Genomic DNA, 72,089 nt, shown 5'->3' on the forward strand with positions numbered 1-72,089 from the left:
GGAGAAATGGGGGATTGCTGCTGCAGGCCTTGGTAACCTGGAAGAGTATAGTTTAGCCGATGTCCTCTGAGGTAGGGGGTGGGGGGGAAGCCAAAACTTTTTTTTAAATTTCAAACAAAGGCGTATAATCAATTTCCTTGCAATAAATTATACTCTTGTGGAGTCTTTAAAATTAAATCCCTCTTCCCATGTCATAGCAACGCTGTATGCTAGGAATGCAAGGCATCCCTTGAGTTCAGCATTGCTATGGTATACATGATGGAAAGTAAGTCATACAACATCCCAACATTTGTACCCGATTATAATACATCTGCCCATATTTGAGCGAATGCCTTGGATGCCTGTTGTCACTTCTGGAAGAAATCCCAGAAGTGGCAGCAAGTAGCTGAGAGGAAAATCTGCTTGAATGTTTTCATTGCTTTTCATGCTACAAACTAAATCCCTGACCTAGGATTGCCAGCAGGATGTTAGAGCCATTCCACACGGTGACTGAATGAGCAGCTACTGATGATGGCGTGGAGGTAGTGAGGAAAGAGAGCAGGGTAGACCAGAATCAGTGCAGTAAAGGTGTAGGCAAAAGGAGGAAACTGCTCTAACGTGGAAGGGCAAGACAATTAAGAGATTTAAAATAGAAATGACTTTGAAGTTGATGCAATGGGGGCATGGAAGCAGTGGCAAGGGCAGGGCTCAGGCCACAGATTTCTGGGTTAATCAGAGAATGTGAAGGCTAATCCTGTGATTGCAGATGATGTCATAAAGGGATAGCATGCAGATGATAAATAAGAGGGGACCAAGGATGGAGCTCTGGCATACACCACATATAACCATGCTGGGATAGGAGGTGAAAACATTAGAGGAGGTTAGATGAGTATATTTAGACAGTGAAGAATGGGACCAGAATAGAGCATTGCTAATAGGGATAGACCATGGAGAGAGAAAAGTGAGAAGGTGATAAAGCTGGTGAGAAGGGACAGCAAGCCACAGGAAGTCATTGGTGACTTTGATCATGGCAGTCTTGCTGGTGTGTGTGAGAGTTAAATGAAAAAGAGATTGGCTCCATGATGGCCCCTAGCAATGGTGTACCCAGTTCTCAGCAATGAAATATAAATAAATCTGGAGCATATAATCCACCATGCAATTATACAAATAATTTGACAAGGGAATCCTTTCCCAGTAACAATCGGATTTCAATTGTTGCTAATCAGAATGGTAAACCTTTAATGCAAATAACAAAATGAAACAGCTGATGAACTCTTGTCATGGAATTCGACTACCAATACTTTTTATTCTTGTAAAGAATATTCAAACAAAAGAGTTTCCATTACATTTTGTGCATATAAGCTACATAACAATACCTCTTGTAACAAAAGTTAAATTATTTTAAAGTATCACAGCCACAAACTATTATACACTTTTTTTTTAAAACATGCCACTTTTTTTAAATAGTGTTCAGTATAAAAATTATTGTGCAGGTTATAATTTAGAACAAAGCTGCTTGGCCATTCAGGTCAGATGTATAGTCCCGATTTAATTATTTGCACTTGGCCATCTGTGATACGATACCCGTGAAATAAAATTGATCTCACTTTTGTTTTGGTTATATGATTAATAATGGTTTATATTATTGTAAGTAATCACTGACTGCATTGAAGATAAGTGATACAGCAGCTACTGGACAACAGCAGGGGATATGAGATGTTCATAACTACATTGACAAAGACACCTATATAATAAATAGGACCCCTCACCATTGTGGCACTTTCCAGTCATTTTTTGAATCGTGAAATACTAACATAGCTCATGTGCACCTGTGTTCGTTGTGAACTGTGGGCTTTTCCATGCTTATAAAACTAATCTCTGCAATACACTATTTATACACTAATTGGGAGTGATTCTGACTTTGGGCAATAGTATAAAACAGGCGATATCAGATCAGCTGCCTCTTATACATCTCTCCCGTTTTAGTAGAGATATATAATGGGCGGCTGATCCAATAGCACCCGCTTTACACTGTCGCCCAAAGTCAAACTTACTTCCATTATGCGGGTATGTGACATTTTCACTGTTAGGTTAATTGGTAACTGTATTGAAAGTGACAATCGTTTACTGCAGTTAGCATTTGTTGGCCTATGTCAAGGGACAAATTTCCATGTTGCATTGGAAACAGATATCTATATAATAAATAGAACAGCACATAATTTATGACGCATTGCAGAGGGTGGTTCACTTGAGTCACTTTTGCCTGAGGTACTTGTGATTGACTGGTCATTAATACTAATATAAGAACTCTTGAACTAACACTTTCCCAATGTCCTAATGATTGCAAGTAGAGTGAAACTTGGACACTCATAGTTAATTAACTCCAGGATCTCATGCTGATGATGATATGTTCTGATAACTTTGGGAGCTTGTGTATGATAATCAAAAATCCTAGCTCATGGTGCTGCAGGTTTTACTGTAATGCTTTATCTGTGTGGGGTAGAGTCCCCAACGCACACCACCTCTAGTGAGATATTTAGTTTATTTCAATGATTGACTGTAAAATTGGTCAAATTTACCCAGAGATACTGTTAAACCTTACACTCCCAGTCCCAGATAATTTATTTAGAGAAAATGTATTAATGTCCTTTGTTGCTGTCATGCATTGGTTAGAACAAATCGGAACTGTATTTGGTATCCTGAATTGGACTGTGTAGAAACCTTCATCCCAACACAAGTTTGTCCTGTGCAATGAAGATCTCACACCTATGAGGACTGGTGGGAGAACATATGTGCAGAATATTGTAAGTGAATCACTGGCTACTTTAACAAATTATTTGTACTCATTATCAAATTTTGCACCAAACTAGATTTGATCTCTGATTCAAACTCAATTGGAGCAATTTGGATCTATTTCCTTTTGTTTTGGCTAAGTTCAAATAATTAACTTTTGGATGCACAGTCCTCAAAGAAAAACTGTCTCTCCTTTGCCATGGGGCATATTGTTTGTTTGATCATTCTACTGGATTGGTAGTAATGCATCACTTCTTGTTCACATCTGTGCTTCAGCTGCAAAAGAATACATCACAGGCAGCTATTTTTTTACATGTAAAAAAATGTGTTGTATGTGTCTGATCTGTCCAACCTCTGATAACTTAGTGGTTCAATTTCCCAGGTTTTATCTATTGTTTGAGGGAGTCCTCATCAGCCTAGGTCAGTTTTTAGTTAGCCTTTACCACAACACAAACATTAGTGATGGGGGGAGGGAGGTGGAGGAGGAGTTAAAAATCTCAATCCCAGTACAATATCAGACCACTCATTCCTAAGGGATGAAACTCTCCTTATTCTGGTGGTTGCAAGGATATGAAGTGATATGGGTTTGAACATTCTCAACCCAATTCTTAGTCAACCACAGAAAAATTGTCTATAGTTGAGAATAAAACAGTTGGTTCATTGAGGGATCAGTAAAGATGGAACTATCACTAAGGGTGTTCTAGTGAGGTGGTGGTAAGGCACATATGTGGCACAGGGTAGAAAGAGCTTTACTCCACACTTATGGTGGGAGGAGGTTCGTGTGGAGCATAAACACTAGCATAGACCTGTTGGACCGAATGGCCTGTTTCTGTGCTGTAAAATTCTATGTAATCCATGGTAACCCCCGGAGTGTTTTATGCTGATATTAGAAATGTATTCCAGGGCCCAGCACTGACATACCTCATCTTAATGACTGGAATTCACTGAAAATTTAAAAGGAGGGAAAAAGAAATTAGTTAACAGAAAAAGCCATTAAAGTTGAATAAGTTTGCCTGTAGGGACTATAGGCTATTGCATCTGTCATGATACATGCACCATGCAAATGTTTCCTCTATGTCCCCTGATAAAGAACAGTTAAGGCTCATCTGAAAAGTCAAGGTAGACAGTTTACTTGAGATTTTATTGCAGTAACAATAGCCTAGAAGGACTGTCGGTGATATTAGTAGACAAGCACTTAATGTGTTTGCCTGACATCCTTTTGACTGCTATTTTAGTGGGCACATTTACCCATTTAAAATAGGTTTAGCATCTACATTAAAGTCGTGAATAACGGAAGGTCATAAAGATGTATTAACCTGACCTGCATTAACCCACTCATCATTGATGTTATCTGGTTAACCTTCTTTGTGAAGGTATATCATTACCATTGCCCTTTTGCCTCTCTTTTTAAAAAAAAGTTTATTAGTGAGTAAAAAGCTGTGATTTAATCTTAAGCTTCATGTGATGTCCATAAAACACTTACTTTGTTCACATGGTCTGAAGCACTTTATCAAATTATAGTCTTATATCTCGCAACCATCCATAATTGTGCATAATGTCAAATTGTATTAGGATAATTAGTAATAATAAGACATACTGTATTATTTTTACATTATTCTATTGTACCAGAAATCAGATTCCATAATTATTTCTTTCTGCAATATTCTAACAGCAGTCTTACAGAAATAATGCTAATGGGTGAATTTCTAGTCTCAATGCTTAAGAAAAATACACGGAGATAAAATGGCAAGATCGGATAAGGAATGTTAAAGTGCAATTCTGGGCAAAAACTAAGTCAGTCACCAATAACGGAGAAAGACGGCTTAGATAGTTGGCCATGAGAAAGTTGCTCACAAGAGTTCTAAGGAAGGTACTCAACTAGAAGCCAGAGGGCTACAGATGGAGAGGAAGAAGGTGCCTAAGTTGGAAAAGGATGGTCGAGAAAGATACAGAACAGATGAACAAGCTTACAGGCTTGGTAGGGAACAGAGCATCAGGCACGAGTGGAGTGCCTCGTGGCAGAAGATCTCAGTCTAAGTAAGTAAGAATTTATATTGCATTTCTATTACATTTATAATTGGCTCAGTGCTTGCACTCTCTCCTCTGAGTCAGAAGGTCGTGTGTTCAAGTCCCACTCTAGGGCCTTGAACACATAATCTAGGCTGGCACTTCAGAGCAGTGCTAAGGGAATGCTGCACCGTCCGAGGTGGCGTCTTTCGGCTGAGACGTTAAACCGAGGCCCCAAGATCCCATGGCACAATTCGAAGAAGAGCAGGGGAATTCTCCTGGTATCCTGACCAACATTTATCCCTCAACCAACACCTAAAACAGATTATCTGGTCATCTCTTTGCTGTTTGTTGGACTTTGCTATGTGCAAATTGGCTGCCGCATTCCTACATTACAATAGTGACTACACTTCAAAAAGTAATTGTAAGGCGCTTTGGGATGTCCTGAGGTTGTGAAAGGCGCTATATTAATGCAAGTCTTTCTTTCTTAAAATGCTTACATTTAGAAAATTTCCAGAAACTGCATTTTAAATATTAGCATTTTCCACTGTACACAAGGAGGAATATTCTGATACCTTGAGTGAGGAAGATCCCATAGTCTAAACACTGAGTTATTGTGAGTCTTTCTCATGTGTTGAAATTACCACAGCAAATATCAATGAATCTCTTTTCAATTCATTTCAAAGTTGGTTAAATATTAAACAATGAAGGCTTTATGATACCACAAAAACATCTGACCATTTGTTGTGACATCACAGAGAATGTGTTTTTAATCTAACGTGTAAACAACACTAGTTTATATATTCTTAGACCTGTGGGATGAATTCCGGTTTGAAGCAGTTTATAATGGGAGCCAACTCAAACAATTTTGGCTGTTCCAGTGTGGCCAGAGATACAAAATTCACCATAAATGATACTGATTCTTAACATTTTTTCAAAAGAATAGATACCACAAATATTTATTTTGTGTTAAACTTTTAGGTTAAAGAAAAATGTGAATCATCAGCCATAACCTTCATTCATGCATTTGCTACCACCGGACTCTGCTAGTCTAATGCTCCACCCTCTGTAAACTTCAACTCACCCAAAACTCTGTTGCCCCTATCTTATCCCACACCAAATCCTGTTCATCTATCACTTGTCCTCTACATTGGCTCCTGGACACCAAAGCTTCAGATTTAAAATTCACACCCTCATGTTATGTCTCTTCATGGTCTCACCCCTCCTTATCTCTGTAACCAGCCCCAGCCCTATGACCCTCCTCCCCCCCTCCTCGAACTCTCCATTCTACTGATTTTAGCTTCCCTCCCCTTGTCCCACCATTGGTGGCCATGCCTTCAGCTGTCTCGCCTATGCTCTGGAATTACCTCCATAAACCCTATCCACCTCCCTCTCCTTATTTAAGACCCTCGTCAAAATCCACCTCTTTGACCAAGCTTTTAAGCACCTCTCCTAATATCTCCTTCTTTGGTTCAATGTCTACTTTTTTGATTATGCCTCTGAAAAGCGCCTTGGGATGTTTTCTAGTTTAGAGGCATATATAAATGCAAGTTGTTGTTAGGGGCAAGGCTGAGAGCTCAATCTGCAATATATCATGATATAAAAGAAAGACAGACAGCAATAGAAAATAAATGATGATGCTCCCATTTTCACATTCATCATGTGCCAAAAGCACTGACAAATTAGTCATGTTTGCCTAAGTAAGTGACACCTTTATAATTTCATGAGATCAGCATGGCTGAAACATGGCAACAGGAAATTAAAACTGTGTTAAAGATTACAACTCCCTCTTTTAAAATTGTGCTGTGTAAAATAAGGATTTGCCATTTATTTGCTTTGTATTGGAATGGATTTTTTTTAATGGTGAGTTCTTGATGGAAGTTCATTTTCCACTATGAACCTGGGATTAAATGCAATATATTGGAGTGGGGATGCAAAGTTTGTGTGCTTTTATACACTATCAGAATCGGAGGATTAGATTCTAGCCTTGGAATCACTCGCTGCTATTGATGATGCTGGAGGTATTATCTTGTGTGTAATTGAGCTTGTTCGTTTTATTGTTTTCAACCATGGTCTGTGCCTGGAAACTGTATGGGGTAAGGAGCAATAAAACCAGAAACCTGGCTAATCGGGACTCACCTGTAATAATGCTCATTTTGCATCTCTTAAGAGAATTAACAACCACTTAATGGGCCAAGTAATAGCTAAGGATGTTAAACCAATTTTATAGAATGGCAAATGCAGGAAATTAAAAAATTAAGAGCAATTAATTTGTTCTGCTTGATTTATGATGTGGCCATTTCACGATTTTCAAAGACTGATTTGTAGATCTAGAAACATTAAAAGTATTTATTGTTAGGCATGTAATCAGAAACAGACTAAACAACTTAAAATGTGGCTTCTCTGCATACATAATTTGTATTGAAAATATATCTAAATTAATTTCTTGGTTAGTTCTGGCCTTTTTAATGCTTCTAATATATTCAAATAACTACAGCTTGAGATTTTTGATTTTTCATGAGGGGGAATGAAATATACAGCTGAGCAGTGCAATGGTGCCTTTAAACAGTTTATTGCTCAATTGCCTATGGATGGAGTGAAGCTTAGCTGATTAAAATGCTGATGACCACAGACCAGTTGACTGTTTAAAAGCCGGGTGATGGTTGGTTTAGGGGGGTTGCTTAATTCTATGGGTGCTCGTGGTTGGGGAGCCCTCTTTCATGAACACTGACACTGAACCTGTTAATTGTAACAATCACAATCAAATCCACATTGAACAGTTATTATGTAAATGTTTAGTTGCTCCATAATGGAATTAACTCCAATTCAATGGGTGCGTTTATTCCTACCTGGTTATTTTAATTTCTCCCAGAGGAGAATCGACATCTTTCCATGAAAGCTTATTAATGACTGGCCTTAGTATCAGCAGAATTTCCAAAAAAAATGTTACAGATTTGACTTTGCTTTTTTTCAGATTGTTTAACAAGGTACAGTATGCTATAAACTGCAGTCTCAGCTGATCCCCTGGTCTTCCACCAGTTTTGACATTCATCTCTCATCTTATTTGTTGTTTTCATGAAACAGCAGCAGAAAACCAGCTCCCAAATGATAAAAGAGAGACTCTAAAAAGGGAACAACTTGTAATAATTAATGCATTGATAGAATACTGGCTCACAATGAACTTTTTTAGCAATGACTTCCCTCTATGCCATAGTTCTCCATTGAACGTGTTCATTGAAAGTTTTCCTTTTCATGGAAATAATTTTATGAATGTAATGATTTCCAGCTACCGCCTGTTACAAAATATTTGTTAAAAATATTGCAATTTGAATTTTTGTCAAAATGTTAGTCTCACAGAATTAGAGCTGGTTGTCTGGTTATGCTAGCTAAGGAAGTAACTGTCAAATAGTGACAACTCTTTCAGAAGCATAACACATCATCTAGCGAGTCATGGCGTAAGTGATCTGGTGATTTTTCACGTGTGAAGATGCTCGTATTAGCTGTAGGGAGGCATTCCGCTTATTCTACGATCACTCATCATGAAGGGAAAGTGCATATGTAAAATACAGTGAAACTTCTGATATAATGTAACTGTGTTGTGGCAAACAGGATTTAGTTATAAAAGGGATCCAGTGAATTTTAAAAATATTTGATCTTCTAAAAATGACTTGGTTGTCACAACATTCTTCTTTACAAGAGCGAATTGCCAACATGCATAATGGCTGTTTGATAAATTACACCTGTGTGTGCTTCACCCAATTTAATGTTCTACATACGTCCTCTTTGTAAGCGTACACAAGCTGGTTTTACGAATGCATTCTCCCGACAGGACGCCTTACTTGCTGGGAGTGCAATTTCATAAAATCAGCCCTATAGGCTTTGACTAGCTGCAGTTTTCTTTCATTGATCTCTATGATACCTTAAGTAGATTATAAAGATAAGGACTATTTTCTTTGAGCTCAATTGTTCCCTTTTGCAAAGGTTGATCTCTTCATTATTTAGTTCCTTGTTAGGACTCAGCTGGAGAAAGATTTCCTCTGGGTGCAGTAAAATCATAAACACCTTATGAAGAATAGATTTTGCTATACCGAGCAGGAATACTCCCCCAGCCCTCAAGTGTTAATATTGAACATGAAATTCATTAAGTAACCCTCATCAGTCCAGCACTAATAATAGAAATATTTTTCCAGATAAGTTAGTTTGTATTCTACAGCATATTTTCTGTGGTTTATATGGATTCCTTGTTAGCATATACCCTAATAAGCAATTAAAAGATTGTGGAAATTCAATTCTACGTTTCATTGGAGTGCACTGTAGTCATACATTTGCTTTTCATGTGTGTAAACTATCACCAACTTCTGCAATGAAATTTATCTCAGCCATTGGACCTGTACTTTTTGTATTTGTTCAAAGATCAGAAGGTGGGACAGTATGTTATTCACATTAGGTTGGTACAGCTATGAACGGACCCAGTTAGCTGGTACCCAGAATGAGTCCCTTTCTATATTATCCAGAATTATTTTTAATTCATTGCATGCAGTCTGAAGGTCACCTTTCACCATGACCTTATCGATGAGGTGACCGTACTGCTCTTCAATGTCTGTTGCTGACCGAATCATTTCCTGGCATTCTTCTTCCTGCAAGTGGAGAATGGAATTTTATTGTAAGATCAATACAATTCCGCCATGCCATAAAAAGGGATGGAATGAAAAAGATAGTAAATCACACTGGAGATGGAAATCCTTTCACAAGTGTGAATGACTCAAACCACACAGGTGCCACAGACAATTCCAATGTTTCTTGATGTGAATATAAATAATGTAAATCGCCTCAGTAATGCAATGGTCTCTTTATCATTTGAATGTCCTTTTAGATCATTGCTAGAATTTATTGCATGATTCAGAGCTTTAAATGTGGAGCTTCAAAGTCAGGAAGACTTCCCAACCTTATCTCCTGAATTTTCTCCCCTTCCCTCCTGAAGGTTTTGACTCTTCCATTGAAGTCAGTGGAAAGGAAAATCGGACGGGGTGTCTAATGGATGAGCGATCGGCCCATGTTACACCCCCGCTGAAGTTGAAAGTTCCACCCATAGGATCTTCTGTCCTGCATGGCTTAGTGCTACACAATGTAGTAGCTTTACCCATTAGGCCATCAGCGGAAGGAATACTTAAAATAATAAAACCATAACAATTTTCAGTAATCTTTTTATTTTAATGATGTTTCTGGTAATCCAGTTCCCTCATTCTGCTCAGAAACTCCTCCTCATCACTTCCCATGATGATGTTATTAACACTTTTACATGGCTCCATTGCAATTGCCACTAAGGACAGTAAATCATTTTAAATAATGAAAAATATTGTTTCTCACAGTTATCGGGTTTGAAATCTGAGTGAATACCACTGGGGATTATACTCGTTGCATTTTGAAATGAAGCTTCTATATGAATCATAGAATTAAAGAATGATACAGCACAGAAGGAGGCTATTTGGCCCATCATGTCTGCCGGCTCTTTGAAAGAGCTATCCAATGAGTCCCACTCCCCTGCTCTTTCCCCATAGCCCTGAAAATTTTTCTGCTTTAAGTATTTATCAAATACCCTTTTGAAAGTTATTATTGAATGTGCTTATTGAAAATGTTTTTCCTCATATCGCCTCTGGTTCTTTTGCCAATTACCTTAAATCTGTGTCCTCTGGTTACCGACCCTTCTGCCACTGGAAACAGTTTCTCCTTATTTACTCTATCAAAACACTTCATGATTTTGAACAACTCAATTAAATCTCCCCTTAACCTTCCCTGCTCGAAGGAGAATAACTCCAGATTCTCTAGTCTCTTCACGTAAGTGAAGACTTTCATCCCTGGTACCATTCTAGTAAATCTCCTCTTCACTCTCTCTAAGGCCTTGACACCCTTCCTGAAGTGTGGTGCCCAGAATTGGACACAGTACTCTGGCTGGAGCTTAAGCAGTGTTTTAGAAAGGTTCACCGTAACTTCCTTGCTTTTGTACTCTATATGCCTCTATTTACAAAGCCAATGTTGGCCAACACACCAGGAGAATTCCCTGCTCTGTGCTCTGTCAGTGCTGCACTGACATGTATGCCTTTTTAACAGCCTTCTCAACTTGTCTTGCCACATTCAAAGACTTGTGTACATACACCCCCAGGTCTCTCTGTTCCTGCACCCCCTTTAAAATTGTACCTTTAGTTTATATTGCCTCTCCTATTTCTTTCTACCAAAATGAATCACCTCACACTTCTCTGCGTTAAATTTCACCTGCCATGTGTCTGCCCATCTCATCAGTCAGTCTGTGTCCTCCTGAAGTCTGTTACTATTCTCCTCACTGTTTACATTTCCAAGTTTCCTCTCAGCTGCAAATTTTGAAATTACACCCAGTATATCCGAGTCCAGGTCATTAATGTATATCAAAAAGAGCAGTGGTCCCAACCCTGACCCCTGGGGTACACCACTGTACACTTCCCTCCAGTCTGAAAAACAACCGTTCATCACTACTCTCTGCTTTCTGTCCCTTAGTCAATTTCGTATCCATGCAGCAACTACCCCTTTAATCCCATGGACTTCAATTTTGAACTGCATGCTTTTAAAGTGATTTACAAACATTGTTATTGTACAGTCTGCAACACACTTGTATTCCGCCATTACGATAAAATGCAACATACTTGGCGTTGTTGGAACCAAAGTTAGGGAATGTTTTCTTGCTCCTTTCCTCCTCCATTCTGTCCTCTGAGTATGTGAAAGCTAAAGTGAAATTCTTAACAAAAAAAATCTTTGAATGCAGCTTTGAACTGATTGGACTTACTCCAAATTCTTGAATAATGCCATTTCCTGATGTTCCAGCTGTTGATGTGTTCGTCTTTGGTTCTTGAAGGAATGGCTTGACAAATATCACATATGGTTTAAATTCTGCTGTCCTGAGATGTTTGATTGTCTGTAAGTCCAAAGGAGAATTATAGATAGATATAACTATAGAATAGATATTATATCCAGTACTGGACATCATTGTACCCCAGTATATTAAAAAAGACTTGCATTTATATAGCAGCTTATCACTTCTCTCAAAAATACCTCAAAACACGTAACAAGTAATAACTTTGAAGTGAAAATTGTTGATATGTAGCAGCAAACACAGTTGCCATTTTGCACACAGTAAGATCCCACAAATAACAATGCGATAAATGCCCAGCTAATCTGTTTTTGCTGGCATTGGTTGGGGATAATGTTGGCCAACACACCGGGAGAATTCCCTACTCTGTGCTCTGTCAGTGCTGCACTGACATATCAACCTAAATTAGGGGCTTGTCCAGGAATTTGGCTTAAACCTACCCTAATTTAGAGGCAAGAGTATTACCAACTGAGACAAGTGACATTTATAAATACCTGATTATAATAGAGAGGAACAGATTACCAAGACACTTACTTGAGGTTGTTCATTCACTAAGCAAATCTTCCTTTTTAACAGAGTTGTTCAAATGGAATCTACGTTATATTAGATTTAACTTCCTGTGTAATTTAAATAATCAATCACATTGAACACTAGAGATCTAAGAGTACATTTTTTAAGGCTCTTCTCCCAGCATGGAGTCTCGCTTGATGGCAACATGGATGGGAGAATCATGTGCAGAGGTTAGCATGCCCAATTCATGGCATTATAGTCATTAAAATTAATTAATCTCCTCATCCGATTCTTAGATTGGAAATATCAGTTCTTCTGAGTCAATTAAGATAGAAGCTGGAGATTCTGTGTTGTCATGGATACTGCTCCAGGCCTAGTATTGCTGGGAGAGTGAGTCAAGTGTTTTATCTTTTGATATTTTTGTACGTGAGGACATGCAAGTTAAAAGTTCTGTAATGAAGCAAAATCTGCTGTATTGGCTTTATTCTAGGTTTAACCTTTACTTTTAATAAATCTGATTCATAGTTAATCACCTAATTCATATGGTCTGACAGTATTTATTCTTCCAGTATCCAAAGGCTAGAGGATCCAAGAGGGTTTGTATCAATTCAGTGAACTAGTTACAGTAATGAAGCTTTCTGTTCAATCCCCAGGCAACACTACATTACCAGGTATTGTGCATCTAAAGTCACGCTCTGGTTTGTAAGGAATCAGGGCTTGCCTAAGAGAATGTTGCAGAGCACAAGAGAAGTATCTAGGTGGTCTAAAAACATAACATGTGACTTGAAGTTGCAACAGAATATAAGGCACTGATGGGAACCATAGCAAATACTGGTCATCATAAATGTTGGGGAATTATTTACAGCATGTGAATCAGAGAGGCAGCCCTATACTGTAAATGATGCAGTATACGTGCCTCTGGGGGATAAGAACACCACTTTGTAATGTGATTGTGCTCCTTGCCTTTTACGTTGCTGACCTCACGGACCTTTCCCTGACTTTAGCGAAAGTCTATGGCCAAAAATACAAAGTGCAGAATATGACTTCTGAGTGAATGTGCATGCGCAAGTCATGCAGATCCATCTGTCATGTTCTGCCCCAGGGCAGGTCTTAACTCAAGTCTCACCTATGGGATTCTTGAGCCACTTACTAGGGAAGAACAGCTGATGTGGTTTCCTGTTGCTTGCCTCACGTTTTCAAACTTCGGAGTACCTTCTCCTAGGCAGTCTGCAACCAAGGCTAAAAAGCCTCACCTACCCTTTATGATGGGGTGGGGGAAGATGGGGGAGGAAAACCTGCACTCATCAGATGCAAGTACCTCCACTGGATATCAACCAGTATTTAGAGACCATGTTCTAGTTTCCAGTTGCCAGGTCTGTCTGGAATGAGGCTCAAACCCTTCACCTTCTAACTCAGAACTGGGAATGCTGCCACTAAGCCAAAGCCTCACTCCTGTGCAGATGTACAGTTCTAATATTGTTGTTAATGCCCTTAGTCCTCCTGCAATGTAAATGGGGTGAATTTGGAACAGCAAGACTGTAGAAGTGGCTCTATAATATAAATAAGCTGTGAGTTACAATGAATCTGTCTGCAACCTTTATTTGATGGACATATTTTCACATTTATCACATCTAGTACTGTGAATTATTCTGCCTCACTATAATTGCTTTGATTGGAATGGAAAGGAACAGTTACCAAAGCACTTACTTGAGGATTTGCATCCACTAAGCAAATCTTCTTTTTTAACAAAATTGTACGAATGGAATCTACATTTATTCCATACAGATTGTCTTTGTATTCTCCATGCTCAACAAATCTAAAATAAAGAACAAAAAACAATTGAAGCTGTTGTACTTAATTTCAAACCATTTCAGTTTGAAGCAGTCTGAATGTCACTTTTCATATTGATTACAATTTGAAGGAGAGCAGAGAGTTTGCCTGGTGTTCTAGTCAATATTCCTCCCTCAACCAATACCACCAAAAATATGAACGCATTTGCTGTTTGAGCACATTTTGGCTTTGGCTACTGTGCTTCCCTACATAACACTGACTTTAAAAGTAAATAATTGGTTAGGAAGTGCTTTGGGATGTCCTGAGGATGAAGCAAGGTGCTATATAAATACAATGTTTTGTGCCCTTGATTAAAAGACTTGATGCTGTTTATGGTGTTAGTTATTTAACAATTACTACAGGCATATGCTGTTTTTATAGGTGAAGAAGGGGCTGTAAAGTTGCATTTACATTAAAGCACTGACGCTAATAGCAGTCCTGGTTTCAACAAAAGTCCTGAAAAGCAAATGAGCCAGTGCTGTTGTCTCCAGAAGCTTTATGACTGAACTAAAGTGGTGGCTTTCTCCAGTGCCTCCAGTAGCAGAGTCAGCAGATAATACTTTCAGAGGCAGAGGTCGCCACGTTAAGAACATAAGAAATAGGAGCAGGAGTAGGCCATATGGCCCCTCAAGCCTACTCTGCCATTCAATAAGATCATGGCTGAATTTCCACCTCAACTCCACTTTCTTGACTTATCCCCATGGCAGTTCTCTGGCTGTCAGTAGCAGAGTGTCTCAGTTCTGCCTTTATGGCCTAACAGTTGTTTTTGGTTTCTGATCTGCAGGGGCCTTCCTCATTCCGTGGGCAAGTGCAGTTTTTGTGTTGTTCCAGTGCTCCCGAATTGCCCCAGAAATGAAACAGAGTAGGTTCTGCAGCATTAGAGCCCGCAGCTTCTTAAATGCAGCAGAAATCGTTGCATCACTTCTGTGCAATTAGATGCAACATAAGAAACCAAAACCACATTTTTACCCATTGAGAAATGCTCCAGAATGACAATGAAAGGAGCTGTAACCAGCATGGGTCAGCAAGTTTAGGAGAAGAGGGGGAGGAAGTGGAGGGACAAAGAATAAACACATAGTTTATTTCACGAACATACTGCTATCAAATTTTAGTATCAGTGCTTTGGTTTTAAGCTGACTCTTTAGGAACATAGGAATTGCTGGACAAAAAGCAACCAAGGTCCATCTAATTCATCTTCTACCGTACTGGTAGTCGCATGATACAACAATAATGGAGTTGTTGACTAATCATAGCAATAATAAAATATCCATTATTGCAGTAGTGACCCAGGTAGATTGGTTAACATGGAATTCCATTTAAGATTAACTATTTTTAATCCCCTCTGCCAAAAATGAATTGTTATGGAGGATTTCATTATATAATGGAAGTTGGCCTTCCTGATGCTTAAAAGGTTTATTCCTTTAATAAAGCGATCCTACCTGTTCTTCTGAATATCTGCTTCAAATGATTGTTTACTGACAAAATGATACTCAATTCCTTGCCTCTCATGGACTTTCTTTTGTCGTGTTGTTGCTGCATTAAAGTAAAATGAGCAGTTAGAGATACAGTAAATTCTGAATATAGAAAATTTGGCCACTGCTATATTTGTTTATGGTGTTCATGCCAGCCTTTAAACTAATGTTATAGGGGTAGTTTAGTCAGTTGAACATCACACTGGGGACCAGAAGGTTTAAATCCCAGCAGGATTCACTCACCCTAACAACTTTTTGAGATGGATAACATGAATATTAGGATGTGGAGAGCAAACATGAAACTGCCTGCAGTGCTTGTCATTTTGTCACAGTATCTGTCTACAAACAATCTGGAGATCAGTACTTCACCCAACAAACGGTCACATCTCTTGGACATCAATCTCTCCAGGTAATCTCTTTTTCTTGAAAATTAGCCCCAGTGTTAATACTACAGTTTGGGTTCTAACTTATCTCTCTGCCATTGGTCAGAATAAATTGTTCACTTCAATGTCTTACTGCACACTTTGCGGTCTGTGATAATGTCATGTTTATGGTGGACAACTGGTTTAGCCATTCATCGCCAGATCTGACTGGACCACATAAAGTACTATCGGGTCCTGCTCTCCTCTACCAAAACTGCTCACTGTTCCAGGATCATCCTGGAATGCAAAGATAACCCATGGCTTCTCTTCACTGCAAACCATCTTATTAACCCTCTCTCCGCTGCCTCCACTCTCACCTCCAACAACAAATGCAAGGAGATCATGGACTTCTTTGTCACTAAGATTGAGACCATCCGACCTGCCTCTACCACTTCCCTCCCTTCCCCATGCCAACCAAGCCGAACTTCCCTAAAGGTTCCCCCCTGCCCTAGCACTGAACTCGCATCTCTTTCTAGTTTCTCTTCTATCTCCCCTCATGCCCTCTCCAAGCTCATCTTGACGATGAGACCTACCTCCTGCTCCCTTGACATGTACTCACCAAACTGCTGACCACCCAACTTCCCTTCCTGGCCTTTATGTTAGCTAATATTGTTAATGGTTCCCTCTTAGGTACTGTCCCCCTCCACTTCAAATCTGCCGTTATCATCCCACTCACAAAACCCACCGTTGACCCTCTGTCCTTGCAAACTACCGCCCTATCTCCAAACTCCCTTACCTCTCCAAAGTCCTTGAATGTGTTGTTGTCTCCCAAATCGGTGCCCATCTTTCCTGCAGTTCCATGTTTGAATCCCTCCAATCAGGTGTACGCCCCTGCCACAGTACTGAAACGGCCCTTATCAAAGTCACAAATGACATCTTACATGACTGTGACGATGGTAAACTATCCCTCCTCATCCTTCTCGACCTGTATGCAGCTTTTGATACGGTTGACCATAACATCCTCCTCCAATGCCCCTCCTCCGTCGTCCAGCTGGGTGGGACTGCGCTCGCCTGGTTCCATTCTTATTTATCCAGTTATAGCCAGAGAATCACCTGCAATGGCTTCTCTTCCCACTTCCACACTGTTATCTCTGGATTTATCCTTGGCCCCCTCCTATTTCTCATCTACATGCTGCCCCTCAGCGACATCATCCCAAAACACAACGTCAGGTTCCACATGTATGCTGATGACGCCCAGCTTTACCTCACCACCCACCTCTCTCGGCCCCTCCGCTGTCTCTGACTTGTCGCACTGCTTGTCTGAGATAAGCAAAAATTTCCTTCAACTAAATATTGGGAAGACCGAAGTCATTGTCTTCGGTCCCCACCACAAATTTCGTTCCCTAGCCACCAACTTCATTCCTCTCCCTGGCCACTGTCTGAGGCTGAACCAGACCGTCCTCAAACTTGGCATCCTATTTGACCTTGAGATGAGCTTCCGACCACATATCCGCTCCATCATCAAGACCGCCTGCTTCCATCTCCGTAACATCGCTGTCTCCGCCCCTGCATCAGCTCATCTGTTGCTGAAACCCCCATCCATGCCTTTGTTACCTCTAGACTTGACTGTCCCAATGCTCTCCTGACTGGTCTCCCATCTATTATCGTCCATAAACTTGAGCTCATCCAAAACTCTGCTGCCCATATCCTAACTCGCACCAAGTCCCGTTTACCCATCACCCCTGTCCTTGCTGACCTACACTGGCTCCCTGTTTGGGAACTCCTCAATTTAAAAATTCTCATCTTTGTTTTTAAATCCCTCCATGGCTTCGCCCCTCCCTATTTCTGTAACCTCCTCCAGCCCTACAACCCTCCGAGATCTCTGCGCTTCTCCAATTCTTGCCTCTTGCGCATCCCCGATTTTAATTGCTCCACCATTGGCGGCCGTGCCTTCAGCTGCCTAGGCCCTAAGCTCTGGAATTCCCTCCCTAAACCTCTCTGCCTCTCTACCCCTCTCTCCTTTAAGACGCTCCTTGAAACCTACCTCTTTGACCAAGCTTTTGGTCACCTGTCCTAATATCTCCTCATGTGGCTCGGTGTCAAATTTTGTTTGATAATTGCTCCTGTGAAGCACCTTGGGATGTTTTACTACATTAAAGGCACTATATAAATGCAAGTTGTATTGTTGTTGTTTCAGGATCTTGATCAATTTTCCACAGAACGGATTTGAAAAAGAATTACTTTTAAAGTTTTGAAAAAGACACTTAAAAGAAAGGTCATTACTATGATAAATTGAAGCTGTTTTTCCCAGAGACGAAGCAATTAGAAATTCATTAGCTTGTCAAGGTAATCAGAAAACGCCTACTATGGTGCTACCATCATAGGCAGGGCTGATTCCAGTGGCAGCACTATGACGTAAATACACGTTGGTGCACCATGAGTTGGGTGCCTTCTGAATGGGCCTGGATGAATTGATTTGCATCAAGGATGAGCACACACAATGGGTTGAAAATGTGTTTGTAGTTAAGGCAGTTTGATCAGGTCAGTGCATCATATAAAGCCACCTACTGGATAGTTTCATTAAACGCAGCTCTGGGCCAATACACCTAAAGCTACACCACAGGAAGTTGAGGAAAGAACCTATATCTGAAATTAAGGTTTGGATTGACCTGACCATACTCATCTCTATTTTATACAGGGAAAAGAGGTCAAGAAATGTAAATCTGTTTCCACACTGAAGGGTTGGGAATTTCAAAGACAGTTTCAGCTTTCTACAAGAAGGAAGAGTTCACTGTTAGCAAGTTGTTATCTGCTATAGACTAGCTCATCCTAAAGAAAAATGGTAAAACTTACCAACATTAAAAACAGTTGTACATATACTATATGGAATAATAATTGACTGAGAACCTGATACTGGCTGCAATACAATCTCAGGATTCTGATGACTGCAAAGATTCACTTGGAATCCATGATGTCATTGAAAGCTTCTAATTGTACAACAGCTGTGTAATTCCAATCCAGCTGTTATTCTATATAAAAGTTGCATTATATCAAAATATTACAGTGATGAGTTGCTGTCCCATGTGATTTTTTTCTGATTGTCATTTGTAACATGAGTTATTTTACATCACTAGTCTGCATAGAATGAAAGTACATCACCCAAATCTACTTAAGCTACATGACAGACCCTTATACTTACAAGGAACAGCTACACTGTAGCGGTAGGGATTGTCCGCTATTATTCTTTGTCTCATCTCATTAATCTTTGCTCCTATAGAACCTGTAAACATGCACAAAAGTGTTAGTAAAGGCAGGAGATAAAATATAATGATTCCAATAAGGTGTGAACTCCACATTACTGTGTTCTGTTAATATACCTTTACATTTTGATTAGTATAAAATGTTAACCTGTTAAGAGATCTTGCACTAGCCCAGCACTAAGCAGTAGTATGAATGTTTTTGGTGCAATCAATAATATTCATACCTGATGGCCTTTCTTTCTCATAGCACTTTCTGTCTCTGCCATTTATACCCTTTTGTATGAAATTGTACAAGACTGGAAGTGTTCATGTGATCATGACAAAATTACTGAATGATGGAACTTACCAACTAGGACCACCAGCCTGTGCCAATCATTTGGGCGACGGTGGTAGGCAACCACTTCTTCATAGGTTAGATATTCTACAACGTCGTTCTGCTCAGTCTGTTTCTCTTCATTTTGGTTTGCCTGTCGGTCTTTCCTACTTAGCCGAAAACTTCTCCGTAAACCAGCTGAAACGCAACATCAAGGACAACTTAGAAAGGACCAACAGCTCAGTGGGGCTCAGTAAGTACAACTCTATAACAACACCTAATGCACATGTGCGATACACCACGGTACAAAGTACCATGTGAACACAATGTAAACTGACATAGAATCATAGGAGGCCATTCGACCCATCGAGCCCGTGCCGGCTCTTTGTAAGAGCAATCCAGTTAGTCCAATTCCCCAGCTCTTTCTCCGTAGCCCTGCAATTTTTTTCCCTTCAAGTATTTATCCAATTCCTTTTTGAAGGCCATGATTGAATCTGCTTCCACAACCCTTTCAGGCAGCGCATTCCAGATCATAATTACTCGCTGCATAAAGAAGTTTTTCCTTATGTTGCCTTTGGTTCTTTTGCCAATCACCTTAAATCTGTGTCCTCTGGTTCTCAACTCTTCCACCAATGGGAACAGTTTCTTTTTATTTTCTTTAACTAAACCCTTCATGATTTTGAACACTTCTATCAAATTTCCTCTCAACCTTCTCTGCTCTAAGGAGAACAACCTCAACTTCTTTAGTCTATCCACGTAACTGAAGTCCCTCATCCCTGGAACCATTCTAGTAAATCTTTTCTGCATCCTCTCTAAGGCCTTCTTTTCCTTCCTAAAGTGCGGAGCCCAGGATTGGATATAATACTCCAATTGTGGCTGAACCAGTGTTATATAATGGTTAAACATAACTTCCTTGCTTGTACTCTATGCCTCTATTTATAAAGCCCAGGATCCCGTATGCTTTTTTAACCGGTTTCTCAACCTGTCCTGCCACCGTCAAAGATTTGTGCACATATACCCCCAGGTCTCTCTGCTCCTGCACCCCCTTTAGAATTGTACCATTTAGTTTATATTGCCTCTCCTCGTTCTTCCTGCCAAAATGTATCACTTCGCACATCTCTGCGTTAAATTTCATCTGCTATGTGTCCGCCCATTCCACCAGCCTGTCTATGAAGTCTGTTATATCCTTCTCACTGTTTACTACACTTCCAAGTTTTGTGTCATCTGCAAATTTTGAAATTGTGCCCTGTATACCCAAGAGAGTCATTAATATATATCAAAAAAAGCAGTGGTCCTAGTACCGACCCCTGGGGAACACTACTGTATACCTTCCTCCAGTCTGAAAAACAACCGTTCACCCCCACTCTCTGGTTCCTGTCACTTAGCCAATTTTGTATCCATGCTGCCACTGCCCCTTTTATTCCATAGGCTTGAATTTTGCTGACAAGCCTATTATGTGGCACTTTATCAAACGCCTTTTGAAAATCCATATACACAACATCATGCGCATTGCCCTCATCAACCCTCTCTGTTACCTCATCATAAAACTCAATCACGTTAGTTAAAAGCGATTTGCCTTTAACAAATCCGTGCTGACTTTCCTTTATTAATCCACACTTGTCCAAGTGACTATTAATTTTGTCCCGTTACTAAAAGCTTCGCCACCACCGAAGTTGAAGTTTTTCTGTTAAAATAAATAAATGTTCTAAGTCCATTGGATAGATCACAGAGATACATACAGCTGAGAGAGTCCATTTGGCCCATGTCGCTCAGAATCCTATGGTCTTCCCATGTTAACTGCAACTTATTAGTTTATTCTTATATAAGTAATCCTCAATTTTGTTCCTCATGATTGATTCCATTATTTTGACTGTAGCTGACGTAAAACTAAATGGTCTGTAGTTACTTGGGTTGATTTATCACCTTTATTGAAAATAGGCACCACTTTGGCTTGCTTTTAGTGCACTGGCCTCTCTCCTGTGTTCATTGACTCCTTCACAATGCTTATCTAGGACATCCATGCAAGTGCTATCAAACTCATTAGGTTTAGTTGTTGAGCCTCCTACAATGAATGGCATTCTACTGGTGCCGTCTCTGGTGAATACTTCCAGAAAGTAATCATTTATTATGTTAGCTGTTTTTAGTTCATCCTCAATTTCAACCCCATTTGTACCCTTAAGGAGCTCAGTTTTTCTCTGATAACTTTCTTGCTGTTATATAATTGTTACTTTTGACTTCTGCAGCTAAACTTGCTTGCACTTCTTTTTTTTCTCTGTTTGCCTTTTTAACATATTTTTGGGGGTCCTGTATTCTTCCCAGTGGTTTTCCTCACCTTTTTCCTTACAGGAGTATCTTTTCCTTGATTATTTTTCTTGGTATTATCATACTAGGGTCGCAATTTAGGGTCGCAATTCTTTAATCTGTGCCCACTAGTCCTTTGTATGTACTTATCCTGCATGCTGAGTACAATGTCCATAAATTTGTCCTTGATTCAGTTTTTCTTCAGTGCTATCCCCCTCCCCCCCCCCCCACAAAGTTGATTTCTTTAAGCTCTTTCCTCATTGCCTTGAAGTTGGCCCAATTAATGTTGTATTCCTGAATATCGACTTGCAGTATTAGTTTATCTCAGATCATGTCAAATTTATATTATGGTATGCTTGCTGTTGCCTAGGGGTGCACATTCTGGGCAGGAAGTGGACCGCTGGCATGTTAATGCGGCCCGACAGTTAAAATAGCCGTGGTTTCATAAAGCCCAGGCAGTTAGGAAACTAACTGAAACCTGTTGGAAACCCGCTGGTAGTTAAAATCCTCCACTACCCTATCTGGAAGATCATTCCAACTAGTAATAATTTTTTGCAGGAAGAAGTGCTACCTGATGTCCTGAACTTGCCTTTTACCAGCTTGTAGGCCAAGTCCCCTTCTCCTACTGAAATTGTGCTGTGGATTAACTTTTCTATTCTACTTAGTATTTTATATATCTCATTTACTTCCTCTCAAGTTTAAGGAGTCCAAATTTTTATAACCTTTCCTCATAATTCAGTCCTTTGATACTAGGGATCAGCTTGTGGCCCCACTCTGCACTGCTTCCAAGACTTAGATGTTTCCCTTATGGCTGGGTGACCAAAACTGAACGCAGTACTCAAGGTGTAACTTGGCCAGAACTTCAGCATGATGGCCTCAAATTTATATTCTAATGATTTGGCAATAACGTTAAGTACTCTGTTTGTTTTGTTGGCTGCTGCTCTGCAAGGACTGAACATGGTAAACATTGAATCTACTTCACTCCCAGATCTTTTGTTAGCCTCTTCCCTGGATAGTTTAACACCATCAATTGAGTACGTATGGCTCCCATTTTTTCTTCCAGTGTGTAACACCTTGCAATTATATGCACTGAATTTTATTTGCATTAGTTCTGCCCACTTACAAATATTGTCTAGAATCTCCGTAGTTACTTGGCTGCCTCCCCCCCAATTTAATATTATTGGTGAATTTGACTAATTTACATTGCATTTCTGAATCTAGGTAGTTTAAGTAGATTAGAAGCAGCAGAAGCCCCAGACCTGATCCCTGCAGCACTCCACTCATTACACCTCCTCAACTTCCTGGAAGTCCAGGTACACTACCCCTAATATCCACTTGAATCGGATACATCACACATCAACATGACGTGGAAGGAGAACTGGAAAAAGCATTGTGATGAAAATACTTACGGTGACAGCAGAGAAAATGATTTACAGCATGCTACCTGTAGATTCACTCACTTGTATGTATTATTGTTATCTGCACAAAATGGTTAAAACATTTCTACTTTGCAGCTGCTGAGATATCAAGACACATGCATCTTGATAAAATGTAAAAGACACAAAAGGTTCCAAGGTTGTTGCCAAAATACAACAGTATCTGAGTAATTTACTTCAGTGAGATTTGCTGACAAAATTGATTAGAATCGAAGCCAGTAACAATATTTTTTTCATTGTTGTCCTTTGCACAATTTTTGAAAAATGTGACCCTGAGAGAACGCAGGAGCATGTGGATGTGATGGACTGTAAATTAGACTCTGTAATCAAGACAAACTATTTGATAAGTTGTAATAAAGTGGACCAAAAATCTAGCTAAATTCATAAGAACTGACATGCAAAAAAGGGATACGATCTGGAAGTGGATGGGAACTAATTGGAAGTTGTTATGATTTAAATTTAAGCTAAAAGTTTCGATCGGCAAAGTTGACGTACAACCACTTAGGACACTCATATTACATTCCTGTGTGCACTGGTTTTGCACAGGTTTTCATCCATTTGTTTAGTGCACATAGGAATGTAGTTCGAGTGTGTTTAGCAGTTGTACTTGATCTTTGCTGATGGGAAATTCTATCCCATATCTTCCACATTATTTTGTGGTTCAGTTCTAGTAGTTGATTTAACATTTGCTTTCATTTGGATAACACTGAGTCATCAAGCAAACTACAGCCATTTCTACTGAACCATAATTAAAGAATGCAACTGAATAAAACTGATGCAATGTGGTTACATTTAACTCAACAGCTAACTAGTTACTACTCAGTAACAATTTTTAGCTGGCCACGTTAACCATCAGTGCACCATGAAAGGTGTGTGAGCCCCTTGCTAGCAATTTATCAGTTTCACTTTCCTGTATTGTTTTTAGGAAGACTTAGAATGAAGGCCACCAACAAATGTATTACAAAAAGAAAATATAAATGCTATTCCTAATTAACTCTGTGTTTGGAGTCAGTTTCTCAGGAGGATGAAACCCAAACAACTGCAAACTCTGAGTCTGATTTTTAAAAAGTTCAGAAATATGGATTTATTAGACCGCAGTGCTCCTGAGCCCGGGGTGGGAATTAGATGGATATCTGGATTCTAATTATTGTCCATTTAAAGCTGCTGGAAAAGTCAACCTGTGTGGACAGGACTGAGCTCAGCAGTGATGCCCTACCCAGTCAAATAGCATGCTGCCCCTGAAATCTAAATTTTCCAATTGGTGGTAATCAGTTTGAAATAAATCAGTTAATGCCAGCATTAAAATAACAGTGATCAGAAAATCTAGGCCTCACTGTCTAGGCTGAAATATGAAGAACAGCTATTTGGGGATAGCTGTGGAGAGCTACTGGCACTTGTAGAATTGTACCCCTGCGTGCCTTTAAAGAGAGGGGAATAAAAGAGAAAATTGGGGGGGCAAGAAACAAAATTGTTACCACAGTGTTGATATTAGATTATGCAGGCACTGGTTTGGCCAAAAATATTATACCAGTGCCCACGTAACAGTTTACACACAGCACCGAATAAAAGATACAAGTGAACCATGAAACAACACACACTTAATTTAGATAAAATCTTTCTAAGCAAGAATAAAAATGACAATATAGTACTAAAATTCTAATGAGAATATATTTTTGAATGGGGTTTTATTGTAACGCTATCAAATGCCTAGGAAAGCAGATATAACCAGGGCCACTGTTTTATGATGTTTGAAGAAGTGAAATTCTGTTCCCATTACCTGGAATTCTGGAATTTTTCCTGGTTTTTAGGACAATTGCATTCTGTGATTCCATTAGTTTGTAATTAGGTCATTGGTTTACATCGTGACTCAAGGATCAAATTGCACTTTTGTTTGTGATTCCAAGATTTTTACTGGTATTTTGGGATCAAATTCATTGATTTTTCCATGAAAATCATAAATCAGTGGTCTTGATTTCAACTTTAAAAGATGCATGACATGGCTTAGCAGAATCTAAACTCTCACCTATGTACTGTCCATTCAAATACCCATCACAATCACAGTCCTCTGAAGAGACAGGGAAGCAGCAAATAGAAGGAGAAGGAATGATCAAGGTCAGAAAGCAGAAAGGTTTGCTGGAGAAAACCAATCAGTGTTTGACAAAAGCAAATCAATAGCAATTACACAGTACTCCATGTACAAGGGCAAAAATAGGAAAACACTGCAGCGTGAGTAAGTCTCAACTCATATTTCCTGGAGTTGTTCAGCCTTGAACTGATCAATAAATCCTTGAGCAATTTCAGTGTGACTTGTTATGATTTTACACATATAGTAATGATAAATATGGACTAGTGGCTGACTCTGGTTAACCTTTTCATTACCTACTTTTATCAGAAATGTATTCGGTATCACTAGATAGTTGCTAAGTTATCTAGTTGGTATTGGAAGTTTAAATCTTCTTTAATGGTTAATAATACTTGATACAGTTAAAGGAAGTTGGTTTAATTTTGAAAACAATTCTGTTTGAGATTGATCTGTCACAATTCCAAAGTTTATGAAAATTCCCTTATTTAACCATAATTCTGACATCTTTCCAGATTTGGGCAGGAAAACAACAGTCTCTTAATATACAAGGTTGTCTTTGAAAATATCGACAAGACATGGTTGTTCCTTTATGCCACTTAAACAGTAACCAGAGCCATTGCAAATGCTGGTGTGATTGGGCTAGGTCCAGGACTTAGATGGGAGGAGGATGAAAAGAGAGAAGAGCAAGGCAGAAAAACTGAGAGACTGGGGTAGAGAGAAGGGTGAGAAAGACCACATGGAGACAGAGCAGGGGTGGGGGGTGGAAGCAACACAATAAAAGGGACTGCAGCAAAGTAAAAAGTAAAGGCAAAGGAAACAGGAAGGAGAAGAAAATCAAACTCAAGGGATAGAAAAGCAAAATAAATTAAAATATTTAATATATAAAAATATGTTTCTTATATGCAGAGCATTTCTAATGTGTTACCCTTTCCTGTATTTGACATTTGAACCAAAATATCTCAACAGTTTAATGGTTTCCATTCTTGGTGTACTCTCAATTGAGCATCAAAGCAAGCAATATAGGGAAAATGCACAGTCTGATCATGATCTGGGAACATTGATCTATTAATGCCAGTAGTACAGCTTTCAGCAGGATATATAACAGAATGAAAGATCTCAAGCTGATTAAAACAGTCAGCTTTCCCCTTCTGCACTAACCATTTCTCTATCACCATTGCAATATAATGCCTGAAGGAGACTCCACTCTACTGATCTTGATTCAAAAGTCCAGTGTCATCAACAAATCAATGTCCTGTTTTATCAACGGCATGATGTCATTGCTTCTGATAGAATAACGCAGTTAAATAATATCAAAGGCAGCTATTGTGATTTTTATAATAAATATTCTTCAGACAAGCTCAAGAATAAGATCCAAATAGCAACACATCCATAGAAAGAATTTTAAAACTGTTTAGATAAAGTAAAAAATAAATCAGCCTTGACCTGTCAGTAACAATCAGTGATATTATTTCACTGGCTGCTTTCTCAGTAATATACTACGGTTGTGATGCCTTTTTAATGATACATTTGTAGTTTGCAAGCCAGAAATTAAGCATTATTTATATAACCAATGTCCATTTCATATTTTCAAATGAAAGAAAAGTGGAGCAGTGTTTCTATTTGATTCAATATTTAATTCAATATTTAATGCAATTCTGCTGCAACACATTAATTTTAATTTAAAATATTACAGCTCATGCCTTAATTTGTACGCCTTGATCCTTCTATAATCTTCTTGAGCTACTTAGAAACAAATCTACAATATCAATATATGGAGATGTTCAAATATTAATAGTACTGAAGATTTACAATCATTACTGTAGCTGTACAGGCTCTGTATAAATTTGCATGCCATTTAGAAGACATGGAGTACCCACCTTTTTCACAACTTTGGTCATCTGAGGATAGCATTAATAAGGAAAAAGGAAAATATTGATGAATTTGAAATTTGTGTGGCTTATTGGGTTAAATAGGACATGGGTATAAAATCAATGCTTTGCAGAAATTCAAAGGACAATCATCACCAAATTTATAATAAGTGACATTTAGCTGTAACAGGATGAATCCTCAATTGACACTCTTAATCAAAAGGGGGTCAGTCAGCATCTGTAACAAGAAAAGAGAGGTTACTGACATTTTGGGTGTCTACCCTTCATCAGATTCAAGACTCATTCTGATGAAGAATGCATACCCAAAACATCATAACCTGTCGTTTCTCTTTACAGATGCTATGCATTTCTAACAACTTCTTTTTCTATTTCAGATTTCCAGCATTTGCGGTTTTTTCTTTTTATTTCAATTGAAACTCTTTGCTGGATGTGGTACTACAGATGCTGGTCACACTCACCCAAGTCTCTGCTCTTCATGGTTTGAGCCCAGACAATGAGTAACGGCAAGCATCACAACTGATTCCAATCCTGTCCTCATCCAACGTCCATACCTGTGCACTTCCAGCAGGGGGTCTCTGGATAACCTTGGTTGATTTTTTTTTCTACCTCACACGGGATCACTGAGATCAATTGTAGTGCCCTTGCTACCACCTGGCTGAGATCAGCTAACTCAGCACAGACTAGAGATTAAACCTGCAATCTTCTTGGTCCATACAGCTTAGCTACTCACTGTCTTAATTCACTGAGGCACTATGGATTTGACTAATAATTATTTTTGAAAAATCTGTCCTATGCAATGATTTAGTTTCCCTTTTTCTGAACTTTCGAGATACTCTAGACAGCAGCAGCAAGCAACTCAATTATATATATATATATATATTGACAAAAGGCTAGAACCACCCCTCCTAAAATAACTAATTGCTGCTATGAATAAATGGAATACATTCACCTTGAAACTAGATAAATAAGATTAGGTAGATACTATAAAAGTGCCTGTTTACTAAATAAAGGTTATTTGGAACTTGGAACTTTCCATTAATACATTTAAAAACAATTTTAAAATAATGTTTGTTGTATCTTATATACCTTTTATAATGACAACGCTGACAACTTTTGGATTATGAACATGGATAGTTAATGTCACATTAATAGAGAAATGCTTTTCTTAACTTTGTCATCCTTACAGGATACATACATTCACACATTGAGGTAAGCAACCAGGACATGGTCTCAGGAGCAACATCAGTGCTGCTCTGCTCTGTGATTCTTGCAGAAGCCAGACAATAGCTCTTAAATGGAACAACTTATTTCTGTCCAGCACACCAGTTGAGACCCAAGGAGCTCACCCAAATGAGACAGGCGAGTTTAAATCACAAGCATTCCTGGGACTGAAACTCGATTCCTCGGCTGCTTCAACAACTGGGATTGATCCACAGGAAACTGCATTTCCATCCTGTACAAAATTGTTTTTTGTACTGGATTAGGCCTTAGATAGTTAAAGCATAGGCAACGTAAAAGCAAAATAAAACAAAGTTTATTTGTTGCGTCCTTACAAGATGACCTTTTACTACTTTTCTCTTGTTCCAAAGTAGCATGTTTTCGCCTGTAGGCAAGTCGTCTGAAAATAAAAGAGAGAATGTAATAGTTAAAGGAGAAGGTATTTCATCAACGTCGTCAAATTATCCCAAAGAAACAGATATCTACAAGTACTGGGGTTTCTCGGTGCTCACATATTATAAGCTGTACATCTACTGCTCAGAGATTGTTTGCGTGGAAAGTACTGTTTTGGGTACTTCAATGGCTTAGTTTGGAAATGCACCACCCAGTGTGGACTTAAGTCATATAGCCCAGGAAGATATAAGATTTGATACCTGGTCAATGTTAAATTGACTAATGTCAGCTGGTGCATTTGATTTCAGTGTCCCTCACTAGGGAGGGGAAAAATATCTTGATCACTATAAACAACCTACTGCACATGCATGGATGTGAGTAAGAACAGGATTGGGCTTTGTTGCCCCCATTGTTGAAAAATATGCTGGCACTCAAACTCTAGACTCACATGTGAAGAATATCACTAGGCTAAGGTACCAGAGGGCAACCAGCAGCTCTGTACTCATACCCCAACGTAAATCAGTATACGTTCATTTTCTGCAGTGACCTCTTGAATGATCATTCAACTTCTGTATTCTGGATGTGGGCAGTCATTGCATCACTGCAGGGGAATTTTCCACACAGCATGTTTCCTCACAGGAATACTCCAAACAGTATTTTATGACAGAAAATATGGGAACAAAGGAGCACTAAAGGGTATCATTAATTGTGCATAGCATACAAAGCATATAGGATTGTGTAGTATTTCCAATTAATTAATATATAATGTAATCTTACAAATGAAGCCTGACTGAAATAGCTAACATCTAAGATTTTCAACTGTCCCACAGGAATCAATTTTTAATTACAAATTTTAATATGTCAACATTTTGCAGGTGACAGTCTTTCCTGATTATTATTAACTGGATGAAGTAGACTGAAGATACCTGGAGCACGTTCAACTTTAATTCCACTGCAGTATTAGTTAGCAGAAGGAACAATTGAGGTGAGTTGGATAATATTATGTTATATTGTTAGAGAAGTAGAACTTCTGTAATCTGAGAACAAGCCCAATTTAGGCAGATAAGATCAAGAGGTAATTAGCCTTCAGACTCAAACTTGCCTTGTAGCTGGATATCCATTCCTTAACCAATTAATTTGATAGGTAAACAGGACAGTGTTAATGGTGGTTTATACCCCATCCTTAACCTATAAGCCACTGAGAACAAATATGTACAGATACCTACTTTTCTTGAAATCGTTTTGATGGGATAAGGCCTGCCCGGAGGTTTGCATCTCCCACGCGCTTTGCTTGCCACCACACAGAATCATCCTGGCTCACAACCTGAAGTATGTCCCCTTTCCTGAAAGGTAATCCTGCTTCCTTACAGGGAATTGCTTTATCCTCACTTGGGTCATAGTCAAACAAGGCTCGCACGTGTGCCTATGAAAAAAAAGTAATTCACTTAGAACCAGTTCATAGTTTAATAATGCTGGTGTGGTGTTCCCAGGTAACGTATTCTCCAAATCTATTATTCTTTAAGTGAAAAATATTTGCCTGACTTTATTTTTTTACTCATTTTTAACTTGTCCCCTGGTATTCAAGTGTTCACCACAGTGAACAAAATTCCTTCATAATCTTGAAAACTTCCATTAAGACACCTCAGTGACTTTACTTTACTTAGAAAAGAAGCCCAACTTCCTTAATTATTACTTAACTTTCTGATACCTGAACTGATCCTCATTGCTCACCTCTGTACCCTGCCAAGAGTAATATCCTTCCTATGATTAGGTGACCAGAACTACGCACAATACTCCAGATGGATCTAACACCTTATACAACAATATAGCCTATTTTGATTTGTATTCCACAAATGCAACCCAGTATATTATTTCCTTTTTATCCCTGTAGTTAAGCACTCTGTTGACAGTTTTGCATGTTTATCCAATATGATCTCTTGATCACTCTCCGGGTCTGCATGACACACCATTGTTCCATTTAACACCTGCTACCTTTTTTGGTTCATTGCCCCATACTGCTAATTTTAGTTATCCACATTAAATTATATCTACCACCTACTGGCCCAGTTACCTAAAAGATTTTAAATAGTAAGGCCTCCAACATCAAATCCTGGGGTGTCTCATTCATAATCTCTTTCCAGCTTGAAAAGTTCCCATTTTTGGCTATCCTGTTTCCTAATTTTACACCAATTATTTAACCAGCACCATACTTTACCTCCTATTCCGTGACTCCTTACCTTAGCCCTTAATCGTCGACGTGGAACCTTGTGAAAAGCTTTCTGAAAATCCAAGTATAAAATATCAACTTATAATGCTGCTCTACTTGAATCTTCTTGCATCTCTGTTCACAATCAAGATAATTATCTTACTACTTAATGTTATTTGACTATAAAATCTGTTAGCATCAGTTTTATCTTGATGTGTAGCCTCTTACAGAGAGTTCTGCTTCACATGCCTCCAGCTACCTCTTTTCACCGCATTGCAGGTTCTGTAACTCATCTGCTGATCCCCAACAAAGCTTAAGCTCAGTCTTCTGGGTTCACTGAATGTAGAATTCAGCTCCACAATTAACGATGTTAGGTATGATCAACAACTCAAATCAATTCAGATCAGCTTCTGCTTTCTGACTTCTTGCACTCACTCGGCCTCTTTTGTCACTGTCTGCTTTTTGTTGACTAAATTTGGCCCCTTCCATGGTACATTCAGAAGATGAGAGGTCAGAAGCCTCCAACATGGTAGAGCACGACTTGAGCATGGTTTACACTGCAACGCCAGCTAGGTCATTCGCAGCCACGGCAATTATACAAAGCACTCAGGCTATAGCATAAAATTTCAACTTTGGGGCTAGGTAACCCCTTCCTAGTTGGACAGAAATAAAGTGGTAGCAAGGATCAGAACAAACACAGTGAAAGGTTTGTGGAAAACTATCAAACCTTTAGATGTATAAAATCTACAGTAGCAGTTAACGTATCAAATTTGCAGCAGTAAATCTGACTGGTTTCATACAATGTTAGTTTTAAGTTAATAAGAGCCCTGGTTCACTTGGTGACTCATTTGATAAATTCATCTCCTGGTGTGAAACCAAACCATATAGATCAGGATTCCTGGTTTATCTCAGCTAGGTGGCAGTAGGGACATCAAGTTGGTTTCAATGCTCTGGGTTAGAGATGAGAAAAATTAGCTAGGGTGTTGACGACTGCTCACGAGCAGTCAGAAAAGCCAGAAAACCCTGCTGGTAAGTGTGCAGGTGTGGTCATCAGGTAAAGATAAGACTGGGCTTGGCTGTGATTTCCCCATAATAAAATGGCCAGCTAATACTCACCATGTAGGCTTGTGCATGAAGAATGAATACTTGGGTGATATACTGGAGAGTATCCAATGCCTGTTAAGCCTTACCTCAGCATTAGCCAACATTTTTAGGAGCAGAAAGGAGAAAATGAATATAAGACAGCACCTCCCAGACCTGTGACCATCACCATTTAGAAGGACAAGGGCAGCAGGTGCATGGGAACACCATCACCTCCAAGTTCCCCTCCAAGTCACACACCATCCAGACTTGGACATATATCCCCGTTCCTTCATCGTCGCTGGGCCAAACTCCTGGAACTCCCTACCTAACAGCATTTTGGGAGTACCTTCACCACATGGACTGTAGAAGAAGGCTCACCACCACCTTCTTAAGAGCAACTAGGGATGGGCAATAAATGCTTGCCTTGCCAGCGACGCCCACATCCCAAGAATTAATTTTTAAAAAGACATAATCCTGGCAACAAGGTTTTAAAGTAAAATTAACAGTTATTAATATGATATTATATTAATAAATTATATTAATAATAAATTCCTCCTGCGTTCCTGTGGAATGTTGGATAGCAGATGGTCCCGTGTGACTGAAAATGATGGAAGTAAAATAACTTATGAATGCTTCATGGGTCTTGAACAAATTTGTTCTATACATGATAAGCTTCTATTGCTTCAAAGTAGTTAGACCAGATAGCATTTAGACTATCACATCTACTTGTGCTTGATGTGCAGCAAATGAACATATAATAGGCAATTAAAATTTTAATGCTGGAGTTCACTGATCAATGAGATGTAAACAGTTATAAGAGGCATCTTCAGCAGGAAGCCAGAGCGAATGACAGCTGAAGAGGCAGGAAGACAGCAGTTGGTGTTTCTTTTTCTAAAGGTGCATTTGGCAGCTTTAATAGTAGAATTTCATATCGTATGAGCAGAGATAAAGTTGGCTTAGGGTGCTCTCAACTGATCAAGAAACCAGGTGTGATATGCAGAAATCTTGCAGAACAGTAGGCGGTGGAATCAAGATACAGAACCAGATCTGATGGAAAGGGATGAATGAGGTATCAACCTTCCATGCCAGTTGGAATACTTCACTGGCACAGGTGGAAGGATCATAAGAGTAGGTTTAGATGAGTAAAATCAGCAGTCAGACCAAGTTTGTAACTAGAGGAAGGAGTGGGCATCTGAGTTTGATAAGTATCTTAGTAACATTTTCTTAAAGACATCAATCATTTTAAGAACATAAGATTTTTTTAGGAAGAGGAAATACCCATTAGGCCCAACAAGCCATTCCCCTTTTGATCATTTAAACCCCACTTACTCTCCTCCTCACCATACCCCTGAATCCCTTCTCCAATAATGTATCTAATTGCCTCATGAACTTATTCATACCATCCACTTCTTTGGCCTTTTCTGGTAACTTATTCCATGTTTATTGTCCTTTTAATGAAAGCTGTTCCTAATTTTTAACTTGTGTCCCTTGGTATTTGAATCTTTCCCCGTAGTGAACAATTTTTCTGGACTAACTTTGGTCAATTCCCCTTCTTGTCTAGAAAATCTCCATCCGGACACCTTTTTACTTGCCCCAGCCCTTTTGCTATTAGTCAAATGGTCAATTATTCACCCATTCAAATCTAATACATATTAGTGTTTATGACAGTTCAACTGCTCAAATAATCCCTTTCAAAAGCTTTGGTTAAGCTATTGATACTGCAGCATTACCTACCAGTATAATTAAAGTCACCATCTGTTATTTCTGCTTGAGCAAGTGCATGATGCACAGCCTCTCCTTACCTTGCTTTCATTAAGCTGATCCTCTTCTTTGACTGCTGGGATTAGCTTTAAGGTTATTGAACCCTGACACTGGGCCTGCATAGATAAAACGTAAAAATGTCATACCAATACTGTATCAGTGGGACATTTTCACTTTCCTTTGTTCATAGCTGGAGGTAGCACTTAGCTTCGGTGAACGTCTTCCTTGGCTAGGGTTAAAATGGGGTTATATTCAAAATTCTAAAGTAAATTTTACAAAGGTTCTCCATTTCTTTTTGATGGTGTCAAATTATGTCCAGGAATGCTTTAAATCAGTAAAGCAGCATACTCCTTGTCAGTAAAGCACTACCTTTATGCCACTAATGCTATTACGTCCTTGTGTGCGATTGTATGTGAAGTTTGCTGATTGGATCTTCTACCCTTATGGTTTGGAAATTAATGATGTGGTGTTATCAATAAACATCTATTGCATCTACATCATATTCCTATCTTTGCTATTTTAAAAAAGATGTTAGCACATTTAAATAGATTAAAGCCTCTGCTAAAATAGTGGAGAAAGGAATTTGATACATATGTGCTAAGCATTCATACAGTTATATCACCCACAGTAATTTTCAAGATTATATGCAAATAATCTTTCATATATATTTATATATTCAATCCTGGCACTTCACTTAGTTTTGAGATGCTTTAATACCAGATTTACATCTTAAGACATGCTGCCTCTGTTTTCTTTTCCTCCTATCTGCTTATTGTGTAATTGCTTTGCTCTGCAGTGCCATCTTCCACCAGAACTTGGGTCAAGGGCTAGCTAGCACTGGTAGAAGCAGTGCTAAAGGTTTCTTCCTCCAGATGCAGACTCTAAGTTGATCAATAGAAGTTATTCATAATCTGCTGAAAGGATTATTGTCTGTCATACCAGAGAGGAAAGTTTAAAATCATTAGGCTTCTTCACTGAGTATCCAGCTGACAACTAAGGAAGTCAATACCTGCGTGACTGCAGGTAAAAGTTGGTCAGATATAAGATCTGCATCTGTTGTTAAATAGCTATCAGATAAGTCAAATTACTTCATAATAATCATATACTCCATGTCATGCAACACTAACTCAGACTTTTCTTGAATATTTTTTCAATAAATAAGACTGTTACAATAAATATATTTAGAATTGCTGCAGAATTTAGATGACCTAACATAAAAGATGTTTTAATGCTTACTAAAAAGAAAAAATAACAAATGCAAAAATAATAATTTCATTAAAGGTTTGTTTACATAAAAGAGAAATTATATACCAGAATCTGACTGATCTCTTCTGGTGTCTTGTGCTCAGCTGGAATTCCATTGACTTCTCTTAGCTCATCTCCAACATGAACTAAACCTGCAGAAACCAATAAAAAAAATGAATGTACATCTTTATAAAGGAATATTTAGTTAAAGGGAGAGATAATCCTGGACACCCCTAATGGCTCAGTTGGTAAAGAAAAATGTAACCGAGCAACACAAGCCAGAACGTTTTAAGTTCAATTCCCAGTGCTGAGTTAGTTGGGAGTGCTACAGCTGGCCTTGGGCTTGTGAGGAGAACATCAGCCAGGGTTCCCATTCCTGATTGCTGGTGCGGTTGTATGTGTGTAGATGTCAGGTGAGGACAGCACTGTCTAGCTCACACATGAAGAATGGCTACTTAGGCATGGTAATAGAGATTGACCTATACCTAAGGAACTGTATGCCTGCAATAGTCAGCACCTTAGAGAGGGTACAAGAAACATGGAGGGACATAAAAAAAATCTGAAATATTGCAGTTTTAATCCAATAATGCTCTCTCAGATGTTCATATATGTCTTTTCAAAATTAATTATTTTGTTATAAGCAGTGTGTTATAACCAAGCACAAATCAAATGCTGTATTGCAAAAGGAAACTACGGTCAATTATTCATAAAAGTATATTTAATGGGGTAGTAGTCTGAGTAGGTGCTGGTGCTGGGAACTTGCTGCTATTTCAGAAAATTGTGGACATGCTGAGCTATCCCATCCACCAGCAATATTTGGGAAATTATCCCAATATAAGTGCAGATTTGTATTAAATAAGTAGAACTCATGCATTCTGGAATATTTTATCAATGTGAAGGAGTTTTCATGAGTCTCCTTCTGTTGCATATTTACAAGTCTCCTTAACCCAGAGAGTAAGAAAGAAATGGAGAAAAAGTGTAAAGCTGTGAAAGAAACAAAGAATCCCGTAGAAAGAGTAAGAATCCAGGAAAAGAAGCGGGAGATCTCGAGATGCTGGGAAAGACAGCAAAAAACAAAGGCGGTGAGAAGCGATTGGAGGGAGTGAGAGTCTGGGGAATAGACAGTAGGAGGCACTCTCTTTACCTACTGGTCCCACCCTGGGCCTGCAAAAGCAACAGTAATCAGAAACTGGCTGGAATTTTCCACTTTGGGAGAATCCCATTCCAGCTTCAGCCTACTCCTGAGGCGGGATGATTTTCCAGGGTCAGGGTACATTAAGCATTGCTAAGGCAGCCCTTTAAATTTAAATAGTCCCCCCGCCCCCCAGACACCATGGCAACCCTGGTCACCAGGAATGCACCAACATTCCTAAGGCCCAGCCTTTCTAGGGTGTAAAGGATGGGAAATACATTGGATGATGTTTCCCTTCATTTGCATGTCATTAGAATACCTCTGGCCTTATAAGAGTGTCCCCTGTCACTTCTACCAGAAACCCATATGAAGCAGGAGTGAGTGGGGAGCTAGCAGAACAGCTGGCAAAGAATCTTCTGCTGCCGCCCCCTGGAGTTACGCCAGGGAACCAGTGCAGTAACAGTGGAGAATGTTGCCCAGTTACTGCAGGACTGAAAACCCCATGCAGCAGTAGCTGAGGAGAGTTCAGTCGTTACAGAGCAGCACTGTCCAACGTGACAAAGTGGTAAATTAGAAATTTAAAAAGGATGGTTTGCCAAGAAGAACAGCATCCGCCATTACAGTGTGAAGGACACTTACCACTGCGGTCAGCAGCACCGCCACGCATGATCCGCGCCACAACAACCGCGCCCGTTTGTTCATCCATCCTAATTGTTGCTCCCTGTTGATGTAAAAGAATGAATAGTTGCTGCTGAGTTGTGAGGATTGATGTTTGTTCTGGCATTTCAACTTGCCCACTAATCTGTCACACATATTTCTTTCAATCAATTAATCATGCTGTGGTTTAATCACAACATTGCAAGACTGGTAGAAAGGCTTTTAGTGCTTCAGGGGAAACTCATCTGATTATGAAGGTAAAGAGTGACAGGACTGTATAATGAAATGCCTTCTATTTTATATTTCACCTTAAATCCAGCAATATCATGGAGTGCTTTAAGGATCCGGTGCTGGTACAATATTAAAATCCTTCCAGTCAGTGATGACATTTTCTGCAAATGCGTGACCACAAAAAATGATCAGTTAGATCCGATTTTGAGCCTTTCCTGGGATGTTACCCTTGCTCTTGGCAGAAATCACTTAATCTTTCCCCCAGTCCAATTAAATGCATTGAAAGTCATTTTAAATCTAAAATGAAAGCAGATTGAAATGAAAACATAATTGCATTATGTACTAGATGTTGAAGCTGTTGATTTCATTTTTAATCCATTCTACCATGAATGAGTTATGCAGTTGATCTCTCTTGAGGAATAAAGATTGTTCTGACCACTTCAACATGCTATATATATGGAGGTGAGGACAGTTTAAATTGCAGACCTTTAACCACTGAATTAAATTAAAACTGCCCCAGTTCATTTCACTTTGGATTTTTTAAGGACTGCTTTCTTAAGGACTCTTACTCAGTACACCACCCAGTCCCCAGAACATTCGCTGCTTTCATCTTATGTTTGCACTTCCAGATACATTAAACATTTATATGGTTGTAAATTATTACAGTTGAATTATTAACCATAATTAATTATTCAGTATGATCTTTTTTCCAAATCCTGTGTAGAACAAAAAGAGAACAAACGTGCATGGAACAAAGGAGTAGGATATAGTTAATGAGATGTAAGTCGGGACTATAGCTGGTTTGGGGTTTGCATCAGCACTCCTGAATATTATTTGTTGAGACCCCGAATCCAAAATGACATTAAACTTTCTTCTGTTGTCCGACTTCAATCACATTTTAAAACAATTAAAAACTTGACTGTATTCAGACGTACACACAAACATTCTCAAATGTGATACTTTCTATTAATTAAGTCAAATCAAAATCATTACGATTCCTAATGCAAATCTAAATATCAATTCGGAATACCAGTGGCTCTTTATTTTTCACAAGGCGGACGATCTTCATTGATTCCTCCTCCTCCTCAACTTCCAGGTCATCTGGCATTGGTGGTAGCACAGGATCAAAGGCCTTGCGTGCAACTGTGTCATGGGCTGAGAGCACAGCCTGTGATTGTTAAACACAATTTACTTTCACATTAGATGGTACAGCAGTTCTATATCTTTATGATCATGTTGTACCTGCCCCCACCCCTTCTGCGTTGTGTGCTGTAGGATGCTACTACCTGAATGAGCATTTCTAAAATCTTACTCTATATATATATATATATATATATATATATAAATAAAAGAGAGAGGGAGAGAGTCACTACTATTTCAGAATCACCAACTGTTGACTATGGCTTGATTAAATTACAGTGATTGCATCACAATCAACTATTAATCCTTTGATGTGGATGTTATTGTGCCTCAGTGTCACAGAGCTTGCTGGCGATCAGCACTCACCATGATATTTGCTGTAAATATCCAAAGATGAATTAGAACACTCTCACAATGGTCTCTATTATATGGAAATAATAGATAGACTGGAATAACTCCAAGCCTGTAATCTCATCTCAGGATTTGTTTGATGGGTTATTCATTGCTTGATATCAGTTCTTGGGGGTGGAATTGCTGATATGAGTGTGGAGGCAATGGGAACACTGTGGTGTGTGTGACACAAATGGCTGACCCCACTGAATTTTCCAGGGGATGGCCTCATTAAGCATTCAGAACAAGATCCCATCATGTAATCCGCTAGTGATTACTAGCTGACTGTTTAAGGGGCAAAGTATCTGCTGCAACTATTTAAAGAGAAATGTGTTTAAAGGGAAGAAAGAATAGGTTGCCAACACTTGTTCAGCATTATACAGTGTGGCAATGGAGCAGCAGTGTGACAGAGCACCGAGGTTTCATGATTCAACAGCAGAGGTGCTGCTGGAAGAAGTGCTGCATGGGAAGGTTGCCCTGCTTGGCACACCAGATTGGCTCCAAATGTGAAAAAGTTTGCAGATCAAGAAAATCAGTCAAGGGCAGGCTGCCCACCATTACCGTATACTAAGTAAATGGACAAATCATGCATGCCACAAAATTCCTTCCCACTCACACTACCTTACAGTCCTTTACATGTTTACCAGACATGTCTGTACTGCAGCAGACCACAAATTGTAGCTGTAACTTATACCTAAAACTCTTACAAACATACGGACAAAGACAGACAGGAAAAGCCCTTCTGGTCCATCCATCTTGTTGCATGCCTTGTGTATTACAATATACAGACTTCGCACCCCACCCAAAACCATGTGACACATTCTTGGCACACTGACATCTTAGAACGATTTTTAAATGAAGCCATTTTAACAAAATCTAGCTGCATAATGCGTGTACACGTACTCATACCCACGATAGGCTGCAAAATGAGCACTTGAGTATTTATATACTTCTCACGCTTCCAATATCTCAACAGTGATATAGACACAGGAACAGTGTCCTGTAACATTAAGCCCTTGAGTGCATTCGAAGAAGTCATGCTGGAAATTGCACCGCAAAGAGAAAGTAGGGGAGGGTAAAAACTGAGGACTCCCCTAAGGTTTGGGATAGTAGAATCTTTCTCAGCTTTTTTCTTCTCGACCTACTCCCCCCTTCCCCTGACATACAGTTAAGTACAACACCATGGCAGACAGTATATTGCTAAGTAATTAATAGAGTTTGATGCAGCTAGCATTTTAACATTTTTCTCTTCAATATTTACCTAAAGAACCAGCTTCAGCTCCCAGGGCCATTAGCATCTCATTGTGTTACTCACTCCACCAACTGCAATCACCTGCAAAGGTACACCCACCCTGAGGGATTTGGATAGTCAGTTTGACAAGAGTGCACTAAGTATGAGTGAGGAGGGGCAAGTGGAGGTGACAGGAAAGGAGCAGGAAATCTGCTGGCCGGGGACCCCAGAGATTTGGATTTCCTGAGGCTAGTTTTCAAAAGAAAGTTGCTATTTTGAGTACCATTGTGTTCTGAATTATTTACTATAAGGTGTAGTAATGACTGTGGAGGAGATCACTAGCTGCATCTGTTCAGTCATGCAGAAAGGCTTCTCAATACTGCAGTCCACACAACTCCTCCACCATCTGTAGAGGGACATTCAGTGGCAGAAGCCCTAAGCGCAGTTGGAGCATCTGTCATTCTGCTGCGATTGAGGCCTTAGGTTCCAACCTACAATAGGCTGCCATTGTCTACCTTCAACATTCAGCAGCACTGGATTGAGAGTCTTTATGCAGGGCTTTAGTGCCCTCATTGCTGCCCAGAGGTGTACTCCCATACCTCTCCCAGATCACTGCATGTACTGAGGGAGTGTCCAGTGGTAAGGGCATGGCAGGATGGCATGGATTAGGCTGCTGCTTTTCAGATTGACTGCATATCTGGCCCATCTACGTTCTCTCCCAAAAGACAGAGCATGTGCCAAAAAGTAGATGGGATTAGCCAGCCAATGCAGCACTGGGGGACACAGTGTCACCAGATGTAGGACCATCTCATGATCCAGCACAAGAAGGTAGAGAGCAACCTCAAATCCCTAAACATACAACAGCTAGCCAACACACTTATTCTTGTCACTTGGGAAGCACTTAAAGAAGCACAAGATTAGGTTGTAGAACACACAAAACATCTACTATCACCAATGGGGAGCACTGGGATTAAAAAAATCAAAGTACTTGTACAGCAAGAAATCAGGTTTACTTTATTACTACTTTGTTCAGAGGTTTTCTTTCTACTATTGCAGAATAAGGTGGGCTTCCATAATAGTGAATGTGGTACAGTGGACAATGTTGGAAATGTTGTATTAGGTCAATGCATAGCACATGTGTAAACAGGCCTGTTAGTAAAAGGGCATCTCACGTTTTTAGGTGAAAGTCTCTTCTATAACAGGTTGGTAAACTGCTCTGTGGTTTTAAAGATGTTTCTGCAGCAACATTCTCAGAGTTGCCGCTAGAGTCGTCCTGTGCTGTTGACTGTGGGTGATCTCCTCCTCCACCACTTTCTCCATGCTTAGATCTCTTTGGCAACATTTGCAGAAAACTGCAGGATGTGATGATCTTTGATGTTGTGACTGCACTGTATGCCATCCCTTGATCGAACGAAACGCAGCTACAAGATGCCAAAAGTCTGTACTATGATTCCCCGCATGCATGTTCTGACCATATTCACTTTCTGACCATGGGTCTCAGAACAGCATCATTAGACAGGACAGTCTCTTAGGAGACAGCCTTCAAGTCTGCACTCACCTTCAAAGAACATAGGCACAGAAGATTGCCTTCAAAGAATAGAATCATGACTTGTACTAGGAAAATGGCTCTTAACCAGCAAGATCTTATGTTGCTGCTTAGTTAAATGCCCTGCTTCTCCGTGAGGTGGAATGAATGTTGGTATTGTAGCAGCTAGTTTACAAATCCTCTCCTTTTGAAGGATGATACCATTCTCCTGAACCCTTATAAATACTGTCTTTACAATCAGCTTCTCTGTGATATTGGAAACAATGAGGGGATGAGGGTGGGGGGAATTGTTGACTTCTCCAAAATGGCTGAGAAGTTGACGGAGTGGCCAGACTGTGACACCTTCGCCCCTCCCCCCAACCAAAGCTGGCAACGGGAGGCCCGATCCATTTTCAGGTGTGGGCCTCATTTGGACGCAGCTACCGAGCTGTTGGTGGCAAACGTGCTCTCTGCTTGCGGGAGGGCGGGAAATCAACTGAACATCAGAGTTGGCTGGCAGGTTGGGCCTGCACTTTCCACCCACTTGTACTTCAAAATTGCAATTGGGGTCCTACAGCAGTGTGGGTCCCTGATTTACACATTAATACAGCTTCCCGCCCGGAACAGGCAGGTGCATTGTTCACCCATTTACAGGCAAGCCTGAGAATTGCATCAGGTGGGTGTTGGGCATCCAAGGGGCTGCTGAAGTGCTCTCCCCCACCCCAGATTTTGAACTGCCAGACACCCGCTTTTCAGGTGAGAAATAGGCAAGCGGCAGTTGAAAATCGTCCCCAATAATTCAGCTTCTTGTCCAGTAACATAAACATTCCTCCAGGTTCGAAGCTAAAAACAGAGAAAAATCTAACAAAAAACTCCCCAGAAAGCAAAGATCCCTCCAAAAAAACGACCTTAATACTAATGAAAATGCAACAAAAATCTATTAAAAAGCTAGTCAAACCTTAATTAAAAAATCCTAACTAAAAAAGCCAGTATCCCTTTAACAGTTGCCTTCCACATTTAGCATACCTTTAAAGCCTGGTGTGAATGGCAGAAGTAACCCTGGCCTTTACTTCAGCCCAAAGATCAGAATGTGCAAGAGCAAATTGTATGAGCATAAAATCCAATCGTAAATCTTTGGAGGGATGGAATTGCTGAGATTGCTGGATGATGAATTTCCTGATACCTGAATACTCAAATCCTGCTGGTTGTTAAATCTACCCTACAGTTTATAACATCATCTAACCCCCATAATGAGGTCCATAGTTTCCATCTATGTAGGTGTATTGATTTATATCATAATACATATCTTTTAATCTCCACTTTAGTAAATTTGTCTGTCCCATTGCTATTAAACATTTGACAGTGACAGGTCATTTTAAATCAGCATTTGTTGCAACTCTGCTCTTGAAAAATAATAAGAAAATCTTGGGAAATCACATATGGATTGTAATAAAAAGCAAAATACTGCGGATGCTGGAAATCTGAAATAAAAACAGAAAATGCTGGAAATATTCAGCAAGTCAGGCAGCATCTGTAGAGAATGAAACAGAGTTAACGTTTCAGATTGATGACCCTTCCTCAGAACTGGAAGAAGTTGAAGATTAAACAGTTTTTAAGCAAGTGCAGAGCCAGGGAAAGGGGGGGGGGGTGCATGGGAAGAAGGGGAGGGGAGGAAAGGAAAGGTCTATGATAAGGTGGAGGGCAGAAGTGATTAAATGACAAAAGGGATGATGGTGCAAGGCAAGGAGGGTGGTAATGGGATAAGTAAAGAAACAAAAGATGGGTCTAGAGGAGCTGTAAATGGCAACATCAGAACCATTACCAGCACTTGCTGTCTGAGAAAATGTGAGCAGTGGTTATGTTCTGAAGTTATTGAAATCAATGTTGAGTGCAGAAGGGTTGTAAAGTGCCTAATCGAAAGATGAGGTGTTGATCCTCGAGCTTCTGATGAGCTTCACTGGAACAGTGTAGGGGGCCGAGGACAGAGAGGTCAGAGTGGGAGTGGGACGGATAATTAAAATGGCAAACGACTGGCAGGTCGAGGTTACGCTTGCGGACTGAGCGGAGGTGTTCAGCAAAGCGATCACCCAATCTGTGTTTGGTCCTCCCCAATGTAGAGTAGACCACATTGTGAGCAGCGAATACAGTATACTAAATTGAAAGAAGTACAAGTAAATCACTGTTTCACCTGGAAAGAGTGTTTGGGGCCCTGGACGGTGGAAAGAGAGGAGGTGAAAGGGTGGATTGTAATTTGCTATACTTATACTTATCAGATACTTGGAAAAAATATTGGACTTATAATAATACTCAGGTTAGGCATGTTTTTGACAGGATTCAACTATACACACTTTTTCTTGGTCTATATCTCATCAGTGAATGATATAAAATCGCATGCTTGTATCAGCCATTACTAGGCCCCAGATGAACCCTGATTGTTGTTGTTTGCTAATGTATTTATTGTGTTGATTTCCAGTCCAGTGAGGTTACTAATAAAATCCCTTCAGGGTTGCTGGCACCGAGCGTCGAGAAATATCACGGTTGTGATGGTGAATGTGATACAATTGGATAAAGTTGTTATAGTGCTAGGAGGTTTTGAAAAATACTACAAAATACAATTGAATGCAAGGGAATTCATTTCTGTGAATTAAGGTAGTGAAACTTCACAGTTTATAAAATATAAAAGTTTGTATGTTACTTTTTCAGGTTTTAGGTATTTTTAGAGTGGGCTTTCTTAATGGTCACCTGTAGTGCATCAGTGTACTAATGTATTTGACTACAGGGTGCTAGGATATGAGCTTTTGATTGTGATTCCTGCATGTACTGAGTTCTGGCGTCAGACTGGCCATTGCTGATCTGACAACTGTCACTCAGTTTGGTATCAAAATGAAACCTATTTTGATGTATGTTGCTCTGAAAATAAACTCAGGTTCATATATTTGAATGAATTTGCAATCTGCCTTATTCTTTTTGATTCCAATTGTCACTCCTAACATTTTATGCTGTAGACAACACTGGATATTAAGGGGAAGAGATGCTAAGTGCAATCAAATTATTTCCCCAGATGAAACTTAGAGGGCACGTGAACCACGTGTAACTTCTAGTGGCTGGTTTCAGGGTATCAGAAAATTGTGTGTCACTTCTCGCTTTTAGCTGGAGATTGTTTGGTTTGGATGATCTAAAATGAGAGGAGGGGACCGTAAACATACTTGGCTGATGGAGTAATGATAAATACATCATCCAACATAGTATTAAGCCATACAGGCCACAAAGATCCCAGGTTGGACGTCCAGTCTACGCTCTACAAGCTGATCTCAGTTTGGTACTAATATTGCTACTAAAATTGGCTTCAGCAAGGACCCAGGAATCTCACTCTTGATCATTATCCAGTGACTCATGCTGCACAGATGTTGTGTGTGTATAGAAGTTGGGTGCGGCCATGACTGAGATCAGCTATGACGCCACTTTCAAATAGCCAGCTGACACTGGTAAGGTTCACAAATGAGGTATGGCCATTTGACTGAGGTCTCTGGTGGCTGCTGGTACCTTTTGGAACCTTAGTCCGTGAGGGGGAGTAGGAGGGGAGGAGAGTGGGCACTCTTAATGTTAATCCTTATCCAATAGCTTGATTTGATGTTCATTGTATGAAACTTTTCTTGGCTTTAAGCTTTATGGTGGTAAGAAAAAAAGAAAGAGCTTGCATTTATATAGCGCCTTTCATGACCCCAGGACGTTCGAAAGCACTTCACAGCAAATGAGGTACTTTTGAAGTTTAGTCACTGTTGTAATGTAGGGAAATGCAGCAACCAATTTATGCTCAGTGAGGTCCCGAAAACAGCATTGAGATAAATAACCAGATAAATCAAAAGCAAAATACTACGGATGCTGGAAATCTGAAATAAAAACAGAAAATGCTAGAAAAGCTCAGCATGTAAGGCAGCTTTTGTGGAGGAAGAAACAGAGTTAACGTTTCAGACCATTCTGACAAAAAGTCTTCGACCTGAAACGTTAACTCTGTTTCTTTCTCCACGTATGCTGCCTGACTTGCTGAGCTTTTCTAGCATTTTCTGTTTTTATTTTAAATAACTTGATAATCTGCATTAGTGATTTTGGCTGAAAGATAAATATTGATCAGGATACCTCCCCTGCTTTTTTTTTTGAATAGTGCCATGGGATTTTTTACATCTACCTTAAAAACAACACCTCTGACAATGTAGTACTCCCTCAGTACTGCACTAAAGTGTCAGCCTGGATTATGTGCTGAAATCTCTGGAGTGCGGCTTGAAGCCATGACCTTCTGACTCAGAGGCGATAGTGCTACCACTGAGTTAAGGTTGACATCTTGCTCCAGATCTCTAAGCTGATTTTGCTCTCTCCCACTTTCTAAGCTTTGTTACAGCAGCTGTTACAGCAGCTATGTTGACATTGATTACGTGGGCGAATTCTACTTGGAATCACACATTGAAGCACAAGATGTTTCATATAAAGATTATTAATCAAAAAGTCCAAAGCTAAAAAGGATAATTATTTTCATGCAAAAAGCTGCTAATGTAATGTGTGGCTATTACATTACAAAGAATTCTTACCTTGAGGTGCGGTTTAGCCAATAAATGCATCAGTTCCCTTATGTCATTGCTGTTTGGTCCACTCTGCAGCTCCTCTGATATCTACAAGAAGTTTAAAGAAAACTATAACAAAAATGTATATAATGAAATACAGTTATGTTTCACCTTAACACAAATCTCAGAAATATCTCAAAGTGCTTCACATACAATGAATTAGAAATGCAGTGACCTGATGTATGGCCAGGTGCTGACCTGATGTATCCTTGTACATGAATCACAGAAAGTTAACATGCAGGTACATCAATAATTAGGAAGGCAAATGGTATGTTAGTCTTTATTGCAAGTGGGATGGGGTATAAGGGTAAGGAGGTCTTGTTGAAATTATATAGGGCCCTGGTGAGACCACTTGCAGTATTGTGTACAGTTTTGGTCTCCTTACCTGAGGAAGGATATACTTGCCTTAGAAGGGGTGGAACGAAGGTTCACAAGATTGATTCCTGGGATGAGAGAGTTGTCCTATGAGGAAAGATTGAGTAGAATGGGCCTATATTCTCTGGAGTTTAGAAGAATGAGAGATGACCTCATTGAAATGTATAAAATTCTTAGAAGGCTTGACAGGGTAGATGCTGAGAGGCTGTTTCCCCTGGCTGGAGAGTTTAGAACTAGTGGTCACAGTGTCAAGATAAGGGGTCGGCCATTTAGGACCAAGATGAGGAAAAATTTATTCACTCAGAGGGATGTGAATCTTTGGAATTCTTTACCCCAAATGGCTGTGGATGTTCAGTCGTTGAGTATATTCAAGATTGAGATCGATAGATTTTTGGAGACTAAGGGAATCAAGGGATATGGGATAGGGCGGGAAAGTGGAGTTGAGATAGAAGATCAGCCCTAATCTTATTGAATGGCGGGGCAGGCTTGAGGGGCCATATGGCCTACGCCTGCTCCTATTTCTTATGTTCTTATATTCTTAGGATGCTACGTAGGGCCATGTGCTGACCCTATGTAGAACATAAGAACAGAAGAACTAGGAGTAGGCCGTACAGACCCTCGGTCCTAAATGGCTTACTCCTAGTACTTCTGTTCTGATCTTGAGACTATGACCCTAGTTCTAGACTCTTCTGCCAGGGGAAAGAGCCTTTCAGCATCTACCCTATCAAGCCCTCTAAGAATTTTATACGTTTCAATGAGATCACCTCTCATTCTTCTAAACTCCAGCGAATATAGGCCCATTTTACTCAGTTTCTCCTCATAGGACAACCCCCTCATCCCAGGGTTGCCGTGCCCTGACCCTATGTAGGGTTGCCGTGCCCTGACCCTATGATATGACACAGATTTAAGGCGATTGGCAAGAGAACAAAAGGTGACACGAGGAAAAACTTTTTTACGCAGCAAGTGGTTATGATCTGGAATGCACTGCCTGAGGGGATGGTGGTTGCAGATTCAATCGTGGCTTTCAAAAAGGAATTGGATAAGTACTTGAAGGGAAAAAATTTGCAGGGCTACGGGGAAAGGGCGGGGCAGTGGGACTAGCTGGATTGCTGTTGCAAAGAGCCAGCACGGGCTCGACGGGCCGCATGTCCTCCTTCTGTGCTGTAACCATTCTATGATTCTAAGACCAAATTGTATGCACTGCAGAAAATAGGTTCTAAATATGCTTTGGACAGAAATTAATAGATGACCAGAAACATAGCTACAAAAATGGCTGCTGAGGTTTCCTTTTAGAAAACATAGTTAAAAATTCTATTTTACTGTTCTGAATGCCACCTAACCACTACTTCTTGATTTAACTTAATCTTCTCTCCATCTATCAAAATACGATAAATTGTCAGTTTAGCAACATCACTCTCAGTTATGCTATAGTTTTGTTGATGTAACAGGCTATTAGACAGTTACTGAGACTGTGTTTCTTATACACTCTTCAAAAAGTTTACATTGAGTGCTACTACCTGAAGCTGAAAATGGCTGACACCCAAGATCAGGGTTATGAGCTGCCAAGTCACCTCATGAAGAATACAGTTTGGAATTTTGACAGGCTTATTATTACTTTATCTTCATGTCTGACACGACCTCTGCCAAAGCTGTAATCTACAAAGTGTGCCCAATAAAGGGGAAAAAGGACTTCTGGGCTGTCCAAGTCTTCTTATGAAGCATGGAGCCTGGTATTTTTTGGCAGGCTTATCGCAGTTCTGACTTTGGATTCAATATGATCTCTGCCAGAATTTTAATCAATATAAAGGTAACAAAGGGGAAAATTGAGCAGCTGTCTCTATTGCAACATATAGAAAGCCCATAAAAAAACAATATGATAAAGGAGAAATCAGTAGGATAAGAAAAGCACATTATCCCCAACAACAAAATTCCGGTTTTCCTTCTCGCCTTGACTATAGCTGTCTAACCTGTGAGCACAGAAGATTTATCCTTTTTTTCCCAAATTAAAGGAAAATAATGTTTACAAAAAAGTCAAGACAAAATGTGGAGTAAAACACATCAGGGTAAGGACAGCTTCCAAAATTATTTCTATAAAATACCACTGGCTCCTTCACTGGCGAGTTCTGGTACTTCTTCAAATTCTAGCCTTCCATAAATCATTAATTGGTTAAAAGACCATAAGGCTAGTAGGCCCATCTAGCTTGTCACTGTTTGGTTAATTTGTGTTGCTGACAATTGTGATTCACTCACAATCTTTCTACATGTTGATATTTCTGAATGAATCACAAGCATTAAAGAAACTTCTGTAAATAGCAAGTTTTTTTTTATTCGTTCATGGGATGTGGCAAGGCCGGCATTTATTGCTCATCCCTAATTGCCCTTGAGAAGGTGGTGGTGAGCCGCCTTCTTGAACTGCCGCAGTCCGTGTGTTGAAGATTCTCCCACAGTGCTGTTAGGAAGGGAGTTCCAGGATTTTGACCCAGCGACGATGAAGGAACGGCGATATATTTCCAAGTCGGGATGGTGTGTGACTTGGAAGGGAACGTGCAGGTGGTGTTGTTCCCATGTGCCTGCTGCTCTTGTCCTTCTAGGTGGTACAGGTCACGGGTTTGGGAGGTGCTGTTGAAGAAGCCTTGGCGAGTTGCTGCAGTGCATCCTGTGGATGGTACACACCGCAGCCACAATGCGCCGGTGGTGAAGGGAGTGAATATTTAGGGTGGTGGATGGGGTGCCAATCAAGCGGGTTGCTTTGTCCTGGATGGTGTCGAGCTTCTTGAGTGTTGTTGGAGCTGCACTCATCCAGGCAAGTGGAGAGTATTCCATCACACTCCTGACTTGTGCCTTGTAGATGGTGGTGGAAAGGCTTTGGGAGTCACTCGCCGCAGAACATAGGAACATAGGAACAGGAGTAGGCCATTTAGCCCCTCGTGCCTGCTCCACCATTTGATAAGATCATGGCTGATCTGTGATCTAACTCCATATACCCACCTTTGGCCCATATCCCTTAATATCTTTGGTTGCCAAAATGCTATCTATCTCAGATATAAATTTAGCAATGGAGCTAGTATACCCAGCCTCTGACCTGCTCTTGTAGCCACAGTATTTATATGGCTGGTCCAGTTAAGTTTCTGGTCAATGGTGACCCCCAGGATGTTGATGATGGGGGATTCGGTGATGGTAATGCCATTAAATGTCAAGGGGAGGTGGTTAGACTCTCTCTTGTTGGAGATGGTCAATGGCTGGCATTTGTCTGGCGCGAATGTTACTTGCCACTTATGAGCCCAAGCCTGGATGTTGTCCAGGTCTTGCTGCATGCGGGCTCGGACTGCTTCATTATTTGAGGGGTTGCGAATGGTGAACCTGAGGAAGGAGGAAGCCTCCGAAAGCTTATGGAATTTAAAATAAATTTGTTGGACTATAACTTGGTGTTGTGAAATTGTTTACAATTGTCAACCCCAGTCCATCACCGGCATCTCCACATCATATATATTTTAAGAAAGAGAATCAAACATTCTATTTTACTTATGATGTAATTAAATAAAATAGTCCTCCTGTTTTAATTATGTACCGCCCAGTTATTGTGCAAATCTGGTGACCTTATATTATTTACCTCACTAGAAGCAGTGGAATAAAACCTCAGATCAATAAAACTGGTGCATCCAGTCAAAAAGGACTTCATCTTGCAATTTACTGAATCACTTAGTTACACTTGCTAAAAGTGCTCTCCAAAGATTTAGTTCCAGGAAGAGGTTATCCCTCTTTGTAGCTCAATCTCAGTTGGCTATGTCTATCTGATCGGTTGTGTTTCTGCTCTCGCTCATTTCAAATTCTTTTTACAATATTTTTTCTTCTTCCTTCATCTTTTCTTATTAATTCAAGTTTCTAAGGCAAAAGAAAAAGTTCTCATTTCTTTTCCTTTTCAGCTGCCTCGAGAATTGGGTTGTCTTTTTGTTCTCCAAGTGATGATTCAGCTCTGCCCTGTATCCATCTCTAATTTAATTTCAATTCCCTGCACTATCCACTGTTCACTTAGCCACTTCCTGACTTAATGAACCTTCTGTTATAGTTACATTATTTAAGGCAAATGAAATTTCACTGTAATGCTGCATAAGCTGCTACAAATATGATTAATTTTCTGCACTTATTATGAGGCATGAAAATATGATTACTGTACTATTAAAAAATAAAAACAAATCAGACTTTGTACTTTCCTGACAGTTAGTATTGTATTGAGCAGCAAGGATGATACTGTGTAGCTTAATTTTGCATTTATAAATTCAGTATTACCAACAAGATAATGTATTTGCCCAGTCGACTATGGATGGTGTCACATCCCACTGACCGATGGTAAATGCAGTGAAGAGAGATATCATTCTCTGGCACTATAAGGGAATCATCCTGTGAATCTCAAAATTGCTTATAGCACAATCTTTTTTCAATTCAACCATGTGCACAGTGTTGCCATGAGGAGTGACGGCATTCTGTTGCCAAGCACCCAGACGTCTGATTGTAGCTACTTACATCCTCCGCTAAAGCTGCTGCGCTATGTAGGGCAGGGGATGGGCCTTGCCTGACAAACTGCCCGAGCTTCTGATGAATCTGTAATGGAAACGAAGACTATTTACCCAACTTTTACTCCATCCAGGCGAATCTATGATTAAATGAACTGCCGATAAACAGCTGAGCTATAGGGGGAGATTTTCAACTTGCCGCCCAGGCATAGAACTGGCATTCTGAAGCATTCAGTGATAAAGCAAATAGCTACATAGAATGTACAGCACACAAACAGGCCATTTGGCCCAACTGGCCCATGCTGGTGTTTATGCTCCACACAAGCCTCCTCCCACCCCTCTTCACCTAACCTTATCAGCATTACCTTCTATTCCATTCTCCCTTATGAGTTTACCTAGCTCCATAATCGTACAGTAAAAAATGCATACATGTTGATGTGTGTAATAAAAAAGGATCGAATGGAAGCCATCAAATCTAATAGTTACTGCAGATCAATTCATAGTGTATTGTTGTCAATATTATTCTGCACTAATCTTTCAGTCAGGGCTACATGAAACAAATACCAAGCTGTTTAATGTGGTTTCCATTTATTCCCACAAATCAAATCTTAAACTCCTTCTCCCTGAAGCCAGGGCTAGCAGGGTGTTTTGTGTTACAGTGCAACATAGTAAAGTCATAGCTCTGTGGTCTGTACTACGCCATTTGCAATACTATACCTTCATGAGCGAGTTGAAACTTTTTTCACTGAAGACTTCTGTAAGGAAGCCAATTTCTGCTGTGAGATTAGCATCTGGTCTTAGCTGTGCTGTCAGAAGAGCCAGTACTTCATGTAATCCTGCACAGAAAACACCACAATTATACCCTACGGGACTGTCACAGAAAACACCACAATGATACCCTGTGGGACTGTCACAGAAAACAACACAATGATTCCCTGTGGGGCTGTCGAGTGTTTTAGCCTTAATTTCTTGACAGTTGGGCATTGTTCTGAATGATCTGTTATTTAGCAGACTTAGTAAAGCATTTGGGAACCAAATGGCTTTGCTTATAATCCTAAATGTTATAAAGGGATACATCTGTACATTTACCAACACCTTGAGTCAACCTTTGTTTCACTGATTTAGATTCCGTATGGCAGCAGACATTTTGACCCCAAAAATCCATGGACCACAATCCTGGTGGTTACACCTGTGTCCACCAATGCTGATCCTGCCAGTGGAGTCAGCAGGAGGGAACCTAATTAGCAGAGAGCTAGCTGGCACCCGTACCACTGTGCACATTATTCTGATGCCTGCCTGCCCCATGCAGCCAAAAAATCAGGTACCCATCTGCCACTTGGGGAGGGGCATTGCTCAGGCCAACCCAGACTCCATTGTGATCCCCCTCAGCGCCCCCCACCCCCCTCACCCCCATGCAAAGGGTCTGAAAACGTACCAATATTTCTTCTGTTCAGGTCTAGACTTCTTCTCTAGCCTGGACCTCCCCTTGCACCCCCCCCCCCCCCCACCCCACTTGCACCCATCGGTATGCTTCATTTCCCATGGCCTATCATTGCTGAGTCTTGACTTAGCTGGGGAAATGAGAACTCCAAGTGTCGGGAGTTTCTATCCCCTTGGTGACATGGGCCTTGTAAGGGGCGGGTGGAAGTTCCACCCCTTACAAGTCCGACCTGGAATTCCCAGAATCATAAGGGACACAGAATAACTGAGTCCTGCCTTTTCCAGTGGGTTTTGTTGGAGTTATGCCAGGAGTCCAGCGGAACCTACAAGGAAATTTAGAGTTTTTGTATATAACTCCAGCGACGTTTGAATAGGAAATGCTGTGCATAATCCACTTTCCCCATTCATAATCCCAAAAATAATTTCATAGTCTCACTTCAGCTGGACACAAAACATTTTCTTCAGGGCTTCCTTTAAACAGCAGCATACAAATTGGTAACAAGGGGTAAGTGAGAGATACCTGTAAGTGTACAGGTTTCTGACCTCTCCTACTAACATTTATAAATTAATGATTATTCAATAGGATACACTTCCTCTTTAAATCAAAACAATACATTTATTAACGAGCTGCTTTACATACAATTCCTTTTTGTCTTTCAATATTTAAATAATATAAACGATTTCTCTTCCAATTGCCATGAATCCATTGCCTGGGGCATGTCATTAGTGGAGCATCATGAAACTCAAATGGATCAAATATATACAATGTAAAGTAAGATTCAAAGCAAGAGAAATATGAAGTTATGTGCATTTTTGGTACTTACTGCCAATGGCAGTGAACATGTGCACAACATAGAAAAGAATATACAAAATGTTGCACTGTGCATCGCGCTGCTTTTTCAGACAGGAACATTTCCAATTCCAAAAATGAATGAAAATATTGGGAGCAATCTGAATGGGCCTGATTTAGATTTTATAATTCTTTAGTTTCCAACATAATAGTCTATTGCAAGTCTCATGCAATCTGTTCAATAGTCATGAACTGTGTGATTTACATAGAGTGCAACTGATTGATAGGGAACTTAAGTACAGTGCAACCATTCCAGTGCCTTAATTCCCAAACTATATAATTGAATGAAATCATATTGTCGTTTCCATTTAATTGTTACCCATTTATTATCATGAAAAGCTGAACATTAATCTTTTGTTACTTACACAGTAAAGAGCAGAGAGATAATATTTTATAAATACATGAAAGTCAGTATCTATACTGATAAAACATTTACATTTCCTCTGCACTGACTGAGTCTCTTAATAGCAGGGGAGATCTTCCAGCGTCCTGCCCAACATCCCTCAACCAACACCACTAAAACAGATTATCTGGTTATTTATCTCAAAGCTGTTTGTCGGATCTTGCTGTATATAAATTGCCTGCGTGTTTGCCTACATTACAACAGTGACTACACTTCATTGACTGTGAAGTGATTTCAGATGTCCTGAGGACATGAAAGGTGCTATATAAATGTAAGTTCTTTATTTATAATGCAATTGAAAACATTCATTCCAGTTCAGTTATAGGAAGCGGTTAGTGGTGTCGTATTTTTTTTGTTATTTATTAAGTATATTGTCAATTTTAGATTGGGTTCACAACCTAAAAAATGAGGAGTGCAGTCTAAAGGGTTAGAGAGGCTTTAAATCATTCTTTGAATCAAAGAATGCATCAATTTCAAGTTGAGCTCACTGTTTACTATAACTGAACTCAAATTTGCTGCTTTCTTCATTAGATCAAGTGGTCAGTAACATTGCCCCCACAACAGTGAAAATTAGCCTCAGCAAACAAGATATGATAGAAAGATTTACTGCAGAATTTTAAAGTGTATATGAAGATTACACTGGATAAATTCATCACACCCAGCAGTGTTACTGAGACTGCTACTTAGACTACGTCCATGGTACCAGGGTGACATTGCTGTTGGTGACAGCTGAGGTGGCTGTACTGTAGTTATCATAATTGCATACCTATCATCCCCAATGAGATGACTGTGCCCTTTTATGGTCAAGGCAATCAATTGAACTAGTCACGCTAATTAGATACTTCACCTATGCCACTCAAGCTATTAACAATGACTGAGTCTGTGGGGAGAAGATTAGTTAACAATATCACTGGGCATGTCCCTACTGATCAGCACACATCTCAATACCCATTAAACATACACTTTTGAAACATAAACTGCTTCTTGCAAATTTATTGTTGAGTTGTCTGTTTCAGTTAATGTTTGAAAACACATTAGAACAAAGAAACTTGCATTTATATAGCACCTTTCACAACTTCAGGATGCCCCAGGCACTTCACAGCTAATGAAGTACTTTTGAAGTATAATCACTGTTGAAATGTGGCAACCAATTTACACACAACAAGGTCCCACAAATAGAAACAAGATAAATAAACTGACCAATAAAACTGTTTCAGTGATGTTGGTTGAGGGAGAAATGTTGATAAGACAAATCCCCTGCTCCGCTTCAAATTATGCCATGGGATCTTTTACGTACACCTGAGAGAGCATGCGGGGCTTCAGTTTAACGTCACATCCAAAAGGCAACACCTCCAACAGTGCTGCACTGTTGTATGAACCTAGATTGAATGCTCAAGTTTCTGGAGTGGGGGCTTGAAGTCATGACCTTCTGACTCAGAGACAAGAGTGCTCCCACTGAGCCAAGGCTGACATGAGTTTTGCAGGACACAAAGCAAAGTTAAGTCAAAAGCAAAATACTGCAGATGCTGGAAATCTGAAATAAGAACAGAAAATGCTGGAGAAGCTCAGCAAGTCCGGCAGCATCTGTGGAGAGAGAAACAGAGTTAACGTTTCAGGTCAAAGACTTCTGACGAAAGGTCTTCGACCTGAAACATTAACTCTGTTTCTTTCTCCACAGATGCTGCCTGACTTGCTGAGCTTCTCCAGCATTTTCTGTTTTTATTAAGGAAAGTTAAGTACTTGAAAACTCCCCAGTAGAATTACATTCCTAAAATTGTTTCTTGGCATTTATAGACTGAAGTATTTTAGATTGATTCCTCTTACCCCATCTTTGCCATCAGCATCAGATTTGTGATCTCTCAGGGTTTGTATTGAGTGCTGTCCTTGCAAAAGTTTGTATGATATTAAATTAATTGCCTGACGCATATTGACAAGTTCTTTGGTTGAAGCTGGTCTGAAATTTACACCCAATTATTTATCCAGTCAGTGCGATACAACATTGAAACTTGAAGTGGGAGCTTTTCTTTTGATGTAAATAACTGCATGTTGAGTACTGGGAACCGTGAAGTATGTCAGCTACAAATTCATAGTAAAATGTGACATTCTATCTTTAGTATAAATGGTAACTTAGAAATATACATAAATTAGGCTGCCATGGATTAATCTACCATCATTATATCAGTTGCATTTGTCGTGCTCCTTGCTGCTGTCCAGTTGAGAGCTACTTTAGCATAATCCAGGCACATATAATGTGTACAAATTGAAGGAGAAAATGGAAGTCCCTCCACAGTTGCAGGATTATATTTTGATTAATTTACTTCGTACTGCTGATCTTTAATAACTAAAAAACACTTTAACAAAGTTTCAACTCTCAAAGTATAATTATCTCTAAATAGTTTTGAGGCAAAACTGCATTTCTGCATCAAATAATGCAATTTAAAAAAAATTATTCTGAGATTAAAGTCTTCCACTATTGTGAAACATGAATTATACTTTACAGTATTCATTTCTGCAGAATATTTTTCTAATTTTGAAATTTGACATTCAGTCCTCAAAGAGTTAACAACTCATGTTTCTGAAAATAGGCTGCAGTGATTTGAGACTTCTCATTTCACCAAATCAGGTCATACTTATAGTTGAAAAATGTGTTAATCACTTGGGGCTAGGCAGTCATTATCACATGACCTCTACTCTTGTACTTCCCTAATTGGCTGATTTAATTACTCTCACCTGACATCTGCTATGGGACCCATTCCTGGAGTAGTTTTTTAATGTAAAGTGAAGGTTTGTCTTTTATTTTCTCTGCATTTGGATAACATTTCTTTACCTTGAACTTATGTTTTAATATATGTAAGAATGACCCTTTAACTTTGATAATTGCTCAATCTTATCTATTTATGATGGTTTTGTTTATGTCCACAGGAACTATATTATTTGTTATCCATGCTAATTATGTCACTTGGCTCAGTGGTAGCACACTTGCTCTGAGTCAACAGGCTGTGGGTTCAAACCTTTCTATGGACCTCAGTACATATTCTACATTGATAATTGAGTGCAGTGCTGAGGAATTGCTGCATTATCTGAGGTATCTCTCAAATGAGACTTTAAACTATGGCGACTTGCTTATGTCAACAAAAAAAGGTTTCATGCTCTGTAACGGGGAGTTCTCCTGGTATTTTAACCAAAAACTGATTATCTAGTCATTCATCCATTTGCTGTTCGTGGAACCTTATTGTGCACAAATTGGCCTCATAACACTGATTACAACCTATAGTTTACGTTTGAAATGCAATGTGCTTTGGGACATACGGAAGATGTGAAAGATGCTATATAAATGCAAATTCTTCTTCAAAAAATGTTGCCTTCTTTAGACTCCCTTAAATGCTTGGTGGATAATGCACTGTGTGGTAAGGTACCAGTAAGGTCCAAGTGTTGGTGTGAAGGTGACACAATTGAGCTTGATGTCCCTGGCCTGAAGAGGAGTTCTTACTCCTGCGTCTATCCAGTGACCTCTGGTAGCAAGTGTGTGGGGGTACTGGGTGAGGACCAGATTAGGCTCGGCTATGTTGCTCAATGGTCAAATAACCTGTGGGCACTCAACATCTCGGGTGTAATTTTCAACTTACCGCTGGAGCGTAAAGCTGGTGTTGCAGATCAGGAACCCGTTATCCAAACCGCACAATTCTTTCTTTCCATTGAAGTGAATGGAAAGGAAAATTCGGCATCTTTTATAACGGGCACTCGACCTGCAATGCCAGATTAACATTCCAGCGGTAAGTTCAAAATTACCACCCCTCCCCCCCCGAATCAAAATGAAGTCTGGCTCCTTGGATAAGGTACCAGGAGGCTGATGGTGTCCCAGCATCAATCACTGCCTTCAGGAGAAGACTGGTAGGAATGTTTATTTATTATTCTATGAGCTGTTACACTTGTGTGGTTTTTGATTACCTGGCTGTCCTTGTATTCTCTACATCTGTTCCCGCATCAGGGTTTACCCACTGTGCTGCTGTGCTTTGTTGTACAGAATCCACAGCTTTCACTGCTCTGTACCTGCTTATGTGTGTACAATTCTGAAACTTACATGTGCACAAAATGCAGAGAGCAAACAGATTCTGATTTTTTTTTCCCTTGAAAATTGTGTAGCAGCAGCAGAGTTAACTGGTATCTTAGCACAATGAGTCAGCCAGACAAGGAGCATGAGCTGCTGCAGGAAAGTTGGTGGGAGAATTAAAAATATTAAACTAATCACATCAGCTATGATTGGAGCCATTGGAGCCTTCTGCCTCCACTCCTTGATGTTTGCAATCAGTCATGCCTTAAAACCATACAGAGGGAATATTACAATAGAAAAAACAAGTGCCCTACTCCCCATTACATCTCAGGAATATAACTTCTTCCAGTCACTTTTTTCCCCTTTTTAATTTCCGCTATTCCATTTCAGTGGATTTATGCTTAAATATATTGGTTGTCACTTTTAAAGTAAAAGAAATGCAACAATCATACATTTTTAAAAAACTCTGTAGATTGCTGAGTACTTCATTGTGCTGCGACAAGGCATGTCTCCTAAAGTATGTTGAACAATACGGTGACTAGCACATTATAATAGACTATTATTGCATATGTTTCTTGTCCTCATTACATTTAATTGCATTCACTTACAAACAGCTGCCAAAATGGGAGTTTTATTTTACATATAATAACTTCACAATGAATTCCAGCATCATGAAAAATGTATATTGCATACTTTGGTGAAGTGCCAAATGTTGGGCTCCATTTTGGACATTTAAGAGGACAATGAATTGGGTATTTTGTTTCTCAATTAATTGGTAGCAGTTCTTGAGTTTATTAATCTCATCATGGAAGCACTTCAGCAACAAGCAAGACTTTCTTTGAAATAAGGATTATTTAAAACATCTCTTTTCCTATTGAAGCCTACAGCAAACCAACAGCATGTTATCCCATATAATGATTTTTCTCTTCAGTTCACTCCAATCATTTTTCTTTATTAAATTATTTGACTGATCCCTGAATGCTGCATCAACTTAAGTACACAGACTGCTGGTTGTAAATTTTGGAAGGAGACCTGAGCTGAGATCAGTAAAGGGTAGGAATTTCATGCCTTTAAAGATCTTGTATTGCATCATGATCCTGCATTGTTATCAAAACCATTTGTTCTGTTCCAGATATAGGCTTACCTTTCTGTTGTCACGTGCAGTGATAATGCGGCAAGTACACTGTAGGCAATATGTGGATGGCTATGCTGAGTGTTAAGGTCATCAAACTCCAAACTAATAAAAGCAACTGAAAGGATGACACTTGACCTTTAAGATGCATTTCAATATTCATTGTATTCCCATGTGTCAAAGCATAGCTCAAACTTTGGTTAAAAACGGAGAGGATTGTTTTTAGCAAGACAGCTATAAAATGGCTTTTTTTAAAAACGTGATGCTTGTTTTAAGGAATAAGCAAGAAATTCATTCAAAGAATTGTAATTGAATTCTGGTAAATCAATTTCAAACATCTTAAGTATAGAGGAAACAGAGTCGTATTATACCTGCTCCTGTTGACAGAACTGGCATGGTGTCTACACTGAATCTGAAGGACAAGCCTTTCACGTTTTGAGGATGTTATTGCTTCATTCACTGGCACTCCTGCTTCAATAACTCCTGCAAAAGAGGATACAGATCACAAGAAAATGTGTTAACAAAGAGACAACTGCAGTCATTTGCCATATAAATCCACAGGATTGCAATGCACCAGACTGCTTCCCATTGTATAGAATGTCTGATTCTCAAATTCGCAGTAATACGGACCTGGCTATCCAGGAGAAAGAAAAAGAAACTCAGAAAGATAGCAGAATTCAACAGGTGCCAGTTTGAACTGCCCACAGAGCAATTCCTGTGTATGGATTATGGTCACAACTGTCATTTGCAGATTGACCTGACGAGCCTTATCCGTGCCCATGAGAGACACAAACCTGAGCCATTTTGAAAGATAATGTGCCCATTCTTGAAATAATTGTAATCATTGTAATAATCTTTAAGCATGAATAGCACCCTTTTGCAATGTAGTTCCGTTGATCAAGTCCAGTTGTATTAATATAGTAAACCTATCAAATAAATCTCCACATTTTCCCCTCAGATCTTCTCTCTTTCTCCTTAAGGCACTGACTCATTCCAAATTATCATCCTAAAGGTGTCAATTGCCCTCCAGTTTCATGCCTATTGACCTCTCTTCATGAGTGAACCACAACTGTGAGTATTGGCAGACTTTTTAACTGTGACGAGCATCATAGTCTTCACCTCGTACCCTATACATTCACTTTTCAGTAGGGGTAAAAGGATAATAATCAGAAATAGAAACTGGTTGATATTTTTCCCCCTCCCTTGTACAAGTGTGCTGACATCAATTGTAGCAGCCCTACTTCTCCCCAACCAAGATCAATGAGCTCAGCATAGACTGGGGATCAAAGCTGGGATCTTCCCGGAATGGTTGGTTCAATACCACACTGAACAGCAAACCTATACACTGGGTCTGAAGTCTGCAGTGTAACAGCACACTTTTAAAACTGCATTGTCTACTGGATTCCTTATTAAAGCTCACTGTTGAAAAGCTCAGTGTCCTGAATCTACATATTAACTGGTTTTATCAACATGTACTATCTGCCCCTTTTTAACATCATAAACTGACCAGAAAACTCAAGCCGTGTTGGTAAGATTCAAACCAATGGCATTAGATGCGGAAACCTCTATTGCAAGATATGTAAATCTGACCAAATTCTAGGAATGTATTCAGAATCTCTTTTTAATTACAAATTGCTAGGAGTAGTTTGAGGGTTTGTGCACCAAGCCATACTGAGTGGGAAGGCCTCAGGTTTGATCCCTGGCCTGAGTTAGCTGATCTCAGCCAGGGAGGCCTCAGCACTCTTGCGCTAGGCAGGGGAGAAAAATCAGACAGGGTTCCTGCATCTCATTGCTATACAGTGACCCCTGCTGGAAAGTGTGTGGACATTGAGCAAAGGGAGGAACTGGCTTGGTGTTGATGCCCCCTACAGTCAAATTGCTTGCCGCCACTTGCTGCCTAGGGGCTGACAGATGAAGAATGGCCAATTAGGTAAGGTAGCTTAGGGCACCTAGGACCGTATCCACACACGAGTCAGTGCCTTCAACAGAGGTGGAGACAAAAGGAAAGAAAGTTAGGGAGGAGACTGATCATAGAAACATGAAATGGTTACAGCACAGAAGGAAAAATTATTGGTCAGTTTGATTTCTGATGCAGTGTTGAGAGTGCTCGATGAAGTGATGGCTATTTTGTATTCCTATGTTTTTACCTGATGTTCAGATTAGGATTAACAGTTCTGAGCTTCTCTGGAGACATATAATTAGATAAAAATTATAACATGGAAATGGGCCGTTCAGTCTAACTAGTCCCTGTTGGTGTTTATCCTCCACACCAGCTCTAGTCCTAATCACATGTGCCCATAGCCCTGTTCCCATATTCCTTTAGTCTCATTTCCTTTGATTATCTATCTAGTCTATTCTTAAATGATCACATGATCTCAGAAAATGTTGACCTGCTTGAGTGGTTGTCTGGCAGGAGATTAATGCTCAGGAGAAGCCCTTCTGTTACCATGGAGAGATTGCACCACCAACGAATGTATGATTGGATTGATGCAAAACTGGCATGGATTGCTTGGTGAAAATCTAATTAATGTTATAAATTACTTTATTAGAATTAAATGAGAGGAATTAATGTCTGAGATGTTCAATCATAGATGCTAGCCTACGAACCACTTGCAAAATGACCTTGAAAATTAGTTATATCAGTAAAATGTCTTCCATGTGAAACAAGTATCTTCAACATTCACGTAAAGTTAACTTTATCCATAACAATGACGCTCTGAATTATTTCTATGCAATTACACCCACAAAATGTAAACAGTGTCTTATGATTGAACGTTTCTTTAATTTTTTTCTCCCCTAATTTTTATTCACTATCTTCTCACCATTTAACTGTCTCATGTGAAATGTACTCTTCCCCTGTTATCAGTGGATAGGCAGATAAATTCAATCCAGAAGAATAACCCACAGAATGCTTGAATCATCTTCTAACAGTTGTAAGAACAGCACAGACAGATGCTGCCTGTTTTTCCTTTTCCTTGCCCTGCAGGAAGCAGATTGCCTTTGCTGAACGACTTGGCTGACCTGAGCAGCTGTGTGCGTAAGGGAATCGCAGCAGCCAACCCTGGTCTTAACAACAATGTGATGCAGCATTTCAGTGTGCAACAAGACACTTTCCCCACCTTCCCTCTGCTGCATTGAATAATTTGGTCTAAATTCACATGACCATAAGGCCCAACCATCTTCAGCTGCTTCATCAATGACCTTCCCTCCATCATAAGGTCAGAAATGGGAATGTTCGCTGATGACTGCACAGTGTTCAGTTCCATTTGCAACCCCTCAAATAATGAAGCAGTCCGAGCCCGCATGCAGCAAAACCTGGACAACATCCAGGCTTGGGCTCATAAGTGGCAAGTAACATTTGTGCCAGACAAGTGCCAGGCAATGACCATCTCCAACAAGAGAGAGTCTAACCACCTCCCCTTGACATTCAACGGCATTACTATCGCCGAATCCCCCACCGTCAACATCCTGGGGGTTACCATTGACCGGAAACTTAACTGGACCAGACATATAAATACTGTGGCTACGAGAGCAGGCCAGAGGCTGGGTATTCTGCGGCGAGTGACTCACCTCATGACTCCCCAAAGCCTTTCCACCATCTACAAGGCGTGTGATGGAATACTCTCCACTTGCCTGGATGAGTGCAGCTCCAACAACACTCAAGAAGCTCGACACCATCCAGGTCAAAGCAGCCCATTTGATTGGCACCCCATCCACCACCCTAAACATTCACTCCCTTCACCACCGGCGCACTGTGGCTGCAGTGTGTACCATCCACAGGATGCACTGCAGCAACTCGCCAAGGCTTCTTCGACAGCACCTCCCAAACCCGCGACCTCTACCATCTAAAAGGACAAGAGCAGCAGGTACATGGGAACAACACCACCTGCACGTTTCCCTCCAAGTCACACACCATCCTGACTTGGAAATATATCGCCGTTCCTTCATCGTCGCTGGGTCAAAATCCTGGAACTCCCTTCCTAATAGCACTGTGGGAGAACCTTCACCACACGGATTGCAGCGGTTCAAGAAGGCGGCTCACCACCACCTTCTCAAGGGCAATTAGGGATGGACAATAAATGCCGGCCTCGCCAGCGACGCCCACATCCCATGAACGTATAAAAAAAACGACCATAGCACACACTGCATTTTGTTAAATCACAGACCAGCTATAAGATAGTCCTCAGAAGCACTTGCATTGCCATGATATAGTTTCTGAGTAAAGTATAGAGAATAAATTATTCAATGATTTGAAAAGACTGTATACACAGCTTTTCCCAATGGGACAATCTAATGATATTTTGCATCATTTTCATGTACCATCACCAAGCATGGTTCCAAATGTTTTAACATTTATTGTAAGGGTAAGTATTGAAACTTGCCAAATCTACCTATAATATAATAAGAATACTGGCATGTTGTCATTTACTATAAGTACGTTGCCTCTGTTCCAAAGAAATTAAAGGTTAGCTGGACATGGTAAGTGAATAGACGCTGATGGTTAGCTTTATAAGGCAGCAACATCAATTAATCACGCTGATTGATGTCATCATTTTATTGTAATCGTTGTAGCCCTATAAAATGGTGGCAATTGCCTAATGTATTTGTGACGACCTAAAACAATACCACATATAGACGATTCCAACTGCAGTTTGTGAAAGTGGTACACAGCAGAAGCAAAGAAACGGGAAGGATAACAGAAAATACAGAAAGGTCACAGGCAAACCAGAAAAAGGAATGTTTACTTTGATTTCCTGCAGATTTCTCCAGTATAAAACTAAGGTGCAACACCCCTGTCCAAATGTCCAAAACTGTTCTGTTTAATTATCCACATGAACAGCATTTTTTAAAGAAGTGCTCCAAAACGTTTAAGCGTTAACAACGCAGTAACAACGGCGTATTATCCCTTGAGTTAATTGAAACAAGGGGGAAGATTTCCTTTGTGCGCTGCGTGCAAGAAAACATAGAATTTGATAAAGACCTTGCTACACTTAGCGCAGAGTGGAAATCTTGTTTTTTCTTCCCTTCCCCTCCTTTCTCCCCAGAAAGTATTCTAACGAGGTGTTGTTGTGATTGAGTCTACTGTATCATCCTTTACTTTGAGCAAGTGCCCCCATTCTCTTGTGCAACCTTGTGTTGATGCTTACAGTATGCTCCCATTGGGGTTAAATGTGTGGCTTTCCACTCAGTACTCTTAGTGAGATCATAAAATGTTACTATGGATTGGGTTTTACATGGAAAGTACTGGAACTTGTTTTACTTATTAAACAAAGCTTTGCAGAAATTGCCCACAGTATTTTATCCCCTAATAAATATATATAGTGGGGGTAACTTGAACTTTGGTGGGGGTGGAAAGCTGTCTATATCGGATCGGCTGCTTGTTGTACAACCCCGCCTGATTGTCCTGTCCACTGTGTTCCCACATGAAGAATAGCCATTTGGACAAGGTAACGGAGGAGGCCTGGCACTAGGGTTGTCAACCCAGGCGGATCGTCCGGGATTCTCCCGAAATTGAGGATTGATCTCCCGAGCACTGCTGTAAGCAACCCGGGAGAAAATAGGGAAGTGGAGTTGATGGGCAGAGGTGACGAAGCCTTGACGTGCAGGCCCAGAGGCCAGCATCGATTCAGAGTGTGTGACTGGGCTGGTGAGCTGCATGAGTGTGGTGGTTATTGAGCGAAATGGGAATTTGACATAACCAAGCACCGCGAGCGGAGCCTGGTGATGGAGGAGGAGACTTACTAACTGTGGACGATACCTAAAATTACCATGCAATTTTGTCAGCGATGTAGCCTGGTTTGAAGGACTGTAGCACAGCCGCTTTACACGAGTGTGTAGAGGGGCTTGGGCGAGGCCTGGCTGGTGTTGGAGATCAATGTTTGCAGCCCACAGGTTTCTGCTAGCACGTTAGGTTACACTGGAGCATGTGTGAGCACCGTAGGCAATAAAATGACCAAATAATAGATGTTCATATTTTAGCTGCAGCGTTAGCCATTTTAATCCCATCAGTTCCTTTTTCCATCTGCCTCCCCCTGCCATTTTTGCTGCATCTTTTCCTAAGCCTACCAGTAAAGGAATTATAAGATCATTTTGGGAATGAATGGATTGTAAACCACTACTGGACTTGTTTTTTCCACCCTATCATTTTTCATTGAAGTGGAATGTGAAATAACATTTAAATTCCCACCCTTCAGCTCCCCATGCCTGTGTGTGTGGCAGGGTTGCCAACAGATGCCATCTGATTTGCTGAGTGTTTCCAGCATTTTCTGCTTTTGTTTAAGATTGTAAAGAATTGATCACTCTCTGAGGTGCTGGGGGATCAGAAAGTGCAACTCTCAGGGTGGTAGGCATCCATTCATGAGGGCACTCGGGAAATTCCCCAATACCCAGTCCGACCTTGCCAGTAAGTAAAAACATTTTTTTATATCGGCTCATGGGGAATAAAACCCCTCATCTACAGGGGACTCGAACGACATAAGGTAAATGCAATAACATTTGCAAACTGTGAGCAAGTATCACATAATCAAACCTCCAGGAGTATGTCCTAGCAAAGTTGGCAACCATGGACTATGGAACCGTAGTCCATGGAAGCTGGCAGCCTCTGATACCTTGCAAGAGTCAACAGCTTCTAAGGAGAAGGAAAAATATTAGAAGCATTTCTTTCTTTAAAAAAACACAGGATTTTAAAAACATTTCTAACCACTGGCGAGGAAGCTCTAATAATCAACATCTTATCCTGCACCTCATAGTTCTACAGGTGCGGGGGAGAGTTGAAAGATTACAGTTCAGCAGCGGAAAGCTCCCTCAATAAACATTATCACTATAAAATATGTGCAAATTTTTGTAAAACACTGGTTGAAATTTCATTGACCAAAATACCCAATACATTAGTCACGCCTTTAAATACATTTCTGTTCCTAACAAGTTTGAGAAATAATGATTTGAGGTGGATATCAAGAAGAACGTGGCTGCTGCGAATTTGGAAAGCCCGTATTGCAGGAGTTTGTATTTCTGGTCAGAATTCTTTGTTGCGTTTAAGTTTAATTGCTGAAATTGAGTGGAGAAGACAGGAGCCAGGAGGAAAATATGTGATGATTCAATCTGTTTATTTATCGAGACATATAAAAAGCCTTTGTGTGTGAGGCAGCCTTGGGCTTTACATGCAGAACATTCAGCCCTGATTGAAAACATCTTTTTAAGATGAAACTTTTGGTAGGATTTACCAGTAATTTTATTTGAGGGGGTGGGGGAAATCATCCTATCACCAAAGGAATGAAGAGGACAGCAAGAAGAAACAAAGCCAAAACAAACAGGTATCGTACTGCCAGCCTGCTCATTTTCCCATGATTCTGTGTTGCGAACAAGATACTAACACATTTTATAGAATTTTTTTTATAAAGGGGGATGGAATGGGTTAACGCACTGACCATTGATCTCTGGAATCTGGGACTGAATCGAGACTGACTGATGGATTGAAGGTCTCCTCTGTCTTTTGGCTGTAAGATTTATATGTGGAATGAGTCTGGGCAGATTCGACCCAGTTCCTAGTTGGGCATAGGCCCACATCACAAAATTGCCTCTAAATTGGCAAACTCACTCAGAGAAGCCAAAGGATATCTATCACAGGAAATGGAGCATCACACTTGTTACATAGAAATTACAACATGGAAACAAGCCATTCGACCCAACCAGTCCATGTCGGTAACTAGAAGCTGCATTAGAAGCTGACCTTCTGAGGTTGGGGCTGAGGTATATTTTGGAAACAGAAATGTTACTCTGCATCTAACCATACTATACCTGACCTGAGCATGTTCTATTCTCCAGCATCAAACACCTAGACAGTAATCCCCTTTTTAAACCAAGTTTGACACCACACTGCATACTTCATGGGGTGTCAGATGGAAGCACTGTGAAGTTGCCTCCACCACAGCATCTCACATTGCTTTCCTTTGGAGTCAGATCACTTCACAGTGAAGCTAAAATTGCAGTATAAATGCAATTCAAAATGGGTTAACCTGTGAAAGTACAGCCTGTGCATAACTGAATCTAATTCAAAATTTTACAGAGTAAATTCAATTGAAAAGAGACTGTTAGAAGCAAATTAGACTGATGATTTGTTAGTAAACCCACAGTAAAGAAAGAAATAATTTGTATTTATATAGCGCCTATCACCACCTCAGGACATCCCAAAGTACTTTGCAACCAATGAAGTACTTTTGAAGTGTAGTCACTGTTGTAATGTAAGAAATGCAGCAGCCAATTTGTGGACAGCAAGATCCCACAAATAGTAATGAAATAAATACCAGATGATGTGTTTTAGTTGTTGGTTGAGGGATAAATGTTGGCCAGGACACCGGGAGAACTCCCCTGCTCGTCTTTGAATCATACCATGGGACTTTTTACATCCACCTGAGGGCACAGACGGCCTTGGTTTAATGTCTCATCCGAAGGATGCTGATACCTCAGAGAGTGCAGCACTCCCTGAGGACTGCACTGAAGTGCCAATCTAGATTACAATTACATCATCTCCTTTCATTCTGTTTTTCTTCAATTTCTCCTTTCCTATCCTGAAAGCACTCATTAATGCTGGGGGACAATTCCATTGATACATCAACCCAACTGCTCATTCTTCATGTGCAAACCTAGACAGTGAGTCTCACCAAACATTACAGCCAAGTGCAGTCCTGTCATTGTCCATTGTCCACACATGTTCACTTTCAATCATAAGGCACTGGATAGCAATCAGGAGGGAGAACCCTGACATTCCCCACCCTTCCCAACTCTTCCTCTTCATCCAGCTCCATCACCCAGGGCCACTAAAGGCAACTGTATCAGCCTTTTCTGCTACCCCTGGGGTCAGCTAGCTCAAGGGATTAAACTGAAGACTTTACTAGTCTGTATGGCCCAGTACCACATCGGGTGGTGCTTTTACGCATTAAAACATTGGGAGTTGGGGAGCTCACAAACATCTTTAGATCCGTCTGTAACATCCTATTGCATTTTCCTCTGTTTGCTACAGAAACCTGTAAAAGGCTCTTATAACAGCTAACAATTATATAGTAATAAGTATTTATTTTGACTTCAGCCTATGAACCCTCTCTTTATCATCAAGTGGTCCTTATATACACCAATACAAGAACCATGACAAGTGACAAGTTACCAATTGCCAACGTGAGTCATGAAATGTGCTCAAGATTTAACAATATAAACAGGGCCCAGGATATATTAGAAATAATAACAGATGCGATTCGGATTTCAAGGCACTAATCTGACCTGGAAAAACTGCTCGTGCTTTCCTCTCGCAGTTTATGTTGTTACGTGAAGCCCTTGATGAGATTACTGCCTTTTCATCACTAACGACACGTTTAAAAAAACATATCTGCTGGGAATTAGACTTTTGAAAAATGCTGATCTTTATGCTTTAGTTGCTGAATTTTCCCTCGTACACATTTTCCATCTTAATCCATCTGTTTTGTAAATTCGTAATGCTGACTGTAGTAAAAGCAGAACTATAGGAATATAAGGAGAAATCATCCCCATTCACATTATTTTTTGAAGAAAGCTCATCACACCTGACGTGCCAGCTTTTTCAGGCTGCTTTTTACCTTTGAAACATATTCCTGCTTGATCAACAAGCACTGTACTCAGGGATTGTTGTAAAAAAATGATTGCTAGCAATTAATAAAATTACACAGCAGAAGGGCCAGTAGCGGAAATTTTTTTAAATCTTGAAAATGACACATTTTACAGTCATGCTATCTGTCAGAATCTTCAAGGCAAAAAACAATGATCAGATGCTTGCCAGACAAGATGGACCACAAAACATTCAGGCATCTGTTAAGAGAGCAATAGAGTTGAAACCGGGATTTTCTGTACCTGGGTACATTTTGAAATCGGGCCCATTCCCACATTTCACTTCAATTCACCAACTGATTTTTCTTGGATTGTATCATTATTTATTCTGTTATCGTTTTAACACCGAAGAAATTAAAACAACACAGCTGCATTAGATTCCTCTCTCCTCCATCCTAATAGAATTTGATGTGTTACAGCACCAAGTCTCAGCCAAATAGGTTCTGCGAACATTTAACAATGCCACTGAATAATTGATCATCGAGCTGTAGCATTTCGGATCAGCCAAAATAAAAACACAGGTTGCTAGATTTTTGGCAGCGTTCTGCCATACAAAAATCACCACAATGACAGCAAGAGAAAACCATGTTACTCACAAGAGCCTGTGGTAGCTTCAGCAATAATCAGCCTGAGATTTCAAAAAGCTACGTACATTGTACAGTCACAGTGCGAGTGAAATAAATCCTCTGTGTATCCATTCTGGGTAATTAGTGGAATCTCTCTGCTGCTTTTCTATAGTAAGGCAGGCACAAGCCTCATTTGAAAGTGCCTGGGTCGTGGGCGTGAGAACAGCCAGCTACGACACAATCTGACTTACTGTGCCAGGAACTAATGTAACATTTCAACTCTCTGATGTTTACTGTAACAAGGTTTAGCATTTTTGCTGCCAATGTTAACCCTTTGAGGTCCAAGGTACTCCTGCATTGAGCATGTCTATAACACGGAGAAGGCCAATTAACTGTTTCAGTACAGGGATGTTTCTGCGTATTTTTCAGTACCTATATTTTGCATTTGAAGCTTTCTTGTTATTCAATTACAGATTTAAAGGAATTACATTTCAAGAAGAAGTATGGTTGTCAGTTTTATAAACTGGAGTGGAAAATTGTTTTTAAAGCAAATGCTTTGTTTGCTATGATTCTGCTTTTCAATTAAAAAAAAACATATTTCTCCCAATTTGTTTTCCTTGTCTGTTCCTTCTGTACTGGCTCTTGATGAGATGTGGGTCCTTAAACACCAAAAACATTCTGATAACTTGCTGCATTGGCTATTCTTGAGTGAATGTCAGCAGACTATTTGAGTGGGGGAGGGGGAGGGGGAGGGAAGAGGCCATTACCAACAAGGTGCATCTTGTAGAGATCCCTGGTCAGCAATCAGTAACAGAAACCCTGGCTGATTTCTGTTCCCCTTCCCCAGCCTGGGGGAAATTGAGCCTCCCCTGCTGCTTAGGTTGAGATTTGCCAGCTTTGTTTCTACAGCTCTTGACCATATTGTGCTGTACATCAGTGGGAGCCCAAGAGCTCTCTCTTCCATCTGTTTCCCCTTAGGACCAGCACACGCACACAGCTGAAAGGATGGGTGGGTAAGCAGTTGACCTATTGGGGCTTTGCCTGAGCTGCTTTATAACTCACGCCCAGTACCCCATTTTTCAGTAGCAAATATGAGTTGAAACAATACATGTTTATGGTCCCATTTTGCATTAAACATCGATCATGACGAAAAGTCAATTGGGGACAAAATCCAACATTTTAGGCAATTTATTACTTTGCTTTTCCTACTGCTACAAACTGCTGTGGAGAGATCAACAACTGCCCCAAGCCCCCATTCCAGTGCTTCAGTGAACTTATTGGACTGATCCTCCTCTGCTAACTGTTGCAATCTGTGGAGGAAGAACACTACCATTTGAAAAACAAACTGCTTCCTACACACACACACACACACACACACACTCATGAAAATGCACTAAAATTATTTTCCCCCCACGATTCCAAAAGTTCAAGAGAGAAGCTTTGGTACCTATAAATGGCTACAGCAGTGGTGGTACGGAGTGTGGGGAGGGGGGGGGTTAGTTGGAAGATTTGGAGCAATCAGGCTTGCAGTGACCATGACATTTTGTGGCTACATCTTATCTCCTGTTAGTGAGACCATGCTGTTGATGTGCGGAAGAGTGAAACCATGGACCTATAGACTGGCTTTCAGAAGCATCTCTGCACTGTAAATACAGAATCCATACTGATTTCTGAGTTATGTATGTACTGGTATCTTAGATAGATTTCTAGACACAGAAGGCATCAAGGGGTATGGGGAGAGTGCGGGAATATGGTATTGAGATAGAGGATCAGCCATGATCATATTGAATGGCGGAGCAGGCTCAATGGGCCAAATGGCCTACTCTTGCCCCTATTTTCTATGGCAACAGCAGATAATTGTAGCTGAAGTACCAACGACTGAACTAAGTTGCCTCACCTTCTGATTTTTCCCCTGCCTTTGTTCTCCGGGGAAATTAACTGTTTATCTTCCCTCCGCACCAGTAGGCGAAATGAGACTGACAGCTCACCATGTGAGGAACTACAGACATAATCCAACATGGTGCATTCACCACATTGGTACACAGACAAGCCACATCTCTAGGCTGGCAAATATTATTTCTATTGTACAGTACATTAACAAAATCGGCACCATATAACTTAGGATGTTTTGGTATCAAGACTACTCAACGAAAAAGAACCTTTACATTGTGTGTGTCTGTGTGTTTGCATGATGGGTAGAAGTACTTTCAGAATAAAATGGCTCTCATCTATTTAGTTATTTTTTAGACTGAAGTAAACTTTTCATCTTATCAGTTTTATCAATCATGTCCCCCTCACCACCCCAATCACTTCATCATGAAGTTCTACCAACATGAGACTACTCTTGCATGCTGCAGCTGGAATAGGTTATTAGTCTGAGAATATTTTCACAGACTAATCTAGAATTGACCACTTTGACCAGCTTTAATGCCGTCCTAGAGGTGCCTAAATCAGGAACTGCTGCTACTGCCTGAGTATAGTCTGGGTTTCTGGATTCATCTGTGGCGCTGTGGTGAGATGCACTCTGAACTTATATAAACCAGAGTGGCTGCTGGGTGCAAGAGCAGACTCAATACATGAGGCAATAAATAAATTCTGAACATGACGATGTGTCCCACGAGATGTCTCTGCTTATTTCTTTCTTTAATTAGTGATTCTTGATGACATCATGAGGAGAAACCCCACATTAGAAGATAGTCATTATGTGAAATAGTATAGAAGATCGGGTACTTTATACTGAGAGGGATACCTCACGTTATCTCCCTCCTTTAACTTTAATATCATTTTAAAAAATATTTTAAAAACTGAACACTGATGGGATCATCAAGGGAACTGACTTGGAGGAGTTAATGATCCAAGTGATATGAAGGAGTTGAATTATGGATTGCTAGATACAGTCATTACCACAGGGTGTTTCAGCAAATATGTCATTACCGCAGTCCCTGTGTTAATTTGCTCCTTTATACTGTCAGACTCAGAAAATTCTCCAAACCTTTTCTCTCAATGATACAATTGGAATGGCAGTTGTGCGAGTGGAGATTCGAGACGGACAAACCCTTTCGAGCTCCGCAGCGTGAGGCCAGGGAGATTTTAACTCCTGGGTCTCATCTGTGTAGGCCCAATCAGGTTCCCAACCGAACCCGGCAAGAAGCAGTAGCTGGCTGGTG

General features: G+C 40.1%; 1 protein-coding gene across 1 annotated transcript; it reads right to left on the minus strand.

The window, feature by feature from the left end:
• Positions 1–9,236: 9,236 nt before the first annotated feature.
• On the minus strand, positions 9,237–59,119 carry LOC137300144 (MAGUK p55 subfamily member 3-like). Its single transcript, XM_067969229.1, has 18 exons — positions 59,095–59,119; positions 51,565–51,683; positions 50,858–50,935; positions 45,929–46,009; positions 38,090–38,227; positions 36,811–36,892; positions 35,106–35,191; positions 33,836–33,910; positions 29,971–30,167; positions 28,687–28,751; positions 27,122–27,142; positions 25,185–25,226; positions 19,458–19,622; positions 19,051–19,131; positions 15,457–15,550; positions 13,895–14,003; positions 11,594–11,722; positions 9,237–9,416 (listed from the first exon to the last, which is right to left on the minus strand). Exons 1-18 carry the CDS (start codon positions 59,117–59,119, stop codon positions 9,237–9,239), a joined length of 1,767 nt encoding a protein of 588 aa, XP_067825330.1.
• Positions 59,120–72,089: the final 12,970 nt, after the last annotated feature.

Source organism: Heptranchias perlo, chromosome 30, assembly GCF_035084215.1.
Source record: "Heptranchias perlo isolate sHepPer1 chromosome 30, sHepPer1.hap1, whole genome shotgun sequence".
NCBI classification, from domain to species: Eukaryota; Metazoa; Chordata; class Chondrichthyes; order Hexanchiformes; family Hexanchidae; genus Heptranchias; species Heptranchias perlo.

Excerpts from the sequence above, each read along its gene's own strand:
- LOC137300144 (XM_067969229.1), bottom strand. The coding sequence starts at position 59,119 with ATGCCAGTTCTGTCAACAGGAGCAG. Across the intron at positions 28,752-29,970 it reads TCAAAACGATTTCAAGAAAA|ACGACTTGCCTACAGGCGAA; the intron begins GTAGGTATCTGT and ends TTTTATTTTCAG. Across the intron at positions 25,227-27,121 it reads TGACCAAAGTTGTGAAAAAG|AGGACTGTGATTGTGATGGG; the intron begins GTGGGTACTCCA and ends CTGTCTCTTCAG.